At 35.6% G+C, this 72,089-nt stretch overlaps 5 protein-coding genes across 7 annotated transcripts in view; 2 read left to right on the top strand and 3 right to left on the bottom strand.

Annotated features, from left to right (window-relative positions):
- Window positions 1–34,343: 34,343 nt before the first annotated feature.
- Window positions 34,344–37,447, top strand: LOC141703156 (protein CYPRO4). Its single transcript, XM_074506750.1, has 2 exons — window positions 34,344–36,118; window positions 36,942–37,447. The coding sequence occupies exons 1-2, from the start codon at window positions 34,511–34,513 to the stop codon at window positions 37,221–37,223; spliced, it is 1,890 nt and encodes a 629-aa protein (XP_074362851.1). The 5' UTR covers window positions 34,344–34,510; the 3' UTR covers window positions 37,224–37,447.
- Window positions 37,448–37,974: 527 nt separating this feature from the next.
- On the top strand, window positions 37,975–39,908 carry LOC141703157 (photosystem I chlorophyll a/b-binding protein 5, chloroplastic). Its single transcript, XM_074506751.1, has 6 exons — window positions 37,975–38,269; window positions 38,405–38,537; window positions 38,965–39,077; window positions 39,156–39,260; window positions 39,376–39,464; window positions 39,547–39,908. Exons 1-6 carry the CDS (start codon window positions 38,055–38,057, stop codon window positions 39,687–39,689), a joined length of 798 nt encoding a protein of 265 aa, XP_074362852.1. The 5' UTR covers window positions 37,975–38,054; the 3' UTR covers window positions 39,690–39,908.
- A 282-nt stretch (window positions 39,909–40,190) lies between these two features.
- On the bottom strand, window positions 40,191–46,087 carry LOC141703154 (protein WEAK CHLOROPLAST MOVEMENT UNDER BLUE LIGHT 1-like). The gene is made up of 3 exons (XM_074506749.1): window positions 45,816–46,087; window positions 42,622–43,588; window positions 40,191–42,381 (listed from the first exon to the last, which is right to left on the bottom strand). Exons 2-3 carry the CDS (start codon window positions 43,546–43,548, stop codon window positions 40,516–40,518), a joined length of 2,793 nt encoding a protein of 930 aa, XP_074362850.1. The 5' UTR covers window positions 43,549–43,588; window positions 45,816–46,087; the 3' UTR covers window positions 40,191–40,515.
- A 22,552-nt stretch (window positions 46,088–68,639) lies between these two features.
- Window positions 68,640–69,798, bottom strand: LOC141703159 (BRI1 kinase inhibitor 1-like). The gene has a single exon (XM_074506756.1). The coding sequence runs from the start codon at window positions 69,783–69,785 to the stop codon at window positions 68,847–68,849; it is 939 nt and encodes a 312-aa protein (XP_074362857.1). The 5' UTR covers window positions 69,786–69,798; the 3' UTR covers window positions 68,640–68,846.
- LOC141703158 (putative protein phosphatase 2C 12) overlaps window positions 69,782–72,089 on the bottom strand; it is an 8,349-nt gene continuing 6,041 nt past the window's right edge. For 2 of the 3 annotated variants that reach the window (XM_074506752.1, XM_074506755.1), the window contains exons 9-10: window positions 71,061–72,089; window positions 69,782–69,913 (exon numbers count right to left, since the gene is read on the bottom strand). The exon at window positions 71,061–72,089 is cut by the window's right edge and continues 1,352 nt beyond it. The gene's annotated coding sequence lies outside the window, so the exon portion shown is untranslated. The remainder of the gene's footprint in view (window positions 69,914–71,060) is intronic. The other variant, XM_074506754.1, reaches the window with a different exon arrangement.

Consider the following 72,089-nt stretch of genomic DNA (forward strand, 5'->3'; position numbering starts at 1 on the left):
CAGATTAAACAAGCCAAAAGACACAAATCAGAAATTAAAATAAAAATAAAAATGTTCAAAATCAACAAACACAAATTGAATTTGAAGGGGCAAACTGATTAAAAAAAACAAATTTTGAAAATTTTGACAGCACTCCTGTATGTATATATATGTAAGTATATATCACAGGAGTGAAGATTCAGTTTGCTGAGTAAAAACTCGAGCAAGGAAAGAAGCAGTTCGTTTGTTTTAGTTCGAAGAGAGAGAAGAGAGAAAATGAAGAAAACTGTTCGACTTATGAAAAGAAATGAACTGTTGAAAATGGTTTTTAAAAAAAACAAACAAACGCCTTTATATTACAGCTGGTATGACAATCCGGGATTGTCATACCGATTGTCATACCAGGCAAAAGAAAGAAAATAACCGAAAATATTAAGAATAAAACAAGTGATAATATATAACTGGTATGACAATCTGATAGTCATACCGATTGTCATACCAGTATAAAATAAAATAATATATATATATAATGTTTATAACTGGCAAGACAATTGATAGTCATACCGATTGTCTTGCCAGTATAAACTATACTGAAAAACACTAATATGACAAATATATACTGAAATGACTTTCAGCAAGACAATTTCAATTGTCTTGCCGATTGTCATTTCAGTAGAAATACAGTCAAAATGTACAGACTTCTATATATGTACTGAAATTATATTACAAAATAGTAAAACTGAAATACAGACCTATAATATTTACAGAATTAAAATAATTAAAATATTTCAGAGATAATAATATTTTCAGTCCAAAAATAGATTTCTTTTGAATTTTAACAAATTAAATTCATAGAAAAATATTTTTAGAGAAAATAAAATATTCTGAGACATTAAAATTAACAAGTTGAGTAAATAAATAAGATAAGATAATAGAAATTACATAGAAATAAGCAAGAAATATGATAAAATGATAAATAAATTTGTAAATGAATTTTTCATTTATGAAAAATTCATTTGTAAATTCATTCAAGAACAGATCCCAGATATTAACTAAATTAATCACTAAAACTATTCAACATGCCCAATTTACCAACTAATCTGGTAAATGTGGATTCGTCAAGTGGTTTAGTGAAAATATCTGCTATTTGTTCTTCTGTTGGAACAAAAAATAGTTCAACAGTACCATTCATGACGTGCTCTCTAATAAAATGATACCTGATGTCAATGTGCTTTGTCCTCGAGTGCTGCACAGGGTTGTTGGTGATGGCTATTGCACTTGTATTGTCACATAAAATAGGAATTTTGTTCAATACAGAGCCATAGTCTCGTAGTTGGTTCCTAATCCACAAGATCTGAGCACAGCAGCTTCCAGCAGCAATATATTCAGCCTCGGCCGTTGAGTTGGAAACTGTTTGTTGTTTCTTGCTGTACCATGAGACTAGTCTGCTACCTAGGAATTGACAACTCCCTGAGGTGCTTTTCCTATCAACAACACTTCCTGCATAATCTGAATCTGTATATCCGACAAGGTTAAAACCAGATTCTTTAGGGTACCAAATACCTAGATTTGGTGTTTCCTTAAGATATCTTAAGATTCGTTTAACAGCAACGAGATGAATATCTCTAGGATCCACTTGGAACCTTGCACATAAACATGTAGCATACATAATATCTGGTCTACTTGCAGTAAGATAGAGTAACGAGCCAATCATACCTCTGTAGCTTGTGACATCTACCTTAATGGAGTTTTCACATGGTCCAAGCTTAACAGCTGTAGTTGATGGAGTCCTTGCTGATGCAGAAACCTCTAGATTGTACTTTTTGAGGAGTTCCTTGAGATACTTGGATTGACAAATAAATGTTCCATCTAACCTTTGATTTACTTGTAATCCAAGAAAGAACTTTAGCTCTCCCATCATGCTCATTTCAAACTTGTTGTGCATTAACTTAGCAAATCTCTTACAGAGATTATCATTAGTAGACCCAAATATTATATCATCCACATAGACTTGGACTAATATAGTATCATTCTTATGTTTTTTAGAAAAGAGAGTTTTGTCTATGACACTTCTAATAAAGCTATTTTCAATAAGAAATTTAGAGAGTGTGTCATACCATTTTCTTGGAGACTGTTTTAGCCCATAAATAGCCTTTAAAAGAAAGAAGACAAAATCCAAATGATCTGGATCTTCAAAACCAGGAGGTTGCTCTACATATACCTCTTCATCCAGCTTTCCATTCATAAAGGCGCTCTTGACATCCATTTGATAAACTTTAAAGTTTGAGAATGCTGCGAATGCCAGAAATATCCTGATGGCCTCAAGTCTAGCCATTGGAGCATAGGTTTCATCATAATCAATGCCTTCAGCTTGAGAATACCCTTTTGCTACCAGTCTTGCCTTGTTTCTCGTAACCACACCATCTTCATCTAGTTTATTCCTGAATACCCACCTAGTACCAACAGCTTTCTTGTGTGTAGGTCTAGGTACTAGTTTCCAGACTTGTTGACTTTCAAACTGATTGAGCTCATCTTGCATAGCAATCACCCAATCTGGATCAGTTAGTGCTTCTTCAATCTTCTTAGGTTCCATCTCAGAAAGAAATCCTGAGAACAGACACTCATTTTGAGTAGCACGTCTAGTTCTGACTCCAACATCTGGATCACCAATAATCAACTCAAAAGGGTGAGCTTTATTCCAGACAGTCTGTCTTGGAAGATTTGATCTTGATGATTCGCCTTGAAATTCATTGTGATGTTGTGTCCTACTAGATGATCCTTCAGCATCTCCCCCTGAGTTGTTGCCATGTTGACTTGAAGATTCTCCGTCAGTAGCAGTGGTATCTTCATTGTTGCCAAAGTTTCCATCACTATTACCTTGAGTATCATCATGATTAACAGGTTCTTCACCAGCAACAACCTCAGGTTCTTGACCATGTTCTGATTCTGAATCTGACGTATCATCAAACTTCAGTTTCTCAGAAGGATATTCAGTTTGGATACTAGGGAGTTTAGTGTCATCAAATGTAACATTGACACTTTCAGTTACTTTGTGTTGATCAATGATATACACTCTATATGATCTTCTTCCATATCCAACAAAAATACCCTCATATGCCTTTGCCTCGAACTTACCACGACGATCATCTCCATCCTTGAGCACGAAGCATCTGGCACCAAATACATGAAAGTATTTGATAGAAGGTTTCTGTTCATTCAAAATCTCATAAGGAGTTTTCATGAAGTCTTTGTTGATTAGAGTTCGATTTTGAGTATAACATGCAGTATTGACAGCTTCAGCCCAAAAGTACATTGGAAGACCTGATTCACTTAACATCGTTCTTGCAGCTTCAATCAATGTACGATTCTTCCTTTCTACCACTCCATTTTGCTGAGGGGTTCTAGGAGCTGAAAATTGTTTGGTAATCCCTTTGTCTGTACAGAATCCATTGAGAAGTGCATTCTTGAATTCTGTCCCATTATCTGACCTTATTGCTCTAACAGGGACGTTAGAATCTAACTCAATCATCTTGATATGATCAATCACAACTTGTGGTGTTTCATCCTTAGAGTGAAGAAATAAAACCCACGTATACTTGGAATAGTCATCAACTATCACAAGACAGTAACACTTCTTTGACATTGAAAGGATATTAACTGGACCAAATAAATCCATGTGCAATAATTGCAGAACACCAGTTATGGAAGATGTGTCAGTGCCTTTGTGACTTGCTTTCTTTGACTTTCCTTTCTGGCAAGCCTCACATAGTCCTTCTGGAGAGAATTCCAGCTGAGGCAGACCTCTTACCAATTCTCTTTTGACAAGAGAATTCATTGTTTTGAAATTGAGATGAGAAAGTCTCTTGTGCCATAGCCAACTCTCATCTGACGATGCCTTTGCATAGAAATAATTGACTTCAAGATTGCTTCCAGAGTTCATGTCAGCTATGAACAGATTTCCTTTCCGGATTCCCATTAAGGAGGGTTTTTCACTTTTCTTGTGCAGAATCTGACACTTCAGCTTGTCGAATAAAACATTGTAGCCGTTGTCACAGAACTGACTAATGCTAAGCAGATTGTGTTCAAGTCCTTGCACAACATATACATTTTCAATGATAACATTTCCAGCTAGCAAACAGCCATATCCCTCCGTTAAACCTTTGCTGTTATCTCCAAAGGTAACCACTGGGCCAGCTTTCTCAATCACATTTGATAGCAGGGCTCTATCTCCGGTCATATGTCTTGACGATCCGCTGTCAAGAATCCACACTACCGGTTGTACCTGTTTAATGCCCTCTTTTCTTGACGATGAGGTGCTTGCATCACTAGCCATGAGAGCAAGATTCCCAACTTCTTCATCTTCACTGTCAGTATCATCCCAGCTTCTTCCCTTTGCCAGGTAAGCCCTTTCAGATTTACTCTTCTGATTAGAATCGTAAGAGTTCTTCCTAGCTTGTTTTGGCTTCCTGCATTCTGTGGCAAAGTGTCCCAACTCATTACAGTTGAAGCATCGAATGGTGCTTCGATCAACCATCCTTGTTTTATACCCACCACTGCTGGTGTTAGAGGATGAAGATCCACCTTTCTGGAATCTGTTGTAGTTGGACTTGTACTTGAACTTGGGATTCCTTTTGAATTTGGCATTTGAGAATCTCTTGACAATCAGGGCCATTGACTTATCCTCCAATTGCTCCAGTTCTTCCAAGGAATAATAATCATCTCCTGATTGATTTGTAGTAGGAGAATCAAATTCTGCTACTATCACATTATCTTCAACCTTGGAAGACTGTACCATTCTTTCTGACTGTTGAGATTGTTGTTGATATTGTGGTTGTTGTTGTTGTTCATCAGCTACTAGAGCAGTAGACGTGCTGACCACTCTTCCTTTCCCGTAAACTTCCTTCTGCTGAATCTGCTCCAACTCATAAGTCTTTAACACACCATAGAGCCTTTCCAAAGAAATCTCATTTAGATCTCTTGCTTCTCTTATGGCAGTGATTCTATGTTCGAGATGAGTTGGCAGTGTTAAAAGGAACTTTTTGTTGACCTCCCTGATGGAATAGTATTTACCATTAATGTTCAGGTTGTTGATCAATGCATTGTACCTCTCAAACACTTCAGTGATTCCTTCCCCTGGATTGGATTTAAAGTATTCATACTCAGAGGTTAGGATTTCTAGTTTGTTCTCCCTAACTTCCTCTGTGCCTTCATTAATAATCTCAATAGTTTCCCAGATATGTTTGGAATCTTTACAATTCATCACATGTCTATTCATCAGGGGATTAAGGGAATCTACTAAGATTAATTGAAGGTTAGCATCCAGGGAGGCTTCTTCTATTTCAGCAGGAGAGAAGTCCTCAGGATCCTTCACATAAGTTCTCGCTTTGGTGATCACCACATCATTTTCTATTACCTCTGGTTCAATAACCATAGGAATTTTTGGACCCTTCTTCAACACTTGCAAATATTTGGGATTAGCAACCTGTAAAAACAGTAGCATCTTCTTCTTCCACATAACATAATTTTCTTTATCGAAAAGTGGAATTTTAACGGTTCCAACTTTTTGTGTAGTCATTATGAATTTTTTGAGTGAATAAAAAATTCAAGAAGTGAAAGAAACACAAAAGTCTAGGATCTAGATTTGTACGTTAATCAGAAGGCTCTGATACCAATTGTTAGGTCCCAATTTGTTTGTAGAAGGGGGGTTGAATGCAAACAATACTGTTTAATCGAATAAAATGCGGAATAAAATTGTGAAACAAAATTCAAGTTAAATAAAACTTTTATTAAACTTGAAAGGTGTTACAACTACGGTATCGGTTACAAGGGATTAATCTCAAATCAATTATTACAAATCTAGAATAAATTCGACATGAACTTTTTCTATTTTTGTAATTAAAAGATCAAATGCTAAATGCGATTTGAGATTAAGTTCTAGGGATTTTAATCCGCTAGATTGATACACAAGAACAAGATAAATATTTCTAGTTGATTGGATTTAACTTTACAATCTAGAAATTTAATCTTGAAGAAAAGCAGATGAAAAATAAAATGTTGTGCCTTTGTTTTCTGCTTCTTTTTCTCTTGTGTGTTCTGTTTTCTGTTAGATTGGATTGTGTAAGAGTGTTGATCAATAAAAGTCTTCTGCTTCTTTTATCAAACACCGAACTGAAAAATGTACTGGCATGACAATCTCTTTGGCCAGCAAGACTTTCGGTATGACAATATTTACAACTAGCAAGACAATCAAAATGAACTAGCAAGACTTTCGGTATGACTATTGATTGTCATACCGATTGTCATATTAGTTCAAATAAATTGTCTTACTGAATTAATAACAGATTTTAATCTAAACAGAAATTCTAATAAGACAATTAAATGTATTGGCATGACTTTCGGTATGACTAGCAATTGTCATACCGATTGTCATACTAGTTCAAATGAATTGTCTTGTTTTGAATTTAAGCAGATTTTAAACCAATTAAAATCTTGTAAATCCTCAATATTAATTCTAAATTAATTAATCAATTTAATTCAATTAATCAATAAATTAATCTTTGCAGATATAATTTATTTTCTTAATTAAATTATATGACTTAATTAGTTAATAGAGAATTAATACTAACCCTGAGCAGCATCCATTCTTCTGACAATCTTCTGAAAATCACTGAGACTTATGAATCAATTCCGCCACCTCAATGCTGACACTCGATGTACTGTCTGGTTCATGAGTGACTAACTTTCGTGACGTTTCTTCATGTCTTGACTTTGATACTCTGATTTTCTTCAGATTAAATCCTTGTAATAAATGATACCCTGACGAGATCTCTGTCACTTGATTAAATCCACGATCTTGATTTATATCACTGAGGCATGATCAAATTCTTGAACTTCTTCCAGTGAATCTTCAAGTCTGCAGATGAACAATGTTTCTTTATCCTTTGACAGATGTTACTTTGTGAGATCTCTCTGATGATAGATCCACTATTTACTTATTACATTCTTATTTGAGTTGAGTTAAATCCTCGAATAAACGAATAGGCTATGACATATGCCTTTCATATTTTACAGTTTTTTCTTCACTTGTAAACTTGGTGATATATAAACCAAGTAGCAGCTAGTAATTAGATGTGAATTTTCTAGAGCTGTTTAGAAAAATCCAGAGAGAAAATCATCTAGTTTGTACTAGGAAGCAGCTGTGATTTAATTCTTTGAATCATAGATTTTCTGAAATAACACATCTCCAGTGGAACAACAAATCCACCAGAAAAGTTTTTAAGTTCTCTGTGTTCTTTACATTTGTATTTGAATATATATCTGTCTGCATTAGCTTCAAGCAATTCACACACATTTGCTCACTAAAACACTTAGCCTTAGAAACTGCTCAAAACTTGAAAAAGTTTTAAGATTTACATTCAACCCCCCTTCTGTAAATCTCATTGTTAGTCCACTGGGAATAACAATTGGTATCAGAGCAAGCTCTTAACATACAAAGAGTTTAAAGATCTATTCTTTTAACATCATGAGTGCACATAAGAATCCTCCTGCTAGGAAGGATATTGGAATAAAGATTCCAGTCCTGGAAAAAGATAACTATCATCACTGGAAAGTGAAGATGCATTTACATCTTCTTTCTCAAGATGAAAGCTACATCAACTGTATTGAAAATGGTCCTCACATCCCTCACAAAGTGGCCACAGCTGCTACTGCAACAGTTGCTGTTGGACAGTCCATTCCCAAGCCAAAAGCAGAATGGACTATTGAAGACATAGAAGAAATCCGCAAGGACAAGAAAGCCATGAACATTTTGTTTAATGGCTTAGATCAAGATATGTTTGACAATGTCATCAATAGTCAAACTGCAAAGGAAGTTTGGGATACTGTACAAATCATCTGTGAAGGTACTGAGTAGGTTAGAGAGAACAAGATGCAGCTTCTTATTCAACAGTATGAATATTTTCACTTTGAAGAAGGAGAATCATTAAATGATACCTTCAACAGATTTCAGAAACTGTTAAATGGATTGAAGCTGTATGGTAGAGTGTACCAAGTCAAGGATTTCAACTTAAAATTTCTGAGGTCTCTACCAAAGGAATGGAAGCCTATGACTGTCTCTCTAAGAAATTCTCAAGATTATAAGAACTTCACACTTGAAAGATTATATGGAATTTTGAAGACTTATGAACTTGAAATGGAGCAGGATGAGCTGCTAGAAAAGGGAAAGAGAAAAGGAGGAATAGTTGCACTTGTAGCTGACAGTGAGAAAATTGAAGCCAGGAATGAGGAGAATACAATGCCAAGTCTCAAAATTGGCATAAGCAAATCAGAATCAAGCAAGGGTAAAGAGCAAGTAGCTGAGGATGAAGACAATTCCAGTCATGATGACTCTGATGATGTTGATGAACATCTGGCTTTTCTGTCCAGGAGGTTTGCAAAGATGAAGTTTAGGAAAAATACAAAATTCACTAAGCCAAACAAAAACATGGTGGACAAATCCAAGTTCAAATGTTATAACTATGGCATTAGTGGACACTTTGCAAGTGAGTGTAGGAAGCCAACCTCTGATAAGAAGAAATTTGAGCAAGTTGATTACAAAAAGAAGTATTTTCATTTGCTCAAACAAAAGGAAAGAGTTTTTCTCACTCAAGATGATTGGGAAGCAGGTGGAGTCAATGAAGATGATGATATGGAATATGCCAACCTAGCCCTGATGGCTAATTCTGATGAAAATGAAACTAGTTTATCAAGCAACCAGGTAATTACTACTGATCTCTCTCAGCTTTCTAAAAATGAATGCAATGAAGCCATAAATGATATGTCCAATGAATTATATCATTTGCGAGTTTCCCTTAAATCACTAGCCAAAGAAAACACTAGGATCAAGGAGAATAATATGTTTTTAAGTGATAGGAATGTTGTGTTAGAGGATCAGGTAATTGAGCTTGAAAAGATTAAACTTAAATGCTTGACTGTTGAGAGTGAACTAGAAGAAGCTATTAAGAAAGTAAAAATTCTTTCTAAACAGTTAGAGAGTGAGCAAGAGGTAATCAAGGCCTGGAAAACATCTAGGGATGTTAGTGTTCAGATTGCCAAGGTTCAGGGAATTGAATCATTCTGTGAGGATGCCTGGAAGAAAAACAAAAAGGAGTTAGAATTAATTGATGGATTGTCAACGGATGTGGAATCAACGGATGATGAAAGTTATCCGTTGAAGGAAGAAAAAGAGCATCCATTGAAGGCTCATCAATTAAAACAGGCAAGTAATTTTAAAAATAAAAATCTCAATAAGAAGGATGGTTCAACTTTCAAGAACTTTATCAAAGAAGGAGCTAGCACATCCAAAGATACCAGTAAGGTGAATATAGGACACATGACTTTAGATCAGCTGAAAAATAGGCTTAAGTTGGTTGAGGATAAAAAGGAAACTAAAAGAAAATCTAAAAGAAATGGGAAGGTAGGGATTAATAAACATAACAATTACACACCTGATAGGTATGCTCCTAGAAAAAGCTGTGTGCATTATAAAAGTGTTAATCATCTATCTGATAACTGCAAATCTGTTAAGAATGCTCCCATGCCTTCAAATCCCTCCATGCCTAACATGTCTATGTCACCTCTGCATGCCATGCCTGTTATGTCTCATCAGAATCCCCATGCACATTTTGCAAACATGTCATATATTAACAATCCTTATTTTACTGCATTCAGTATGCCTCAAATGCCATACAATATGCCTATGTGGAATAACATGTTTGCACAATCTATGCCTTATCAAATTCAATCAAATGTGCTAAATAATTCTGTGACTAACCCTACACTTCAACCAACTACATCTAAGACCAAGGTTGACCCAAAGTTACCTAAGTCAAAAGATGCAGGAGGAATGAAGTCTAGGAAAAAGACTAACAAGGCTGGACCCAAGGAAACTTGGGTACCAAAATCAACTTGATTGATTTTGTTGTGTGCAGGAAAAAAGAAGGAATCTATGGTACTTGGACAGTGGCTATTCAAGACACATGACATGAGATTTCACCCTGCTCACAGAGTTTAAGGAGAGAGCTGGCCCTAGCATAACCTTTGGAGATGACATCAAAGGATTCACTATGGGATATGGCTTGATTTCAAAAGAAAATGTCATCATTGATGAAGTTGCATTGGTTGATGGTCTCAAACACAACTTATTGAGCATTAGTCAACTATGTGACAGAGGGAATATTGTTTCCTTAAATTCTGAAGCATGTATTGTCACAAGTAAGAAGGACAATAAAGTGGTTCTAACTGGAGTTAGAAAAGGGAATGTGTATTTAGCTGACTTCAACTCTACAGATGCAGAATCTATCACTTGTCTTTTCAGCAAAGCAAGTCCATTGAAAGTTGGCTATGGAACAAGAAGTTATCCCACTTGAATTTCAAGATAATGAATGATCTAGTCAAAAAGGACTTAGTTAGAGGAATGCCTCTAGTAGAATTCACAAGGGATGGAATGTGTGATGCTTGTCAGAAAGGAAAGCAAAAGAAAGTATCATTCAGTAAGAAGCTTGAATTTGCAATTGATGAACCATTACAACTGCTACACATGGATCTTTTTGGACCAGTCAATGTATTGTCAATTTCAAGGAAAAGATATTGCCTAGTGATTGTAGATGATTTCTCAAAGTTTTCCTGGGTTTATTTTCTTGGATCAAAGGATGAAGCTAGTGAAATCATTATCAATCATATCAAGCAAGTCAACAATCATCCTGATTTCAAAGTAAGGAATATTAGGAGTGACAATGGAACTGAGTTCAAGAATTCAACCATGAAGTTGTTCTGTGAAGAAAATGGGATTATGCATGAGTTCTCAGCTCCAAGGACCCCACAACAAAATGGTGTGGTGGAAAGGAAGAACAGATCACTAATTGAAGCTGCAAGGACAATGCTTGAAGAGTCAAAACTCCCAACTTACTTTTAGGCTGAGGCTGTTAACTGTGCATGTTACACTCAGAATATTTCTCTAATCAATCAGGCAAAAGGCATGACTCCCTATCAATTATTCAAGAGAAGAAAACCAACTTTAAACTTTCTGCATGTCTTTGGTTGCAAATGTTACATCTTAAGGAATCAATCTGATCACAAAGGGAAGTTTGATGCAAAGGCTGATGAAGGAATATTTGTTGGTTATTCTGCTGAAAAATCATATAGGGTCTACAATCTAAGAACCAACATTGTCATGGAATCTGTGCATGTTGTGTTTGATGATAAAAAGATTGATGGACTAACAGATGAGGGACATCATGAAGGACTCAAATTTGACAATATTGAGATATATTGTGATGATAGTGAAGATGAGAATGATGAAGAAGGCATCTCAAGAAGCATTCAAAATCTGCCTTTGGATAATGCACAGAATGCTGCATCCGTTGAAAGTCATAATTCAGCTTCCGTTGAAAGAAGAAATGCAGCATCCGTTGAAAGACAAAGTGCATCATCCGTTGAAGTTCACAATGAAGCATCGGTTGATAACAGTCTGTCAACGGATAATCAATTCACTTCATCAGTTGATAGAGCTCCCAATTCCTTTCAAAGGATCAGCAACTCAGGGGGAGTTTCAACCAATCAACATTTTATCTCACATCATGACAATACTGAGGCAACCTCATCTAGAGCTAATCTACCACCTCAAAGGAAATGGACCAAAAATCACCCTTTTGAACTGATCATTGGTGATGCTACATCTAAAGTGCAAACTAGAAGGGCTACTCAAGATGAATCTCTGTATAGTAGCTTTCTATCACAGGAGGAACCTAAGAGAGTAGAAGAAGCTCTATTGGATCCAGATTGGATTTTAGCAATGCAAGAGGAGCTAAACCAATTTGAGAGGAACAAAGTATGGAAGCTGGTACCCAAGCCAAAGAACAAGAGTTCTATTGACACAAAATGGGTATTCAGAAACAAGATGGATGAAAATGGCATTGTCATAAGGAATAAAGCCAGATTGGTTGCTAAAGGCTATTCTCAACAAGAGGGAATAGATTTTGATGAGACATTTGCTCCAGTTGCCAGACTTGAAGCCATCAGAATCTTTCTAGCCTATGCAGCCCATGCCAATTTCAAAGTCTATCAAATGGATGTCAAGAGTGCATTTCTAAATGGGGAATTGGAGGAAGAAGTTTATGTAAGCCAACCTCCAGGATTTGAAGATCCAAACTTTCCAGACTATGTGTATTATCTGTTGAAAGCACTCTATGGACTAAAGAAAGCACCTAGAGCCTGGTATGAGACTTTGTCAAAATTTCTTCTAGATAATCACTTCACAAGAGGTACTGTTGACAAAACTCTTTTCTTTAGAAATGTTAATGGCTCTAAAATACTTGTTCAAATTTATGTAGATGATATTATATTTGGATCTACAGATGATAAGCTTTGTAAAAAGTTTGCTAAGTTAATGCAAAGTAAATATGAAATGAGCATGATGGGAGAGCTAACTTATTTTCTTGGTTTACAAGTTAAACAAGTTAGTGGTGGAATTTTCATTAGTCAAACTAAATATATTTATGATCTTTTAAAGAAGTTTGACTTAATGGACTGTTCATCTGCAAAAACTCTCATGGCCACTGCCACCAAGCTTGAATTAAACAAGACTGAAAAGTCTGTGGACATTTCAAGTTATAGAGGCATGGTTGGATCACTTTTATATTTAACTGCTAGTAGACCTGATATAATATTTTCTACATGTCTTGGTGCTAGATTTCAAGCTGACCCTAAAGAATCTCACTTAGTGACTATTAAAAGAATCTTCAGATATCTCAAAGGGACTCCAAATCTAGGAATTTGGTACCCTAGAGAGTCTAGTTTTGATCTAATTGGCTACTCAGATGCAGATTATACAGGCTATAAAATAGACAGGAAAAGCACAACTGGCACCTGTCAATTTCTAGGGAACAAGCTTGTGTCATGGTTCAGCAAGAAGCAAAATTCTGTTTCTACATCACCAGCTGAAGCTGAGTACATTGTTGCTGATAGTTGCTGTGCACAGATGCTATGGATGAGGAATCAACTATTTGACTATGGACTGACTGTTGACAAAATCCCCATATTCTGTGACAACACAAGTGCCATTGTCATTACTGAAAATCCAGTGCAGCACTCAAGGACCAAGCACATTGACATCAAGTACCACTTCATTAGGGAGCATGTGATGAAAGGTACAGTGGAACTTTATTTTGTTCCAAGTGAAAAGCAGATTGCAGACATATTCACCAAGCCACTTGATGAATCAACATTCACAAGATTAGTAAGTGAGCTAGGTATGCTTAATTATTCATAAATTTATGTCCTCTTTATAATCTGCTCTGAAGCCTGAAATGAATTTGCTGCAAGAACAAAGTTGGCTTTAAGTAAAAAAAATATTCTATCAATGGATATTCCCTATCCGTTGAAAGCCAAAATTGTTCTATCAATGGATGTTCATTATCCGTAGAAAGACAAATACATTTCTGGTAATTTTATCCCTCAATGGATAAAATAGTGTTGATCATCAACGGATAACTATTTACCTTATCCGTTGAAGTGTCACATCAGTTACTTTAAGTGAGTCACAGCCGTTGATTCTTTTACTCAACCGTTGATACAGATATACACTGTTGTATATATTTGTATTAAAGGCAGTTTTCAGAATTTCTACAGTTTTCTTTATTCTTAAACGGCTGTAATTTATTTAAAAGTATCATTTAATCATTTTATTTACGCTTTAATTCAAGAAAGTATAAAAGCCCATTGAATTTTTATTTTCACTTTACGCTTTCTTGCAATTTTTATTATCCTTCTCTCCCAAAACTCTCAAGTTTTTCTCTGCAACCTCTACTCACATCAATGGCACCAGTAGTCAAAATTATGTCTCAGTCTGGATTTGTTTATGAAAACAACAATTTCATAGCCTTGGTTGAAAAGAATGAAGCCCATACTGACTATCACAAGATGATGGACTTCATCAAAAACTGCAAACTAAGCTATGCAATGCTGGAAGCCCCAACCATTTACTGTGAGGTAATTGAGGAGATTTGGACAACTGCAGAGTTCAACTCCACATATATGACTATTGCCTTCTCTCTCAAAGGTAAGGATTATTGCATTAACTGTGATGATATACAGTCTTGCTTTAAGATGTATCTGCTATGCTAGATTCCATAGGCTATGTTTTTGATTCTGCTAGTTTAGGTAGTATTAGAAGGAAGGGCCTTAGGAAAGAATGGAGTTTTCTTGGAGATGCTTTATCAAGGTTTTCTCTGGGAAGATTAGCAATTTTGATGCCATAACTTCATCTCTTGTTAATATGCTCTATATGCTAGTTTCTGATAGGTACTTTAATTTTAGCAACTATGTCATGCTAGAATTAGGTTCTAGGTTAGGTAACAAAGCTAATAGACCACATAACATCTACTATGCTAGATTCTTTATGTTATTGGCTAACCATGTTGCTAAAGGACTGGTTATATCTAATGAGAGCAATAAACTCAAATGCTGGGCACAAGAGAAAAGGGTCCTTGCAGACCTTTTGAGAATCAACCTCAACAGCCAGGTGCCATTGGTATATTTGCCAATCATGAATGCACCACAGGTAAGTGAGATAAACACTTCAATAACTCCTACTATTTCCAACCCCACTGTTTCTTTGCCTTCTAGTGTGGCAATGGAATCTGTGTCTCTGTCCAAACAGGTTCCTACCAAAGCCACCAAAACTAAAATTTCAAAACACAAGTCAAAGAAAACCACCTCTGTTATTTCTCAAAAGACAACAATTGTAACAACTACCATAAACCCTGAAGGGAGTGAACAGGGTGTGAGTGGTGAGGGGAGGGGTGAATATAAAAAAAACCCCCCAGGATAAGGTGGGAGAGGTGAGTGGTACCCCATCCAGCCAAGCCACAGTCTCTCAAAAGACTGTGGTGGTTCAAAAGGAGTCAAACACATCCCTAGTTGCATCCTCCCAAAAGGATGTAACTATTGAAAATAGTCCCCAACCAGGGACACAGAACAAAAGAGGGAGGGACACTGAAACCACACATTCACCAATCAAAGCCTTTTCAAGGAAGAAGAAGGCCAAGATCCTAGTTTCCACACATGGGGCACACACAGCACAGATACATCCACTTGTATCTTTGCCTTCTCAAATTCAGCTTGATGTGACTCCAGCAAATATGGAGTCACAGCCCCATTCTCTCATAATAGAAACACATCAATCATCAAACTCTCCATCACCCTCTCTGGATGTGGATATGATATTCACATCAATTCCTGATTCTCCCTCCTTAAAACTCAGGGAGGAGCCCCACTCAAAACCTGATGATCATCATCTTTTAGATGATTTATTGGATCATCAGCCAATTCTTTCAGATATAGTTGAAGAATCTGTGTCACCTCACTTAAAATCAATTCACACTGATTCAACAATTATGTCACTTTCAATATCTACATCTTTTCCTTCTTCAACGGATATCTCTCATCCGTTGACAAGTGGTTGTTCTTCGACGGATAAGCTTAACAGCAGTTATCCGTTGATATCATCAGTTTCCACTTCAACGGATACTCCCTATCCGTTGATGGTCTCTACTCAAATAACAGACACAATTCCAACTGTAGAGGACATGGTTACTGTACAATCACTTTTAGGTTTGAGGGAAGGGAGTGATAATTTGAGTGAGAGGCTGGGTTGCTCCCAGGCAAAAGGAGAGGTTGAGAGTCACCATATGCATGCTATTTCTTCCAGCATGGCAAAAGTGAGTGAGAGGAGTGCCACCTTAGAAGGTGAGGGTGAGGGTGTGTGTGAGCCAGGGGGAGCCCCTGATGTAAGAAAATAGAGAAAATGAGAGAAAGGCAGGTACAGAAGCTATAAGGGTGGATCCAACCATTGCTAGTGAGTCAATGATAGTGGATGATGCAGAAAAGGAAAGACAATTTCAGCAACATTACAAAGTTGTAATTGATAACATTTCCTTGGATGCTGACACTTTTACTCACCCTGTTCCAGCCTATCAATTGTTGGCTGCTCAGGGCAATGTGGAGGCAGAACAGACTTTGAACATTGTACACACTTCAAAATCTCTTCTCAGAGACAAAGCTGCTGTTAACAGGCTGCCTTCTCAAGCTGGTGAGCCATCTGAAGAATTTGGAGTAAATTCTAATGATGATGACTCTAATTCTTTGGATGAGAGCATGAACTTAGGGGGAGAAGCAGGCCCAAGTTCTGTTCCAGATCTACCTGATTGGGCATGGGCAAAGGCATCTACACCAGGAGAATTTGGTGTAACTTTGGTCAGGCAAGTCATGACTATTCAGAAGGCCCTTCAGGAGACTACAGATGATGGTACCAAGACAATTCTTCAAGCTCATCTGGACTCTCTGCATCTCTTGCAGTTGCAGCATTTCAAACAGAATCTAAGTGTGGATGAACTCAAGCAGGACATTGCTGATCTGAAATCCTACAATGCTGAGAAGTTGGATTCATTCATGCCTTATGGTACTATGCAAGATATGTTGGGGAGACTGAGGAAAGAATCTGTTACTGATAAGAGGCTGGCCAGATTGGAAAACAGAGTTCAGATCATTGAAGACTCTATGGTCACCATTCTTCAGAATCAACAAACTCAGACAAATCTACTAATGCAGCTGGCAAAAGCACAAGGCTTGACCCCTACCCTTGATGATAACAAAAAGGGGGAGAATAAAAGGGAATGGGAAGGAGAGCCATCAACAATAGTTCAAATATCTCAAGTGCTAGTTCCTGCCATCACCACTTCTCCACCTATTCAAATCAAAGGAAAGCTTGATGGAATTGATCTAATCCAGATAGCAGCAGCTGAATTGCAAGTCAAAGAGCAAAGGAGGAAAATTGATGAAAAGGTGCAACAAATTTTTGGTTCTACAGCTTCTAATCACAATCTGTGAAGCATAGCACAAAGGTGGAATCAATTATTATGGAGCTCAAGCCAGTAAGGAGGAATAAGGTTGGAGAGACTTCTGCCAAGAATATGAAACCTATGGTTCTCAAGCCCAACAACAGATCCAATAAGGACTCTACAAAGAATCCTCTAAGCCTTGCTTAGATGAAAGAAGTGGATTTTCCTCTTCCAAAGCCTGATGAAGACAAGGTCTTGGGTGGAAGTATCATAAAGCACAAAGAGACCATGGATGTGGTTGAAAGGATGAACATGGTTATTATCTTTAGAGAGGGAAAGAGCATTTATGTGATGCAAGGACATCCCAAATTCTCAATAGCCAAGAGGGAAGAAGCCACAAGGTTGAAGGAAGAAGCCAAAAAGCTAAAGGCTGACAAAAGAGCACAAGCAAAGCTTGAAAAATAGCTAAAGGCAAGTCAAGTTGAAGAAAAGAAAGAAATTGAAGACAAGAGTGAAGATGTAGGTATGGGGGACATGTTTAGTGATGATGAGGGAGAAAGAAGTAAGGAAAGAGAGGAATGGCAGAAAGGGAACAGAAAGAAGGCCAATGCAAAAAGAAAGATGGTAGATGAGACTGAAGAAACCCAATCAAAATCCAAACCACTACCTCCTATTCCTGACCCCTTCATAAATATTCATGGTGAAACAATCACTCCAAAGGAGGAACCAATTTATTGGGACACCATCAAATTGCCCACCTTCTTAACCACTTCTCCACCCTCAAAGAAACAGAAAAGAAAAATCAAATCAACACCTCCTCCAACCTCAATCAAATTCACTCAGAAGCCTAAGCCACAAGCCTCTAAGGATGATTATGTTCACATTTGTGACATAAAGGAATTTTCAGACATTGAACTCTATCTGGATGAGCTGGAGGAAGTAAGGGGAATAGATGCCTACAGACAGCTACCAGATAGACTAGTGTTCAAATACAAAGGAAGTGGGGAAAGAACTTGGCCTCTCTACAGGATTCTGAATGAAGGCTACTATACCTTGGTTAGAGTCTACTCAGCCATAAAAAGGGATTCTGGCTTTACCAGGACTACCAAGACTGAGATTCTCAACAAGATTGCCAACATAAGGAAGACTTGGTGGGAGCCCAATGCCTTGTCTAGAACATTACTCATTCAAGAAAGAGGAATTACAGTTCACAAATCACCTCATTGGTTGATGGAGTTCAGAGACAACAAAGGAGTCAGAAGATTTTTCAGACTTGAAGATCAGCTCAAGATTGCCAGTAATGAAACTCTCAAGGATATGCAATCTAAGTTGGACATCAACGAAGAAGATGAAGCTGAGTTCTACAGACAACTTCAACTTCAAATAGAGGAGAATGACAGGAGGCTAGGAAAGAAAATAAGGGATCAAAGGAAAAGAAATTAATCTGCTCAGGCTAAAGGAGCACCCTTGAAAACAATGTAATTCTTCAATTCCATCTCATCATATACATTTTTACAGCACTTTTGAATTTTTGCTTTATTACAGTTAATATGCTTGTCAAGTGTTTTGTTATTATCAAGCTAAACCCAAATTTATGCCTACAGTTCTAGTAGACATAAATAGGGGGAGATTGTTAGGAATATATGTATTAGTTTGATGATAAGTTAAACAAAACACTTAAGTAGAAATCTAGTGTTTGTAGCCTCAACGGATAAGACCATCTTGGCTATCCGTTGAAGGAGTAGCTTTACTTAGCAATAAGTTTAGTATTATAGCACATTCCATTCTATGGATTCAAGTTGTAATTCTTAGATGTTGTAGGAAATTATCAGTCATGTTGACTACTAGTGGATATGCAAATAGGAGGGCTAATTGTAAATATTTCATGCCTTGTAATTTTGTATAAGTAAAGAAGTATCAACTGATATTGAAGACCTTCAACGGATAAGAAACAAAGCTTCAACGGATAAAGCCTCAACGGATAAGGCATCAACGGATGTCTCTAAAGCTTCAATGGATAATATCCATCAACGGATAAGTGCTTCAACGGATAAAGACTTCAACTGCTAATGCATTAACGGATAAAGCTTCAACGGATAAAGCCTCAACGGATAAGGCATCAACGGATGAAAGCTTCAACGGATGCTTAGTTCAATAGCAGTTGATAGTGACAATTCATAAACTGACAGAGGCACATGGGTTGACAGAGACAAACTGGAATGTGGCAGCCTCTAGAAGGAATCAAGAAAATGCAGCATTTCCATTCTGGTGCAAACAAGGGAGTATTCAAAGATTAACAGCTAAAACTAAATTGCATTGGATAGAGAAATGAAGAAGAAACATGAGAAGAGCCTTTTAATTGTATTTTACAGTTTTGTCTTCACTTGTAAACTTGGTGATATATAAACCAAGTAGCAGATAGTAATTAGATGTGAATTTTCTAGAGCTGTTTAGAAAAATCCAGAGAGAAAATCATCTAGTTTGTACTAGGAAGCAGCTGTGATTTAATTCTTTGAATCACAGATTTTCTGAAATAACACATCTCTGGTGGAACAACAAATCCACCAGAAAAGTTTTTAAGTTCTCTGTGTTCTTTACATTTGTGTTTGAATATATATCTGTCTGCATTAGCTTCAAGCAATTCACACACATTTGCTCACTAAAACACTTAGCCTTAGAAACTGCTCAAAACTTGAAAAAGTTTTAAGATTTACATTCAACCCCCCTTCTGTAAATCTCATTGTTAGTCCACTGGGAATAACACTGAGAATGGGACATAAATAAGATTTGATAGCAACAGTTATGACAATACATATGTGTCAAGTAACTATCAGGGGTTTTGCTACAACAGAACAAGAAGCTTGACAAACAAGGATGAGTAGGGATTCAATTGAAGAGTTGAGGCTAAGGTGGAATGTTTTCTTAGGGAAGCAGCCAGTCAAAACTTATAGTGCACGGGAAAGAGTTGGGATAGATCAGATGATGAGAATTATGAATATCTTGCTTTCATAGCAATCTTTGAAGATGGTCCAACTCACATATCTCAGGTTTCAATTTCTTAAACCACTGCAATATCTTGTTCTCAATATTCAATGCATGATAAGATCTTAATGTTTAAATGTTTAACACTCGCACAAGCATGATAGCATCACACACAGATAATGCTGAACTAGTTCACTAGATTATTTTCTGGTAACTAGGATTGATGTTTAACTTATGCATGTTACATTGGATGATCTTAAATAATTGTTTGAATATTTATTGAACATGATTAATGCTTTAGTGAGGTATATGTTTTTCCAGCATATAAGACCTTTGTTAATGTTTACTCTCTGTATCCTATTACAATGTGATTTATTCATTTGATCTGAATTTTGATCTAAATTGTTTGTTAAGGTGTATTAGTTTATATTTAGATTGAGATAGCTAGATGAGATTCATCAACAAGATTGGACTAGACAAAATTAGTGATTTAATTGTTAATTCTGTTTGTTCCATATCATGCATGTCTTTCTTAATTCTTATGTGTGAGATTTCTGAATGAATGCCATGTATTCCCAATACAGTGCTTGCTTATCTTTATGCCATGAATGCATCTCTCAGTACTTGCATTAATTATAGAAGAAGCATGTTTAGGATTACAATAGGGCAAAGACTGCTAGTCCTCCTTATGTAAGGTAGGAACCATTTTCCCCTAGCCCAGAGACAACTTTGTCAAGGGTATTAAAATGGAGAAAATGGTCAGTCAAAGATAATGATTAGCATGATAAGGTTGCAGTTGTTGTTATCTCTGTTTATAATAATATCTCTAATCCATCTGGACCAAAACTGATAAGTTGGGTACCAAGAACTGTTAATCCATTTGTGAGTGCAGGACATAACAGATCAATTAATTCATATGTATTCTTGGTAATTCATACTCAAAGCATATGATCAAAGAAAGAGCCTCACAATCAAATGTAATCAACAAAAGCTATTCCGTCAATAATCTTTGAAGATGACATCAAAGGTTTTTATTACGGGACAAGCTATACAGAAAAAGGGATGTCGTCATGAATTGAACAATTGCTATCACTGATAACAACTAATCATTGATGTCACTGATAACAATTGAAGCAACTTCTTGCTGGAGAATCAAGGCACAAATCCTCTTATCAGACAGTTCTGCATCAAAGGACAAAAATGTCAATTCAATGAAGGATTAGTGTCTCATCTGAAGCAGGAAGATTGAGAAGCTAAGAGTAAGGAAAGGAAATGCTCGTGGCTAGACTGGAAACTCTGAAAATGTGAAGTCAATGGTTTCTACTGTAAAGCTTCATCTGACAAAAGTTTAGCTATGGCATTAGAAGCTCTCACCCTTGAACATCAACTCAAGGAACTCTTTTGTAAAAAGGGTTTAGTGAGAGGACTGCCTCATCTGGAATTCAGAAGGATGATAAATGTGAGGCATATCAGAAAGAGGAGTCAAAGACAACATCACATCAAAGTAAAGATATACCTCAGTGATGGTGGTTGACTACTCTTATCAAACAAAGTTGTTGTTCGTGCGTTCTCAAGACAATACATAACAGATGGTGATTGATCACATTAAATAAGATCAAGCTGGAAGCAACTGTAAAAGAAATGATCTTGTGATCAGATAATGGGACTGAATTCAAGAAGCAGTTCTGATTAATATCTGTAACATCAAGAACATTTTGAGACAAATTCAGCACTGGGAGCTTCGTGTCAGAATGGAGTGGTACAAAGGAAGAACCAGAACTTGATTAAAGCTACAAGGAGAATATCAAGCTAATCGAGACTTTCTAAATACCAAAGGGCTGGAGCAGTCAATACAGTTTGCAACAAGTTAGATCAAGCCTTGATCAGGATGTATACATGAAGACCATAAATGAGTTAATGGCTAACAAAAGCAAACACTGGATAACCCCAAAGTGTTTGGAGAGAATGTTCTACAGTTAGGATATTTTCCATGGCTACTTAGTGGAGTCTACAACCTACAGGGCATTTGTGGTTGATCAACAGAAGATGATTAAAAGTCTAAGTGCACAGTTCAACAACTCAATGCTCCAAGCTGTTAAAGGAGAAAATAATGGTATTGATGATTCATATCCAAGCAGTGGAATGGCAGTGTATAACACAACTCATTTCATCAATGAAGCCATTCAGCAAGGGTAAGGATTTTCAGAAAATCCCAGCAATAGCTTAGGGGGAGCAAAATGAAGGATCAACTAGTCAGACACAACACCATATTGAAAAATCAGAGGACACTACAAGAACATATCTGCTGAGACAAAGGGTTTGATGTCAATATTATTCCCAGAGTCTAGTTTTAAGTGATCCAGATGGTAGAGTAATGATTAGCAGGGCTACTGAGTATAAATGAGTATCTCTCTAGTTTTCTATCTGAAGAAGAAACTAAGAAAGTTATAGAAGCTCTGATAGATCTGGATTGATTGGGTGATTACAAAGCAAGATGAACTCAATCAGTCAGCAAGCAGATTGTAGGGAAGCTGGTATCCAAACCAAATGACAACTTTGTAATTGGTACAAGGATAACCAGAAGTCAAACTGGATGACAATGGCATTGTTACGAGGGACAAGGCCAAACTGGATGCTAGGTTATTATCAGGAAGCAATATCTGACAGATAGCACCAGTGACGAGACTTGAGGACATTATGACATATCAAGCACCTGATGCACATTTTACCTGGAATTGGACTCTAGTAGATGTGTACAAGTGCACTCCTGGTTGGTGAGTCAAAAGAAGAAGTCAATGTATATCTCTTCTTCACAAGCTCACTTCAGGTTGGTATAAACTAGTATACTACTCAAGCAATCGTCAAGGACATGGTATGGCACTCTAACTGAAGTTGTAGTTAAATATGAAATAGTAGAGTCGTCATATTAATAACTCTCTTATCACTAGGCACGAACATAATGTTATATATGTGCTCTGATATAATGATAATGTTATATTTTGATCTACTAACAAAGACTTGTGCAAGATTATTTGCTAAATAATTGCAGAGTAGGTATGGAGGAGTATGTTGGAAATGTTACAATTCTTTTTGGAATTACCTCAAGCAAGCCATTAGGATAATTCTTTTAGGAGCTCAAGCAAGCCAAAAGAACAATTCTTTTAGGAGCACAAGTAAACCAAAAGGATGATGGCAATACGAGTAAGTTAAGGATCTTTTGAAGATGCAAAATTTGGAAGATTCTAAACATGCCAAGAGTACTTACCAACAGAAACCACTAAAGCTTGATCAGTGCAACTCAGGTATAATGACAAGCTATAGAGGTATGATGAGCTCACTCTTTTACTCAAATGCTAATAGACAACATGTAATGTTCTCAAGATGCTAAAGTGCAAGGTTCCAAGTGGATCCTAGAGAATCCAATCTTATAGCTATTAACAAGATTATTAGATATCTTAAGAGACTACCAACTCTTGGAGTAAAGTACCCTAAAGATATTATGCTTAACATATTTGGCTATATAGATACAGATTATGCAGGTTGTAAGAAAGACAGGAGAAGCATCTCTGAAGCTGTCAACTTATGTGACAGGAGAAGCATCTCAGGAAGCTGTCAACTTCGTGGAAGAAGATTGATTTCTTGTTATGATGAGAAACAACCTCAAATCCAACAACTCTGTGAACACTCTATGACAAGGCACCTTCACACCAGGTATCATTTAATTCGAGAGCATGTCTTTTAGTTAAAGGGTTACTGACAGAAATATTTATTAAATCACTTGATAAAGTTAATTTTTCAAGACCGGTTTGTAAGTGTGGGATATCATTTATTGCATATTAGTTGGAAATCCCATCTGTAAGGAATTCTTAATATAAGTTCATAAGTATTAAATCTTCAATATTTAAAGGACTTGTGAATTTATCAGTAATACAGTACCTCGTACTTAGTGCTATTATCTTGATTATCATGATTACAATGTCATATACATTTGTGGTAGTTAAGTATTATAGCATTAAGTTTGAATATTATTTTAATTGATTTAAATTATGACTGTAGACAATTCCATTCCATATCAGTCTCATAATTTGAATTATATTAAAATAATATGCAGCATAGTTATTTGTATCATGTACGAATAATTGTGATACTTTTAATATTAGTGATATTATTTAGAATTTTTGTTCTAAGTAATCAATGCTTATTTCTAAAATCACTAATATTGAAAGTTGAAGTATTCTCTAAGTTATGTGTATAAAACTCTAAATATTTTATATGCTTAGAAAGTATTTCTAAAATTACTAATTATCCAAAGAGTGATTGCTATGTATATAATTTATATATCCTATTGGTACTTACTCAAGGATAATTATAAATATTTAAGTGCTAGTATCTAACTCATAGATATTTAGTATTTATCTATCTATTATTTATTTTAGGTAGTTTGGATTATGGAAATTGAAGCAATTCAATGATTTTATTTGCTCCATAATTCAAACTAACTTAAAATAAATAAGCAGCATGATTGATTATAACCAAATCTGTCAACAATTGATATCTAGTATATTGATTGTAACTTATGTGTTATAAGTTAATTATGAGATTTTGGTTTTAGTGAATTTAGCAATGTTTATATCTCAAGAATTCACTGAAATCAGAATCATGATTGTAGCATGATTAGTTGGATGCTAATTCTTGACTTATATCAGTTAATGATATTTAGTTAAGAGTTTAACTATGAACTAATTATGAAGTATTAGTATTTGTGACATTACTTAAAACTCCTCTAAGTAATCAATACTTATCTTCAGTCACTTATACTAATATAAAAAGTGTAAAAATATCTCTTGAAGTACAACTATGGTCAATGAAGATTTTGCTTTATTAGAAGTAACCATATGTTGTTCACCTAGAATAATTTTTATACTTATTTGCAAACTCCTAAACACTTTGATAATAGATGCAATACTCAATGGATCAAAGTATATGGAACTTAGAATATTTTTCTAAGATTGCAAACAAGTCAATGTTGGTTAATGTTGCTTTATTTATGGAACCAATATTGTTTGAGATATTACAGTTGTTAGGAGTTAACAATTGTACGATATATGAAATTGAATGCTGATGTCTTTTTGATAGATAATTGGTATTTAATTCATTGATATCTTATTTAAATATTTAAAATAGGATGCAACATAATTATTGGTATCGAAAGTACTTGACAAGTATCAGACAATGATATATTGTTAATATTTTGTTGCAGATAATTGTGAGATTTTAAGTTCTAGTGGATTTATATGAGTTGCTACACCTAACAGATTCACTATAATTTGAAATTAGCAGCATAGTCATTCTTATTAAGATTATTTATCAATACACATTGTTGTTGATTATAATTTTATAAAGATAGATTATGGAGCTTTTGATATGAATGAGAATTTCTTAGACTTTACCCTAAGTGATCAATGCTTTTACAAAAACTCATTTAAATTAAAAAACAAAATCTTTCCTTTTCTTCTTAATACTGCTAGGTCATCAGTCTGTGTCTTATCAAATCATTTATCTTTTTAGGCATAAAAATAGACTTGTGTACTCAAACAGTTTTAAGAGAAAAATCAAACTTCTTTCTATATTGGTGATTGCCTATTTCATTAAAATCTTTTAAAATCACTATTGTACATCATTTCTCTCAAAGATTAAATGCATAATTTTCATTCATTATAGATCTTAAGTGCATTTTATCTCTATATTGCCATATGCTCTGTGATGCAGGTTCAGCCTCCAATGACATTCTCTTATTTGATAGTCACGAGGTTGAAAACCCACAACTTATATCCCAGATTGTAAAGACAAACACAAAAAACAGAACCAACCAACACTCTCCTACCACTAAAATGAAGTATAAATGAGCGTGAGGGAGAAAGTGCCTTAGTGCACCACATAAGGAAGGTTCTGAAGTCAACTCGGCAACTCTGTCTCCTACAAAGATAAGTAGTACTTAAACAAAGACAACTGCTAGCCCCCATACATCTTCTCAAAAAGATGTAATGGCTAAAAAGGCACTAAAACAGATACTAGATTCATCCTCACAACAGAGTGCGTCTATTGAAATTCGCCTGTCGGCCAGGGTATCCGATGTAGTGTCACCACCTCAAACACAAACAATTCTTGATGCACAAGGAAATGTTACACACACAAAGGATGAGTTGACGGAAACAAGAGTTTCGACCATTTTACGGTCAGATTCAATTGTTCAAGGTTCTTTAATGGACCAATTGCATTTACAGGTGTTAGGAGAGGATATTGATCCAATAGCCATATGTCAGTGGTCAGTGTCTACCTCCCCAGGACTAATAAACCTGGATGCATCTGCGGATAGTGATCTGACATAGGTGCAGATCGGCAACTTGTCGACAATGATTCAGATATTACCTGATGAGTCACAAGGAAATGTCTTCACATATATTAGAAGGAAACTTTGATCTTTATGCTAAATTCTGGATCATTGTTTACCTTCCCAGAGTTCAAATCCGGAACCCTAAAAGGGAAACTAGCAACTTGTATATTATGACTCAGATTCATCTGACGAGTCTAACAAGGATGGGTATTTGCAAACTCCCATTGCACCACATGTGACCTCCTTAAGGATGGCTAAGGTGATTTTCCTTGCAGGTACAGCTGGATTTTGGAGCTATGAGAGGAGTGATACACTTGTGAGAATGAGTGTAAACACGAGTGGAGAGAAGAGTGAAACACTTGTGAGGTACACAAAACAGTATCACACTCACAGTGAGGAAGAAAGAGAAACACCATATCCCATTCCCTCTCCCTAAACATAGTTCTTGATACTTCGGGTCTCGAATCTGTTTATGATTGTCACCTAACTCTTAGGGACCTAACATTTACAGATTGGATTAGAATACTTCGGGACCTTTGGGAGCTAACAATTGGTAACAATTGGTGATCTCACAGTTGGGAGGTATAAGGAGTTGGGAAGATTGGTGAACATGATGATCAACAGTGAAGTCATATTTGCAGCATTTAAAAGGACATGGTTAATCATACTATAACTTGTTATTTCTTTTCCAACCAAGTAACATATGAGAACTCCTTCAGACGACAGCATACATTACTTCTCTAAGGGGGAGATAAAAGCTTATATAATAGTTTGGAGGATTCCTCAACTAAGGGGGAGAAATAGCAGGGAGGAAGAAAAAGGTAAAGCATATGTACATTACACCACACCATTGTTGTTTGTAACTACGGATCCTATTGTACGGGAGAGGTAGTAAACACAAAGGTGATTTCCTAGTGATCAGAAGAAGTGGTTTGGTTCATCACTATTCTTCATAAGGGGAGAAGCTGTTTTCCAAAAGTGAAATACCATCAGTTCTTATCTGAGGATCCTATTGTACGAGAGAGGTGGTAGAAGAAGGTGATCTCCTTTAAGCAGTTGATTCTCATAGGGGGGAATCAAGAGAGATATGCGCTTCTCAACAGGAAATGTGGTTGTACAAAAGAAGCTGTTGATGATTACTTCAAGTCTGAGAAGTATTATCTGGCAGAGATCTGAAGAACCAAGGAAATGAAGATGAAACTACTTGAAGATCAGTTCAGTGCTAGAGGAACAAGCATCTTTCATTTCAGTTACTCGAGAAATCTGGAAATGCAGTATTTGATCCAGAAAACCAACAGCATTATTTACAAGTCCTGGTACATTACTTTTTCTAGTTGTTAGTTGAGTTATCCTCTCTATTTAATTTGTTTGTTAAGTTTAACAATCAAATAGGGGGAGATTGTTGGTGAGACTGCGTAGCTATATGAACAGTTACGTGATAACTCAACACAATAACAACACTAGAACATGACAGGTTAATAATACTACGTCTACACAAGAAATCAGGAAGAATGAAGACAAGGCAAATACAAAGAATCAGAAGATTAGAAGAAAGCCTGAAGTCTGTCTACAGGTCACTAAAAGAAGTTCATTAATATGATCATGCCTCAGTGAAGAACAAAAGTTAAAGACTTTTAGGGTTTCAGAAATGTTGAAGATTCAGTATACAAGCGCTACCAGAAGATTTCAGTGTATTGGCATTGATTGAAGATAGACAGTGTTTGAAGCATAGGAATCTGAAGAATTGAAGACAAGGTATAGACAGAGGTACCGGAAAGGATTCCAGTGAAAGTACAGTTGTTTATTGACAGTCAGTGTCTGAAGCAATAAAGTTGAGGCAAGCTTAACAATGTAATCAAGGTTATAATATGAAGACCTGAATCGGGGTTAGTCGTCTGTGAACCAGACCAGTTGCACTAGGCGTCAACAGCTCGTGAAACGAATCTGGGTATTATTTATAGAAGAATTGTTAAGTTGAGGAACGTACTTGGATTGAACGTTTATATGTTAAAGTACGAGAAGAGGTGCGCAGGGTATACAGCTCAACAGCTCAGGGGACTAGCGAAGCTCAAAATTTAATTGTTAAATTAAATAAATTATTTAATGGACTTTAAAATAATTTATTTAATAAACTTAAATTGATTTATCTTATAAACTTTGAATAAGTTTATTTTATAAATCTAAATTAGTTTATTTATATAAGTTATATTTAAGTTTATTTTATTAATTAATTTAATTACAATTTAAACTTAAAAACAAAAAAAAAGAAAAAGGAAAAACAAAAACAAAAAAAAGAGAAAAGAAAAAGAAAAAGAAAATACAAAAAAAGGGAAAAGGAAAAACAAAAGAAAGAAAACAAAACAAAAAAAAAAGAAACAAAATAATCAAACGTGTACTAGATGGTGTGTGTAAATCAAGTACATATTATAGTAGTTATACTTTTGTAAGATGTAATCGCCAGAGAAGCTAAGCCGCCACAGGGGAGTTAGCCATTTTTGGCTAAGGCAATATTACTGTTGTAGTCGCCATAGAGAGTAAAGTAAACCCCCCTTGTATCTCCTGTCGCCACAGAACAATTTCCTTGTCGCCACACACTCTTGTCACCATAGAAGTTGTCTCAACCTCATCCACAAATTATTGGATAAAGTCTACACAATTGCAGCAGAAGATATTCAACCATTCATTCTGAATTATTTACTGTTCATCTTCTCTCCCGAAAGAGAAGTGAAAATGGCAACATTGATTTACAGAGAAGCTCAAGCTATTTGTTTATCCGTTTAACTTCTCACCGGAGTAACGTTATAATGCCCGATTAACTCTTGTATATTCTTAGGGGCATTATAATCTTTACCCGGTAATTAAATCCTAGTACAAACAAAAGCTAGATTATTGTATAGGATTTGATTTATAAATCTTTGTAGTAGCTAGGAACTTTATTGTTCTTAGATTGTAGCCGGTTAATTTATTTACCGGAGTGTAGCAACACCCTCGAGGATTTATATACGAATATATATTTCCCCGAATATCTTGTGTTCCTTGTTTTTATCGTTCCAAACACTATCCCTCTCAAAAACACGAAATCACTAACCGAGCACTAAATATTTTATCCGCTAAAGATTCGAAAGAATTTTTAATTTAGTGATTATCGTATTCAACCCCCCCTTCTACGATAATTCGGGACCTAACATAACCCGATCTTCAAATTCTTCTCATAAACTGTTTTTTCAGATAATTGATAGATAGTAGCTCTCAGATTTCTGATTTGAGCTCTTTTTGTCATCATGTCTTCCAGTGAAACATAGCAAGTTTTTCTTCAATCAAAATTCATAGTTATATGCCTCTGAGTAAGAACATTTTCAATGACAACTTCTCCTTTCTTCATGTTGACTTCTTGCCCTCTCAAATTTATGTACTTAGGAACATATGATCCAAAATAATATTGACCATCATCCAGTATCCTTCTTCTGATACTGGCAAGAATCATGTTTGACCATAACCTAGAAGTTTCATCTTCAACTCTTAGCAAATAGTGAATGTACTTCAATTTCTTTGTAGACATGATCATTAGTTCATCAAGTGAAAGAACTTGAACTTGATCATTTTGCAATAAGAGTAAGATCTCCTGTTTAGATTCGGAACCATCATGTTTGTCAAGAATAATCTTCACAGCTTTAAGTCTATCCAGGTGATCAGCAGTTATTTCCTGACCAGGACTATCAGCAAGTGTGAAGTTCAACAACTTTAAGTTAACAAGTTTAGCTTCATGATGTCATATTCCAGATCTTGTGAATGGATCAATCAACTTAAGATTCTTAACTTGTACTAACCAAGACTTTTTATCTCCCATGATATTAGAACCAAGTAAACCATCCATCCTTATTCCTCCAGGAGTAAAGCTCAATTTATCATAACAATTAAGATCAACAATTTTTCTCTATTTGTATTTGTTCTTAATCTTTGGAAATACTTGAGATCTCCTTTCTGCTCTTTTCTACAACATCTTCAAATTTGTACTCCTCCATTTATCCCTTTCAGATCTTTTAAGCATATTCTTGTATTCTTGATCTGCTTTGTCAACATCTATTCTGATTTTTCCTTCATGTGCCCTTTCTTCTCTATCAAAAACTATTTCTTCTTCCTTGAAGTTTTCAGCATTAACAACTTCAACATAAGTGGAGAGAATCTATAAATCCATTCAAAATAGATTTTTTTTCTTCTTCAGCCTTCACAGAATCAGGAATCACTATCACTCTTTCAGTGTTAGAAAAAAAATCAGAACTTGTAACTTTGTCATCAGGAATTGAACTAGGAGTAACAAGAGCAGCTTCCATGTTAGATCCATGTGATCTATCCTTAGAGACTTGAGTTGACTGTGTCTTCTTTTGACTTTAAATTACAGTTCCAATTTGAACTTTCACAGCATCAGAAGTCTCCTTTTCTTGTTCATCACCATCATCATCAGAATTGGTATTTCTCCTCAAAACTGATTCAGGTTGACATTTTGTCTCTGATACTATCTCCCCCTTTTTGGAATCTAGACTTTGTAGAAGAGAGAAAATAGCATCCAACTTGGAATTTGTAGCATTCTGACTAGCCTCCAAAGTTGTCAGCTTTTCAAACATATGATCTTGTTTTGCTTTCAAGCTAAACATTCTCTTTAGCAAAACACTTTGTTTATTTATACCTTTAATAGTCACAGAAAGATCAGCAAGCTCTTCTCTGAAATTAACAATATCTTGCTTGAGTGCAGAGACGGAAGAATGTAGTCCTTTGACTAAAAATGTAGTGGATTTCATAGATGTTTTCATATCAGTATGTGAAACCAATTGAACAGCATGATCAGCTAAAGTCTGAGCAGATTCCATAGATATCTTCTCACTGGGTAATCTCCAAGAATGATTCTATTTATAAGCCCTACGAGGATGTAGAACAGCAACATGACGAGATGATGAACCAAAAATAGAGAATTTAGATGCTTCAATACCATCTTTCAAAGCAACAGCATCAGGATTATCATCATCAGAGTCATCAGAATCATCTTGATCACCAGAAGATTTCTCAGGAATATCAGAATCAACATCAGTATCAGGAACTATGCCTTTGAGCTTCAAATCAAGATTAGACTTGAAAGGCTTAGTTACCTGTATAGATCCTGTAAGAAAAGAACCATGAGTACATAAATCTCTCAGTTCTTTTAAAGTGATCTCATCACTTCTCATACCACTCATCTCATGACTTTTAATAGTCAGAGCTTCCTCACAAGGATTAACTAAATCCTGACTCTCATCTACATCTCCTTTTGCCAGGTAAGGATCATGCCTCTCTTGAATTCTGTTTTTCACTAAATCTTTTCTCTCATTCTCACATGAAAAGCTCAGAGAAGTTTATCCTACATAAATAAGAGGTGGCTGAGAAGAGTTGTCTGTGATCATATGATTAGAGGTATTCCTTTGTAAAGATCTAATCATAGTCATATCAGCAGATAAAATAGAGTGTAAAGGATATGTACCTTGAGGAGTATCAACCATTGGTATAGCCTTGAGTGGTTGCACCAAGATTTCTTCAATCTTATCTTGAGAAGTGATCAGTACATCTGTATATGTAGAATGAGGAACAGCTTCATCATGAATTGTCCTTGTATCAGGAATGTGCTGCTTATCAGGAATTGACCCCATATCAGGATTTGATACTAAATCTGCAACAATACTTTGAACTGTTGGTTCTTATGTTACTTGAGGTGTAGAAGCTTCTTCAATCCTTTGAATTGAAGGTTCCTGTGTACTTTCCTCAAAGATAGGATCATTGATAACAACATCCAATCCAGCAATGTGCTTTTGATGAGCTTCCATATCTTTTACTGTCTTCATAAGATCATCAACCTCATAAATAGGACTTCCTTGATCAATGTCAGAAATAGTCAGATGTGATGTTATGCTTACACCTAAACTTTGAGCAGGTGGTTCTTGTGTAGCTGGGGCATTAACAGGTGCATCTTCACTTTAAGAAGATGGTTCTTGTGTACTTTATCCCTTTTGTGGTGATTGGAGTTTGGCCTTCTTACCTTGAGAAACTGTTGAAGTATGTGCCTTTTTCTTGATAGACTTATGCAGACCAACTTCCTTAGCAATTTCAATTATCTTGGATGTTTGAGATGTAGTAACTGTCTGATCAGAAATTGTCACTATCTTGTCAGGAATTGCTTGAGACCTGTTAGGATTTGACAATGAGTTGTCAGGATTTGTAGATTCATGATCCAGAGTAATATCAGCCAACACTATAAGACCATTTGATGTCTTGTGAACCTTTTCAGCTAACTTCATTAGTCTTCTTTTCTTAGGTTTAACAGCTACAAACAAGCTTTGGTCTTCTTCTGCATTAGCACCAGTAACCTCCACTAGTCTAGCAGGCTTCTTAAATACAATTGGATCGTCACTGTCACTTTCAGAATTTGATGATTCATCAACCAGCTTAACACCAACTCGAACTTTTTTTTTCTTTCTTTCTGCAATCTCCTTGATTTTTGTTACTGATGAATAACTTTTCTTCCTTACTCCACCTTTTTGCTCCAAAGATAGAGGTGAGTGTGAAACAACCTTTAGAACTGATTGTCTTTGAGACACGTCAGTTTTAGCTATTGTCTTTGATTTTGCGACTGATTCCTTTTGAGAAGAACCAGAGGTGAAAGATCATCAGTAATTCATCAGTAATTCATCTTTTTCAAAACTTTCACCAGGTAAAAAATATGTAAAAATCAATTGTAAAAACCTAGTGTAACCAACACCATTCCGCTGTCATCAGGAAATAGTGTGAAATATCATCTGAATCATGTCAAAACTTGTATGTTTGATCTGTTCATTATATTGAGATATCTTAAGAATAATTGGTTATACATGTGTGAATTAGGAGTGTTAAACAGATAAATATGAAATTAACAGTATTCACATATGTAAACATCAAAAGCATATGAACAATCATGATGATGAAACAAATTTGTAACACTTAAAAAGTCATGAAAGAAATAATGTTACCGTCCTTTTTAAGAAAAATCATGTATTGTCCATCACTTGCTGAGATAAAATTTGTAATCCAAAATCGAGAATTTAATCATTATTTCTCCCCCTCAGCATTTGCATTGTTGAATTTATTAGCAAAATCAAGAATCTCTTCTCGACTGATCAACCTGTCAGAAATTGTCAAATCATTAGTGATGTGAATTACAGGATTAGTTCCATGCAAAGCTCCCCCTATATCTGTGCTGTCGGTTCCTGATATTTTTACGTTTCTCCCCCCGCAACTTGTGCATTTACACCATTTTTAGACATTTCAGATAGTTGGACCTCAAAAATGAGTTATTTGATTATTTCAATTATAAATTAAAGATTTTTCAAATAGCTCAGTATAAGGTTGTTTTTTTTTGAAACCTTAATATATGAAGGAAATATTTTTTCAGAGCAAAATGGGAAAAAGAAATAATATCCTCACAAATATTGCTAACTGATGTACTTTCGGGGCAATTTTTGTTATTTCGCTCTTAATTCTCTCTCAACTTCTAAAATGGTAAAAAACCAAAATACCCACAATTTGGGAAAAAACGTATCTGCGTATTTTGGGAGGTTGAAGTCTAAAAGTGGTGTATTTTGGGTATTCTTTCCTTCTAAAATAACATTATCCAAATACAAATCTTCTTATAACAAATACTCTCTCTAATCCTCTCAATTGTTATCATTTGTGAGAGAGTGTCCGCCAAACACTTCAAGATGAATAAAAATTATAGTTCAGTAACTTTTTCTAAAAATTTCTCTTTCTGGATAAAAGTTTAAAAATTCTATTTTTATTTAGAAAAAAAAAATAAAAAAAATTATAAAATTATATTTTTTATTCACCTTAACATACGTGTCGAACACTCTTTTGGAAACGATAACAGTTGAGAGAGATTGAGGGAGTATAAATTATTAAAAATGAGTATCTATTTTAAAAAATTATCGAGTAAAGCGAATATCAAACTCAATACATGAAATAACAAAAAATAAACTCTTAAACACGTGATATATCCTCAGAAACCCCAAAACTTTCAAAACTTTGCACAAAAGTCAAAAAAACTGAAGGAGCGGGGGCTCAAACGTCCATATTCTATTCTACCTATTACCTAGTAGCACACCAAAACCTACTTTTTGAAGCCTCCACATTTCAAATTTTCAAAACCCCAAAAATCCCGCTTCTTGAAAACTTCTCAAAACCCCAACTTTCTTATCCCATTCTTCAAGATTCTCCAAGATTCAAAATGGGTCATGCTCACAGTCGTGAAGATCTCGAACTTTCCGAATCCGAATCGGATTCAGAAACCCAATCTCCCCAATCATCCCAAGGATCCGAGGCCTTTTCGGATCGAAAAGACCCGGAAACACCCTCTTCGGTGGATGAAATTGATGCGAAGCTTAAATCTTTGAAACTTAAGTATCAGGGTAATAGTACTAATTTGCAAAATGGGGTTAAATTGTATGTTCATGTGGGTGGAAACACGGAGAATTCTAAGTGGGTTGTTTCCGATAAGTTTACGACTTATTTGTTTGTCAAGACTTTAAGAATTGGTGATGAGGATGAGGAGGAGGAGGAGGTTGATGATGGGGATGATTCAAAAGTTCAAGATTCTTGGTGGGTATTGAAGATCGGGTCGAAAATACGAGTGAAAGTGAGTGTTGAGATGCAATTGAAGAGTTTAGGGGATCAATTGAGGGTTGATTTAGTGGCTAATGGTGTTTGGGCTGTGAAATTTTTTAGGAAGGAGGATTATGAGGTGTTTTTGGGGAAGTATGAGGAGTGTTTGTTCGAGAATACGTATGGGGTTGAGCTTAATGAGGGGAATAAGGTTAAGGTTTATGGGAAGGATTTTATAGGGTGGGCTGATCCCGAGAAGGCGGATGATTCTGTGTGGGAGGATGCTGAGGAGAGTTTTGAGACAAGTCCGGGGTTTAAGACCCCGGTGAGGAGAAGTCAGGATTTGAATGAGGAGTTTGAGGATGTTGCGAATGGGGGGAGTATTCAGAGTTTGGCATTAGGGGCTTTGGAGAATAGTTTTTTGGTTGGGGATGTGGGGATTCAGGTTGTTAGGAATTTTAATCACGGGATTTCGGGGAAAGGGGTTTGTGTGAATTATGAAGAGGAGAGGGGGAGTGTGGCTAGGTCGACGCCTAGGAAGGCGATTTTGATGAAGGCTGAGACTAATATGTTGCTTATGAGTCCGGTGGTTGAGGGGAAACCGCATACTAGGGGGTTGCATCAGTTTGATATTGAGACGGGGAGGGTTGTTACTGAATGGAAGTTTGAGAAAGATGGGACTGATATTACGATGAGGGATGTCACTAATGATAGTAAAGGAGCTCAGGTAGAACAAGGGTCTACTTTCTTGGGGTTGGATGATAATAGGTTGTGTAGGTGGGATATGCGTGATAGGCATGGTATGGTTCAGGATCTTACTGAGGCTAATACTCCGGTGTTGAATTGGGCACAAGGGCATCAGTTTTCTCGAGGGACTAATTTTCAGTGTTTTGCTACTACTGGGGATGGGTCTATTGTTGTTGGGTCTCTTGATGGGAAGATTAGGTTGTACTCCAACAGTTCTATGAGGCAGGCAAAGACTGCTTTTCCGGGTCTTGGTATGCCAATCACTCATGTGGATGTTACTTATGATGGGAAGTGGATTTTGGGAACAACTGATACTTATTTGATCCTTATCTGCACTATGTTCACTGACAAGGATGGGAAGTCAAAGACTGGTTTTTCTGGGCGAATGGGGAACCGAATCTCTGCTCCGAGATTGCTGAAGCTGACTCCATTGGACTCACATATGGCAGGGCTGAACAATAAGTTCAGAGAAGCTCAATTTTCATGGGTATGCATTGCTTTTGGATTTTATAAATTATTCGTTTATACATATTTCATGTCTGTGCTTGCTTAAGGTTAAATGTAGTTGCTTCAATGTGGTTATGTGCATTTTCATGGTAGCCAATGTTCTGAATTAATTGAGTTCATGTGTATGTTGAGTTATTAACTAGCTGTTTTGTTTTGAGTCATTGTTATTGTAAATTTAAATGTAGAATTCATGGTTGCATATCATTTTCAATGACCAGGGTTTATGGTCTATTGCGCACTTGGCATTATATGTACATTCACTTTCTCATAGTGTTCTTATCTTTGGCTGGTATGGTTGGTAGTAGCACGTGAACACTTCATATCTTGTATTATTTCGCAAAACAACATTTTCCAGCACTTGTTCATTAAAAGCAATTGAGGCAGGCAGCTAGTTTTGAAATAGACCAAGGGGATCTGTAGAATATTGATTCCCTGAACTTCTGGGTGACTTAATTTCAATACCATTAGTATACTAGTTTATAGTGAATTGCAATTGATAATAGAGTGGTTTGTGATTGATTATAAACCGGTGTAGTCTTCCTAAGGCTCTGGTTTGGTTACAGGTAAACATAAACTATATTGTTAGTGTGTAGGTTACTAATTGTAAAGTCCTGACTAAATCTTTCCTAATTTGCTTGTCTCCCTGTTGTTTATCAACTCTAATCATCTCGAAACTCTTCCCCAACTTATCTAATATCTCCTTGATTATTTTTCTTTCTACCCTTATTTCCTTAATAAAGTAGAAACTGAGTCCGAAAGTCACACTGGTCTAAAAAAATATTGTTCCTTCCAAAATTGTTCAGGTCACGGAGGATGGGAAGCAGGAGCGCCATCTAGTTGCAACAGTTGGCAAGTTCAGTGTGATATGGAATTTCCAGCAGGTGAAGGATGGTTCTCATGAGTGCTACAGAAACCAGGTTGGGTTGAAGAGTTGCTATTGCTACAAGATAGTTCTAAAACATGACTCCATTGTTGCAAGTCGCTTCATGCATGAGAAGTATGCTGTCAGCGATTCACCAGAGGCTCCACTTGTGGTGGCAACCCCAATGAAAGTCAGTTCCTTCAGCATATCTAACAGGCGATGATATAACATAACAGAAAGCTCTCTGTTAGTGTACGCATTAGACTTGTGTCCTAGATTCTTTCTAAATATTAAATTTGAACTTGTGTAATTGCAGGTTGTACTTTCTATATTTGTAACTTATGACTATTATGGTTGGTTCTAAGTTCTAATGAACCAGAACTGTTTATCTTTGTCCTGCATTCATGATATGCAAAGTATTATGTCCCATATTGTCATTGTTTTCTTCGGAGTTGCTCTAGCATATCTTTCTTAGATTATCATTTTGATTGCTTAGGAGTAGCTTCAAATTTTTTTTACACCTGGGACCAGACCATCTTTATTTCTGGATGATTCTGCATTAGGTCGTTCCGAATTTCTCTGTTACCAGGTTAATTAACTTTTATTTGACTGAATTGTTGCACAGCTGCAAACGATGTATAAGCAGTGATGGAATGAGTTTGCACATACCTTTACTGTAAAGATTGTTAGAGTTCTTTTAAGGCCATTCTATCTACCATTAACTTACAAAAGCAAATTGCACTTATAGGAAAAAATCTAGTCTTTTAAACCACAACTCCTTTAGCTTGATTACATCAAGGTTTTCATTTGCACAGCTACAAGTAAACTGACTTTCTAAGCAAGGTCAGAGTTGCCTGAGTTGTATGCTGCAGATTGACAAACCAAAAAATGATACAGTATCTGCTTAAGAAATTTAAAGGCTCAAAAGAAATTTGGATAAGTGGGGTCCATATAGTTTAGTAGCAAACTGGATGTTTCAGTATCTGACTATCTGTGGTTCATATGTATATATGGTGCAATTTGCAAATTCTAAGGAGTTCTTAATAGGGAGAAGATGGACACTTCAACAAGTACAGGATTCCAAGTCCTAGCATGCTCTGCTACCTCATCCTTCATCGGAAAGAAAATACATAAAACATCATTCAGTTCAGCTTATTTGCCTGCTCGAGGGGGGCATATTCCACGTCGTCATCTTATAACCAGCATTCGTGCTCAAGAACGCCCCACATGGCTTCCAGGCCTTGAATCTCCACCTTATCTTGATGGAACGTGAGTTCCTCATCCTCGATCCCATAATATCTGCATCCTGAAAAGTTCAACAGTATGCACATAGAAACACATTCTTAACTTGCTCTAATTGTGTTGCATTACATTCCTGACACATTGTATTGTCTCATTTATTAGGCTTCCTGGAGATTATGGATTTGATCCGCTTGGTCTTGGGGAGGACCCCGAAAGTTTGAGGTGGTATGTGCAGGCTGAACTGGTTCATGCTCGCTTTGCCATGGCTGGAGTAGCTGGGATTCTTCTCACAGATGTAATTTCTGTTACCATTACACCTCTTCTCTTGTCTTTTTACTATGACACTTTGGTGAGTTAGTGAATCTAGTTCTTAAAATATTAAAAAAAAAATCAAGAAGTATGAACATAAACATTTTCTGGTAACCCTATCCTTAACTCTTGTGTTTTCATTTTCCACCACACACTCTTCATTTGAAGCATTGAGACATTTTGTAGTTCAATTTTCTTAAGTTGAGATGGCTATTCTTATTCTAACAATCTATATGAGGATACTACAGCTAATCTCACCAACTATAACTGTTAGTTCTAAATGAATTAATTCCACTGCTTTGGGAGAATAATGAAAAGGAGCAATGGCCTTACTTTTTGCTAATGATATCTATCAAAACTCTGCTTCACATTGCAAACCATTTACTTAATGATTGGCAAATTTCTTGTTGCAGTTACTTCGCGTTACAGGGGTAAGCAAATTACCTGTGTGGTATGAAGCCGGAACCACCAAGTTTAGTTTTGCCAGCACTACAACCTTGTTCATAATTCAGTTACTTTTGATGGGGTAAGACTTTTTTTCAAATCATTACAGCATATTTTTTTATTATTCAGATGTCATGTTTACGGAATGTAACATCTGCAGATTTGTTGAGACCAAACGTCTTATGGATTTCAACTCACCTGGATCTCAAGCCAAAGAGGGATCGTTTTTTGGGTTGGAAGCATCTCTGGAAGGTTTAGAACCGGGGTATGATTTATTAGTTTCTGCAACTTCTACTACTTCACTTCATCTCAGTCAGCATCTAAAGTTCTTAAATGATAAATTGATATGTTAACACTTACCATCTACATAATGTAAAAAGATACCCTGGCGGTCCTTTTTTTAATCCTCTTGGTCTCGCTAAAACTCCAAAAGATGCTGAGGAATGGAAGCTGAAAGAGATTAAAAATGGTAAGCTGTTTAAGTGCTAGCAACTCTTTATAATCTTTGTTACTGTCATGGCCATATATCTGATTGGTTTTGCATAATGTAGGACGGCTCGCTATGGTAGCTATGCTGGGGTTTATCGTGCAAGCTTCAGTGACTCATGCAGGCCCTATTAACAACCTGCTGGAACATCTTTCAAATCCCTGGCACAGAACTATCATTCAAACACTTGCAGAACCTGGTCCTTGATTGTGAATAGCAAAGCCATTGTTTCTTAACTCTTGCCTCAATTGCACATCTCGATGACCGGAGATGATGCCGGCATGAAACTTTCTTTTTTTTGTGTTTTCTACTTGAACTCTGTAAACTTGTAAAGGTAGACAGAATGGTTTTTGTTGATCAAGAAGTGCCAGCATGCACAAATCAAATTCGGAAAATTCATTTTGTTAAATGTAAGGCTTAATGACCTTTTCGGCCTCAAAATTTGCACTAGTGTACTCATAAAACCATGAAGTTTAAAAGCGTAGCTTTTCAGTTCTCGGATATCCAAAATGTGTTTTTTAACCCTTGGACCGGAAAAAAACCCAGGTAAAAACTGAGTAAAAACCGACCGTTCTAAGGGTAAAAGGTTACGTTTTCAGGGGCAAAAAGGTACGGTAATAAATTATCGGGACTGATGGGTATATTAATGCAAAGTTTGAGGTTTAAAAGGTCATTAAGCCTGAATGTAATGATCAAAAGTATCAGGAGTAAAAGAATAATGTCAGGAGGATAAATTTCAAACCACAAAATTCATGTTTTACAGGATCACACAATTTTATCTTTTCCAATTGATCACCAACTCAAATTATTACATCCTATACCACACCTCCCATCCGAAATGCAAAATTACAAACCTTCTCGAGAGAAAAGGAAAAAAATCAACCCAACCTATTTATAATACAAAAAACAAAATTGTATATGTGCAAGGAAGAACTGATGCCATATTGAGATACACGATTCTGCTCAACACAATATATTGGACAAAGATGATATGAGTCGCTAGCCATCACCATCTCCAACTGTTAGCAGAGTATTAGCGGGAATGAGGATTTTTCTTCTTTCTTGTCAAGAACATCAAAAACCGGGGGAGCACAGACCTTTTCTTTTTCTTTAACACTTTCACATCAGGGGATGTATCAGTTTCAGTGTTGCTATGCTCATAAGCTTTTGGGCTTTGCATGTAATGTGTAGCTGCAGTATTTGGTGCCTGGTCAAAGTAGTTTGTTTCCTTTCTCACCTCAAAGCTTGCTCTCGGACTCTTACTTGGGTAAACAGCTCCTGGAATAGACTCACCAGCTTTTCGCCGTTGCTCATGTTCAGCCCTCCATTTTCTCAATTCCTGTTCTATGCCCATTTTCCCTTCTCTGGCCTTTTCAGCCTTCTCCCTTGCAATTTGTAATGTGTCCTTTTCGGCAGCCAACTCGGAAGTAATTTTCTCCAACTTGCTCAAGCTTCTCAACTCAGATTCTTTTGCAGTCTCTATTAGAGAGAGGGCATCAACAACTCTCTTATTAGCCTGCTCCTCTGCTTCATGGGCCAGCTTACTGAGCTCAAAGTACTCCTCTAATGTAAGTGTAACTCCAGAAGGTGTATCATCATTATTGAGAGTTTGAGCTGATTCACTTTCTTGCAGTGCATTGATAGCTGCTACAGCTAGCTTTTCTGATGCCTTTGCAGCCTCTATCTCCTTTTGAGTTGCAAGTAATCTACTCTGCACAGTACTTGCTCCAGCCTTTGCACGCTCCACTTCTTCCTGTGCCTTTCGGAGCTCTTCATCAGCAGCATAAGCAAGTGACTTTGCTTGATCTGCTTCTTCAGCTGCCTTTTGTAATTGCTTGGGAAGCTCCACCATCTTCTCTCTCGCTTCTCTCTCCTTTACTTGAACCATAGCAATCTCATTCTTAGTTCTGTTAAGCTCAGCTTCAATGGATGCAACTGCAACTGATGCCATTCCTTCCCTCTGCCTGAGGGTAGCCAGTGCTGATTTTTCACTTTCTAACTGTATTTTTAATGATGTGGCAGCAACTTCCAACAATTTAATTTCGTCTGTTGTTTTCTCAATGTTGAGCTTCACTTCTTCAAGATTCTTTTTGGCTGAAGAGACTGCTGCTTGTATATCACTATGAGTCTTTTTCTCCTGATCAATAACGCCGGCATTTAATTGTTCTTCACTTTCCTTATTCAGTTTTGAGTCCATATATGCAGCCAATTCAGCTTTTACATCCCGTAGCAAAGCTGATGCGGTATCTAGTTCTGACTTGAGATCCTTTGCCGACAAAATTTTCTGGTCCAGTTTCTTGAGCTCCTCTTCTGCCTGCTTCAATTCCTTTTCCCAATCTAGTTTATCCTGCTCTAATGCCATAGCTGCCCCTAGTTTGTGTTCCTCGGCCTCCAAGTGAGCAGCATGTGCAGACTCCAAGGAATCTTTTGTTGCAATTAGCTCAATAGTCAATTCCTCGACTGTCTTTTCAATTTCCTTCGACGCAGAAAGAGCCTCCTCAGCTTTCTTCACAGCTAAATTTTTTTCCATTACCAGTTCATCATAATCTTTTCGTATTGTGCTCAACTCTTCTTTAACAGTTTCCAGCTCCGATAGAGCAGCTACATGCCTGGATCTGGCAACCTCAAACTGTGCCTTGGCTGCGACACTAACCTCATTAGCAATTCCTTGTTCCATCTCTACCACTCTGAGGCTCGCCAGTTCAGAGTCCTGTTTTGCTTGATGCTCCTCAATTTGTGCTCTCTCTAGGTTGAGTTTCAATTCTTCTATAAGTCTCTTAGTGCTATCTAGCTCCCGTAAAACCTTCGTTTTGGAATCTTCGGCAGCCTCAGACTGTTTCCTCAACCATGGTATCTCCTGATTTACGCTCTTAAGTTCTTCTTCTATAACTTTTCGCTTCTGCAAATATCAAGGAAAAGTGCAGTTAAAACAGATGATAAGAATGTCATGCTATTTTTGAGGAAACTGTGGAAATGGCAAAACATGCAACTTTAGGTTTAAACAATAATTACCGTCTAAGAATCTTAACTCTGCTGCAAGTAGAGGTCCAACAAAAATTACAGCATTTAGCAGTTTAATATAATTTAGTCAAAACTAACCTTTCTATTGAGCTACGTAATGAGATCCAAAAACAATTACCTCCACTGTATGAACTCTGTGAGCTTTCCAGTCAACAATTCCCCCAAACTTGGAGACAGCTTCTTTAACTGATTCGAATGGAGCTGTTGTATCAATATAACCTACTTCAGGATTGACCAATGCCTGTGAAATCCCATCAGATGTCTGTCCATGACGATAAGATTCAGTTCCCATCACTTGAGGGGATGAACCATCTTTTTCAAGTAATAGACTTTGGCTGTTCGGTTTTCCTTCTGACGCTATTAACAAACTAGATTCCATGTGTTCCCCTTCAAATTTTACCATGTCTGGCTCCTTAACTGATGCAGATGATGTATCCTGCTCAACTGTAACAGGTATATCAGCAACATTTTGCTGTTGGGTATCACTGCTGTTAACTAGACTTCCTTCCTGTGGTGATTGCTGTGACACACTACCAATTTCTGAAGAACATGGTACATTCTCTTCATCTTTAGTATCAGTTGGATTATCGTAGTTACTTAATGGGTCTGAGGCTTCTTGTTCAAGTAGAGGTTCATCGGAAATATCTTGTAAAACTTTGAGCTGAGGATATATATCCACAGAATCCTGAAGCTCATTTTCTATGACTTTCGGCTCATATGAAATTGCATCAGAAGAATCTGTCCTGACTTTAAGTTTAGGATATGCATCCACAAAGCTCTCATGATTTGGTGCTGTTTCAACTACTGTGTTTTCTACAGGAAGACCATGATACTGTTGAGGAGTCATGATATCAGAAGGATCTTGCACATTGACCAATTTCGAACCGCCCATTGCTGATACATGTAATTCAGGTTCCACCTTTACACTAGTATCATTGCTTTTAGGAAATTCAACATATGGTTGATCCTTACTTTCTGAGGCTAGTACTGGGTTAGGGAAAGATTCCAGAGGAGAACTTTCTTTAACAGTTTCCGCACTCTCCATCAAACAGAAGGCTTATTGCCGAGTTGAGTCGAATAGGTTCCTGAATTCAAGGCATTATTATAGATTAGAAAATTCAATATTTATTTCAATACACAGATATTGTATGAAGTCTGCACCTATTACTTTTCTGCTAAAAAACATAATTGCTTTACTAAAAGAACAGAGAACACAAAATACACACTACAACAATTGTCATCCACTCCATATCCTATGTCAGCACTAGAAACATATCACTTGATATCCAAGGATCGGACGTCATAAATAATTATAAAAAGGTGTAGTGAGATTGAGCATGGTATTTTGGTTTCCCCACTCCTCTTCATACTATGTTGCACATTGCGCATAAGCTATTATTTTGTGCAGTGGCACATGCTTTACTTCCATATATATTTGATTCTACATTAATCGCGCATTGCGCAACTAAGCTAGATAGATATTTGAAAAAAAATCTTATGTCAGCATTAGAGACATATCTTTTGATATCCAAGGGTCAAACGTCATAAATAATTAACTGGCACTTACGTGAGAACATGGGTTCATGTTTCTAAGACATGAAAATAACAAATATATGAATTAAAACAAATCTGTTGCACTGAAAATTGTGAAATTAAATTGAATGGCCAAACTCTTGATGTATACTTTAGATATCTGACACTGTTAAGTGAAACATTAGAACATGTTGATGAAGAAAACCGTAGTGCCTGACTTGCCTCTCTTTCATCTAGTCCAGCTTCATCTGGTGTTGTTTTTAAGAGTAAGCAAAGTATGCATCAATCTTTCCGTTAAGTCGGCAGGAGATTTTCTAAGTTCATAACTGGAGAAATCGAATTAATCCACTTTTTAGTTAATAAATCATAAACTCAATCCCCCCCGAAACCTCAAGGCTTTAATACACTCCCTCACTTGAAGCCTATCCTTGCTAACTAAAAGTGGACTATAATAGGATTATATGAATACCATGTTCACTCACTAATGCCTAGTATGTATATCATGCTTGTATTGATACTCCATAATCTAACACCTTCTAATCTGATCAAATTATTGTAAATTATGGCAACTACAGTCAAAACTTTCTCCTCAAATCTTTAAGAAATAAATCAGTTGAATCACAATCAACTCCACCATCACAAATTTATCACTCACAATTCACATACAGTTCTTTGCAAATTTTAGTAGTCCAATTTTATTAAAAATCGTCTCGAAAACAATCCCCAAAAAAGATATATAAGCATAACAGCAACATCACACACACACACACATAATAAACATAAATAACACAAATATCAGATCAAGAACAACAAATGCTATATCAGGAAATTAAAAAATGGACTGCATAAATAATTAACTCGCATTTAGGTTAGAACATGGGTTCATGTTTCTAAGACACAAGAAAAAAACAAATATATTAATCAAAACAAATGTGTTGCAGTGAAAATTCTTAAACTAAATTGAATGGCCAAGCACTTGATGTATAGTTTAGATATCTGACTTGTTGTATAGTTTAGATACCCACATAAGAACATGTTGATGAAGAAAATCATTGCTTCTGTACTTGCATCTCTTTCATTTAGTGTTGTTTTTATGAGTAAGCAAATTATGCATGAATTTTTCTGTTAAGTTGCCAAGAGATTCTTTAAGTTCAGAACCGGAGAAATCCACTTTTTAGTTGATAAATCATAAACACAACCCTCCCGAAACCTCAAGGGTGTTAATAAACTCCCTCACGGCCTCACCAGAAGCCTATCCCTGATAGAGAAAAGTGGACTAATAGGATTATATAAATACCATGTTCAGTTACCTATGCCTAGTATGCACATCATGCTTGTGTTGATACTTGATCATTAGCACCTTCTAATCCGATTGAATTATAGTAAATTACAGCAACTACAGTCGAAACTCTCTCTTCTAAGCATTAAGCAATCATATTAGTTCAATCACAAATTCACAATCAACTCCGCCATCACAATTCTATCATTCACAATTCACACACACTTATTTGCAAATTATAGTGGTCCAATTTTACTTAATCGCCTCGAAAACAATCCACCGAAGCATAAACAAGCAATATCACACATCATCCGTACACACAAACACACATAATAAACACAAATAACACAGATATCGAATCAAGAACAATAAATGCTACATCGGGAAATTAAAAACATGGACCACATAAATTCGACATCGAAAAATCAAAAAACAAATTAAAATAAACAACAATTCAACAAAAAAAGATGTAATAAAAATGATGAGTTTCAGACACATACCTTGGAATCACCACAAACAAAACAAAGTCAAACTGTTGAAACTATTTAAGCTTATTGTCTGCAACAAAACATAAGCTAACTGAACTGCATATACAAAAACATGTAAGTAGTTATAACTAGTTTAGAGGCTTAGATTGTAAGTAGAATTTGAGAGATATATGAAGTGCAGTTTGTTGTTGTTGTTGTGTAATAATATGAAACTAATCTCATCTCAGCAAGCTTGGTTTGAGTTTAGTTTAGTTTGAGTTGAGTTGCTTTTGTTATCTTTTTTATTTCTTTTGAATAAAATAATGTTTGTAAAGTCGCCGACGACAAGAAGACTTGTTGTTTATGGCGTGTTAGAACGTAAAGTGTCATAATTCACTTTTTTACTGTTTTACTACTCAGAATTTGGGGGAATAGGTGTTTTTAATATTTTGGAATGGAGACTTTTGTACAACAAAACGCTTTTTAATAATTGTGTATTGTACAATTTGAGAAATTAATAAAATACTTAATATTATATCAAAAATATAAAATAGTGTAATTTAGTTTTAGAAATAAACTACATGTACTACATCCTCCAGTAAAAAAAGTCTTTCGTCCCGATGTCAGAAATCTCCGGCCCATTACCTATTTTTGGGTTGTCAAACCGATAATTCGGATATCAGTGTACCTGCATCCATTTTCGGATTCGAATTTGAAACTGTTGTTAGATATATTTGATAATGTCATGTCTAATATGATTTATGTTTAGTTTTCAGATCTTACTTAAACATGACAAATCAGTACTTAACTGAAATCAGCACTTATACTGAAGTCATAACTTAAGTTATCAGTACTTAAGGTTCAGGAGATATTTATCAGGAGATAATGTCAGAACTTAAAGAAAAGTTTCAGATAATGAAGGCGGCTGATTGAAAGGAAAGAAGATCGAGATAAACGTAAGAAGAGATATGCATGAAGAAGGAATTCTGTGAAGAATGAAATACTTGGAAGAAAAGATAACTGATTGATATATTTTAGGAAGCAGAATTAAACACAGACATAGGGTTTACACTAAAAGTGTTATCATTATTGAGAATATTATTCATTGTAACCCTTGCAGCTCTCGTGATATTTGTTCATCACTGAGAGAGGACAAATCCATATTGTAGCAGAGTTTATTGTTTTGAATAAAGTCTGTTTTCTGTTACTTGTGTTATTTAAATTCGATTTGATTGTGTTATATACTGTATTCAACCCCCTTCTACAGTGTGTGTGACCTAACAAGTGGTATCATAGTCTATATGTTAACACACAAACAGTTTAAGATCCAAAAACAATCATGTCTGAAGCAGAAACTCCAACCAAGCCCACCAAAGCTGAAGAACCGCCAAAGACTCAAATCCATAGTCGATATGAGGCTATTAGAGTTCCCATACTGAAGCCATCAGAATATCTCATATGGAAGGTGAGGATGACTATGTTTCTGGAAGTTACTGATCCAGAATATCTTGACAGAATCCATGAAGGACCTCACAAGCCAACAAAACTCGCTGTTGTAGTTGCAGGTGAAGCAGCAAAGTCTGTACCAAAGGAGAAGAGTGATTACACTGCTGAAGATATTGCCTCAATTGCTAAGGATGCTAAGGTACGACATTTGCTGCATAGTGTCATTGATAATGTAATGTCAAACAGGGTAATTAACTGCAAGACTGCAAAGAAGATATGGGATGCCTTGGAGACAAGGTGCCAGGGAACTGATTCGATTAAGAAGAACAGGAAGACAATACTCACTCAAGAGTATGAACACTTTGACTCAACGCTTGATGAGTCATTAACTGGTTTATATGACAGATTTGTCAAACTCTTGAATGATTTGTCACTAGTTGACAAGGAATATGATCTTGAGGTTCAAATCTTAAATTCCTGTTAGCACTTCCTGAAAGTTGGGATTTGAAGGCCACCACTATAAGAGACAACTATAATCTTGATGAAACAACTCTTGATGAAATTTATGGGATGCTCAAGACTCATGAACTTGAGATGGAACGAAGAAGTAAGAGGAAAGGAGGAAAGTCAAGGACAGTTGCTCTTAAGGCTGAAGAAGAATCCCCCAAGGAAGCTACCTCAAGGAAAGGCAAGGGAAAAGCGCTCATCACAAAGTCTGATACTGAGTCATCAAGTTCTGATAGTGATGATGACTCAGAATCTGAAAGCTTGCCTGAGATGGATGCTGATGAAGAGATGATGAAGTTGTGTGCTCTTATGGTGAAAGGAATCACAAGGATTGCATACAGGAAGTTCAGGAAGGGAAAGAGGTTTTCCAGGAAAGGTGCAATTTCTGATAAGAAGAATTTCAGAAAATCTGAAGGCAAAGGAGGGAAGTCTGACAGAGGAGATTACATAAATGTCAAATGCTACAATTGTGGTGAGAAAAGCCACATATCTCCTGATTGCAAGAAAGTGAAGAGTGACAAAGGCAAGGCTCTTGTCACAGAGAAGAAAATCTGGACAGACACTTCAGATTCTGAAAGTGTGGAGAACTATGCCTTGATGGCAAATGCTGACAGCAATTCTGAAGCTGCTGAGTTAAAGGTACCTCAAACTACTTATGCATTTCATACTGATGATGTTAATGAGTTGAGAAGATATCTTAAAACCATGTTCATTAGTTATAGAGATCAAACTTTAACATGTGAAAGATTAACTTCTGAAAATCTTGCTTGTAAAAAGAAGAATGACTATTTAGAAAAAGAGTTAGTCATGTTCCATCAAACTCAGAAAGATAGAGATGATGCTTTCTATGTTAGGGATGAAGTACTTAAAATGAATGAATCTCTAAAAACTGAGTTAGAAAAGGAAAGAGAGATTATCAGGACTTGGACTAACTCTGGCAGAACAACTCAGAATTTGTTAAGTAGTGGAAACTGGAAAGAGGGCTTAGGTTATGGAGATGATAAGAATGATAAAGAAACTGTAGATATTAAGCCTATAGTTGTTAAACAAAAGCCAAAGTTAAAACCTGTTAAGTTTGTAGCTGTAAAGTCTGTTACTGAGAAATCAGAAGTTAAAGAGGAATTAACTTCTGACAAACTAAAACAGGGTAAGACAATTGAAGTAAACGTAGGGTTAATGACAAAGAAACAGCTTAAGCATAAGCTGAAAGAAGTAAAGAACATAAACAAGGTAAAGTCTCGTAGGAAAAATAGGAATGGAAAGGAAGGTATAAATAAAAGCAATGATTATAAGCCTGTTTCTAATGCTCCTAGAAAAATATGTCATAATTGTGGAAGTACTAACCATCTGGCTTCTTCTTGCAGGAAGAATAAAAACATAAACTCCTTACCTTCAAAGTCAGGAGTTAAGAGTCAGTCTGTTAGATATAGGCCACAAAATCCTTGTTTTCATTGTGGTAGTTTATGACATTCTATTTATACTTGTTAGGAATATCATAGTTTGTACTATGATTATTATCAAATAAAACCTTCTTTAAAGAAAGTTAGCATTGTTCCTTCTAGTGTAAGTTCTGATACAAAGTCTGATAGTGTAATTACTGATAAGAAAAATGTTAACATAAACTCTGATGCTAAATTCGCTGCAAATGTTAACAAACTTAATAAGGCCAAAGGATCCAAGCAAGTATGGGTCCTTAAAACTAATCATTAGTGGTCTTTTTGATTGCAGGGCAACAGGAAAAACATCCTAGTTCTGGACAGTGGATGTTCAGGACATATGACTGGAAATAAAGCCCTGCTATCAGACTTTGTGGAGAAAGCTGGCCCAAGTGTTTCTTATGGAGATGGCAACATTAGAAAAACATTGGGATATGGCAATATCAATCTTGGGAATGTCATCATTAAAGAAGTAGCTCAGATCTCAGGACTTAAACACAATCTGCTGAGTGTTAGTCAAATCTGTGACAGAGGTTATCATGTGGATTTCTTTGAAGAACACTGTGAAATCGTAAGCAAATCTACAGGCAAAGTTGTTCTGAAAGGATACAAGCATGGTAACATTTATGAAGCCAAGCTTTCAACAAGTACTGATGGGTCTGCAATCTGTCTTGTGAGTAGAGCATCAATTGAAGAAAGCTGGAATTGGCACAAGAAACTCTCTCATTTAAATTTCAACAATATAAATGAACTGGTCAAGAAAGATCTTGTGAGAGGACTGCCAAAGTCATTATTTGCTCCTGATTTCCTTTGTGATTCTTGTCAGAAGGCTAAACAAAGAAAATCTTCATTCAAGAGCAAGACTGAATCATCAATTCTTGAGCCTTATCACCTACTACATGTTGATCTATTTGGTCCAGTGAATGTCATGTCTATTGCAAAGAAGAAATATGTTATGGTCATAGTGGATGAGTTCACCAGATACACATGGGTGTATTTCTTGCACACAAAAAGTGAAACTGCATCTATCTTGATTGATCATGTCAAGCAACTGGATAAATTGGTCAAAGATTATGTGAAAATAATAAGAAGTGATAATGGCACTGAGTTCAAGAATTTGACAATGGAAGAGTTCTGCAAAGACCATGAAATCAAGCAGGAATTTTTTGCTCCTGGAACTCCACAGCAAAATGGAGTTGTTGAGAGAAAGAATAGAACTCTTATTGAAGCTGCACGAACTATGCTTGATGAAGCAAAGCTATTAACCTATTTTTGGGCTGAAGCTGTGCAGACTGCTTGTTTTACCAGAATGCAACACTTATTAACAAGCAAGGAAAGACACCATATGAGATTGTGAAGAAAAAGAAGCCAAATCTGAACTATTTTCATGTATTTGGATGCAGGTGTTTTGTTCTTAAGACTCATCCTGAACAACTATCTAAATTTGACTTGAAAGCTGATGAAGGAATTTTTGTTGGATATCCACTTTCCACAAAAGCCTTCAGAGTCTACAATTTAAGAACAAGGGTTGTCGTGGAATCTATCAATGTCTCCTTTGATGATAAGAAGATTACTGGACTTGAAGATTTTAATGATCATGATCAGCTGAGATTCGAAAATGAAGACTTAAACTCTGATACTGAAAATCCTGACAGTCTAAATCCTGATATTGCAAACTCTAATGGATTAAACTCTGATGTTATTGACACTGTGGTGACTACGTCAAAGGAAGATGCATATGTGCAGGGGGAGCATACTGAAGAGATAACCACATCTCAAGAAGCATCAGAACATACAACTGGCTCTTCAAGTTCTGATTGATCAAGTTCTGATAAGCCAAGTTCTGATAGTTCTGAAAACTTAAATTCTGAAGGATCCAACTCAGAGAGCATAGTTTCAGGGGGAGCATCAGAAAATATTGATGATGATAGCATGGATCATGGGGGAGCATCCAGTTTTAGAGAAAATCTTCCATCTGCAAGGAAGTGGACTAAATCTCAAACACCTGACTTAATTATAGGAAATCCTGATGCATGTGTCAGAACTAGAACAACTACTTCAAGTGAATGTCTGTATAATTCTTTTCTTTCTCAGACTGAACCAAAGAAAGTGGAAGAAGCTCTTCAAGATGCTGATTGGGTGCAAGCAATGCAAGAAGAGTTAAATGAATTTGAAAGAAACAAAGTCTGGACCCTAGTGCCAAGACCAAAGAACATATATGTTGTTGGTACAAAGTGGGTGTTCAGAAACAAAACTGATAGTGATGGCATAATTACAAGGAATAAAGTAAGGTTGGTTGCAAAAGGATATTCTCAACGGGAGGGAATTGATTATGATGAAACATTTGCACCAGTTGCTAGATTGGAAGCCATAAGGATATTTTTGGCTTATGCTGCTCACAAAAAGTTTACTGTCTTTCAAATGGATGTGAAAAGTGCTTTTCTCAATGGAGAATTGGAAGAGGAAGTATATGTTGAACAACCTTCAGGATTTGTAGATCCCAAATATCCAAATCATGTCTACAGGCTTGATAAAACACTTTATGGCCTTAAGCAAGCTCCAAGAGCATGGTATGAGACTCCAAATTTTACAGAATATGTTTACTATCTTTTGAAAGCACTTTATGGATTGAAGCAAGCACCTAGAGCCTGGTATGATACTTTGTCAAAGTTTCTCTTAGAAAATCACTTCACAAGAGGTACTGTTGACAAAACTTTTTTCTTTAAAAATGTTAATGACTCTAGCATACTTATTCAAATTTATGTAGATGATATTATATTTGGCTCTACAGATGAAAAATTTTGCAAAAAGTTTGCCAAATTGATGCAAAGTAAGTATGAAATGAGCATGATGGGAGAACTAACTTACTTTCTTGGTTTACAAGTTAAGCAAGTTAGTGATGGAATATTCATTAGTCAAACCAAATATATTTATGATCTTTTAAAGAAGTTTGATCTAATGGATTGCACATCTGCAAAACTCTCATGGCCACTGCAACTAAACTTGAATTAAACACTATTAAAAAGTCTGTGGATATTTCAAGTTATAGGGGCATGGTTGGCTCATCTTATACTTTTTTTTTGAAAATAATGTACTTGCATTAAAATTCAGGATCAAGATTACAATTTAAGAAACTTGGAGCAGTATCAAACCACTCTATAGGACCTGACTTGGAATATGCCACCTGAGCTAAGCTATGAGCAGCCATATTCGCAGATCTATGAACAAAACATACTAACACATCTTTAAAGTGTTTGAGAATATCTCTACATTCTTCAACAATTAAGTGAAAATAAGTAGTACCAGCCTCTCCCTTCACAGCATCGACTAAAACTTTGGAATCGCATTCAAATACACACCTGTGTCTTCTCCAATCTTTAACCCAACTCAATGCCTCCTTTAAACCAACAGCCTCTGCCTCTCTCGGGTGAAAAGTTTCCTGAATAGCATTACTTCTAGCACAAACAAAACTCCCTATGTCATCCCTAATAACACAACCCACAAAGATCTTATTTGATCCCACATAACAAGCTGCATCGGTGTTGATTTTTATCCACCCTGCTCCTGGTTTATTCCATGTTCGTACATGTTGTTGTTGTTGACTAGTAGCTACCCCTCTTTGTTGTTGAGCTTGCTTCCAGTCAGTTAGCATGTTACTTGCCTTCGATATAACTCCAAAAGGAGACATGTTCACTCGTTGCCATACCCATGTGTATCTTCTCTGCCAAATACCCCAGCACAACATAGTTATCATAAGTATTTGCTCATTCCTACTCAAAAGGAACGCCCGTTTCAGTACCTCAAGGAAAATATCATTCGGCATCACTGTAAGAACATGACTCAAACCAGTGTTATCCCAGATTTCTCTTGCAAAACAGCACTGAAACAACACATGTATGTCATTCTCCGCATACATTTGACACCACGAGCAAATAGTGTTAATATTAATCCCTTTTGTAGCTAGTGCATTTGCCGTAGGTAAGCAATTTCCGCAGGCACGCCACACCAAGTTCACCACTTTCCCACCTAAATTAAGTTTCCATAGCTTCCTCCAGAAAGATCTGTCCACGCATTCACTTTCCCCCCCTAAGACGCCTATAACAACTTCTAACAGTGAATTTACCCAGATCATCAAACAACCAAAACCAGGTATCAGCATTTGTTGTTCTTGTAACTGGAACCTGCTTAATAAACTCCCTATCTCTCTCATTACACAAATCATTCAAAATTTCTTCATCCCAATGAAGCTTTCCCTCATCTAGTAAGCCAACAACTGTTGCATCTTTTAGTTCTTCTGGCATTTCAGTTGTTAAACACCCATTTTCCGGACACAACAACCATGGTACTTTCCATATTCTAGTGCTCAAGCCATCACCAATACGCCTCATGCACCCTTGTCGAATAACTTCCTGAGTTTCTAAAATACTCCTCCACACAAAGCTTGGATTTACTCCTAATTTCGCATTCAGAAAATCTGAATCAGGGAAGTATCGAGCACGCATCAAATTTGTCACCAGAGGGTTCACATTATTGATTAGTCTCCATGCTTGCTTTTCAAGCATTGCAACATTGAAAGTTCGTAAACTCTTAAACCCCAACCCGCCATCTTCTTTAATTGTGCATAACCTTTCCGAGGACATCCACCGTATACCCCTATTTGTTCCTCCATTTCCCCACCAGAAAGCAGCTAGTAGGCCAGATATAATGTTTGCTACTTGTCTTTGTGCTAGATTTCAGGCTGATCCTAGAGAATCTCATTTAGTAGCTATTAAGAGAATTTTCAGACATCTCAAGGAAACACCAAAACTTGGCAGGTAAAAGAAAAGTAACATATGCATTGACAGAAATTTAATTATGGGTTGAGTAGCATCGACCCCAGTTGGAGAGTAAACTTTCTGAGTTACTACAGTGTGTCACGGTAGTATTTCGAAAATCAGAATTGTTATTAATTAGTGATTTTTTGGGCGATTTTTAAAAAATTAAATGATTTATCAGCGATTTATTAAAAATTGTTAAAATCTGATAAAAATTTTGGAAGAATATTTTAGCAATTTATCAGCAAATTTTAAAAAATCGGCCGAATTCTGTAACCATATATACAACATAGAACAAATATACGGAACGGAAAAAATTATCACTTGCATTGCATATTAAAAATCATTATCGTCGGTGTTTAAAAATTCTCGATTCAACCGATTAATCCTCGATTAATTCTCAAAAGGTGCTGCGTGATACAATTTTTTTCTGTTATAATTTTATATAGTATTAATTTAAAAAAAATCCGTTAATATTTTTATTTCAAACATATAGTTAAGAGCCTCGATATTTTCAGTACAATATCCCAAGTAAATATTGATTTTATTTTTGCGAAATCTAGGGATGACAAATTAATCCGATTCGAAACCGAAGTTTTGGATATACCGAACTCGAAATTTTGGATTTAGATTTGGATTTCAGCTATACCGAACCGATACCCGATCCGAAATCTGAAATCCGAAATCCAATCCAAACCCGGAATCCGATTAAAACCCGACATATTTATTATAGATTATATGTAATATTTTAGATGTAATACATATAATATACAGATTTTTCTTGTATTATTTGAGTAATAGTAGATTATTATCAAGATTTCCAACACTTAATTAGTGAATTATAACTTTTTATTTCAAAATCAGCTTTTATTATGTAAGATGTACTTTGTATATATTTATAAAAAAAATAATTTGTGATAAAATATTAAATATTATGTTATCAACATATTATAGATATCACTCATTGTGCCAACCCGTGCAATATAATGTGTTTAGCTACTTATTAGTTAATGTATTTTAATTTTAACTATCATATAAATATGATTAATAGTGTTTGTATGTATAAATAATATTAAATTTGACTACATTATTCATAATTTTGGATACCCGAAAAATACCCGATCCGATTCGAAACCCGACAGATTTGGATTTGGATAACCCGAAAATATTTAGATTTGGATTTGGATTTTACAACACCTGATCTGAACCCGACCCGTTGCCATCCCTAGAGAAATCCCATTAATGATCAGCTTGCCTTTGCCCCCAACAGTTAAAAGAAAAAGAAGACATTAAAATCGTCTCCGATTCTAAATATTTACTTTTACATGATTTTGGTGTAATATTCATGTACAATCTAACTCTAAAAGTTATACTTGTTATCACACCAAAAATTATACCAAATTTGATGTCACACTAGATTTTTAAATTTTTTATATATTCACATGTTGCCCTTATACTCCTTTAATAAAATAAATTTATTTCAATTGTATTCCACCATTTTATTATTTTTAACTTTATTTTTGTACTTTAATGAAAAAATAATACATGTGGTACAAAAATAGTGCAACATTTAGTGTTGGTAGGTTGAAGTTAATATGAAAATAGTATAGTTTTTAAACTATTTTGGTGTAAAAATTATAACAAAATAGGGTTGGGCTGTCAAAAAAATACGAAAAATTCGATATCCGTTCGAAAAATTCGTATTCGTATCCGAAATAAAACGGATATTATCTATATCTGAATCTGATGATTGCGGATACGAATACGGATTTAAGCATATTTGTATCCGATAATATCGGAATCCGAAATATATGTGTATATATCATATTTAAATATTAATATAATTTTAATTTTTTTATTAAATTTATAGTGTGTACGTGTATAATGTATATATATATATATAAAATAATATGTTTATATAAATTTTATAAATTGTTAAAATAATGTAGACATATATATATATATAAAAACATTTGATTTCAATAATTTAAATATTACAATTATATTAAAAAGTTAAATAAAAAATAATTTTTTAAATAAATTAAAATCGGATTAAATCACTTTAACTCTAATTTTAATTTTTACTATACATTTTACATTTTTTTTGAATTTTTAAATATAAAAATAAAAAATCTGATTACAAATCTGATTCGGATCCGGGTATTATCCGTAGGTATTATCCGTATCCGGATAATATCCATCAAATTCGGATCCAGATATTATTCTTTAAATATTTTCGGATTCGGATACGAATACAGATACACAGTTGTTAGGTCACACACACTGTAGAAGGGGGTTGAATACAGTATATAGTACAATCAAATCGAATTCAAATAACACAAGTAACAGAAAACAGACTTTATTCAAAACAGTAAACTCTGTTACAATATGGAACTGTCATCTCTCAGTGATGAACAAATATCACGAGAGCTGCTAGGGTTACAATGAATAATATTCTCAATAATGATAACACTTCTAGTGTAAACCCTATGTCTGTGTTTATATACTACACAGTTACAAGATAATCGATAATTGATATGGAATATAATTCTGCTTCCTAAAATATATCAATCAGTTATCTTTTCTACCAAGTATTCCATTCTTCACAGAATTCCTTCTTCATGCATATCTCTTCTTACGTTTGTCTCGATCTTCTTTCCTTTCAATCAGCCGCCTTCCTTATCTGAAAGTTTCCTTTAAGTTCTGACATTATCTCCTGATAAATATCTCCTGAACCTTAAGTACTGATAACTTAAGTTCTGACTTCAGTATAAGTGCTGATTTCAGTTAAGTACTGATTTGTCCTGTTTAAGTAAGATCTGAAAATTAAACATAAATCATATTAGACATGACATTATCAAATATATCTAACAATCTCCCCCAACTTGTAAATTAGCATAATATACAAGTTTAACATATATTTGATGATGTCAAAAATATTAAGTACAAATACATGAGAAATGGACTAGATAACTACAACTTACAGTCCTTAAAGCTTTACCAACTTTAACTTCTGATAACAACTTCAGTCTGTATACATATCAGAATTTGAGCAGTTGTAGATCTTGACTTGGCTTCACTTTCTGATCTCTCTGATATCAGGAGTTGTTCTGAGATAGTTCTTTAACAAACATCTCTCAGCATATCTGAATTCATCAATCATCCTCCTTTTAGCATCTTTGAGTTCTACAGTATCTTCACCAGTTTGGAAGATAGCAGCCCTGAGATCATTTATTCTAGCTTTCCTTATATCCTGATCTAGTCTGATCAAATATGCCTTGTCAGACTCAAGATTGAATTCTACAGCCTTATAACCCAAAAAGGTAGTTATAATCTTAGCAGAGTTAGGCTTCATCTCAACAATATCACCCTTGTGATCTCTGTACTTTGGAAGATATGTGCTGTCAGACTTTACAGAATAAAGTCTTTTCTGTCTCTGAATTTGAGTCTTTAAATAGTATGCAGCACTTTCTGTTATTCTGTCATTCACCTAAAGTAAGAACAAGACATGTTCTAGTTCTTCAAAATACTTCAGTGGTATAGCATTTTCCCTTATATGGTAAACCCTACCATCTGTCATGAAATATAAAAAGATGTGTTCTTTCAAATAGGTATGGTAGACCATCTGTACAGATTCTAGTTGATTCAATCTTTCAGGAGTAGCTACAACACCTGGTTCATTTAAGGAAGTTGGATCATTGGTTGTGTTCTGCACTCTTCTTTCATCAGCACTACCCAATCCAGATTTATCTCTTGCTTCCTTTCCAGTAACCACTCTTACTTCAAAACCACTTGCTGCAGTCTTCAAAGGTTGAGTCTGTTTGGCTTTAGTGAATCCTGGTAGGAGTAACTTTGAGGATTTAACATGAGCAATGTCAAAGGTTTCCTTTGATTTATCTTCTGATATCAAGTCAACTTGAGCTATGTCAGAGGTTGCTTGCTTCATGTTTATATCAGAACTAACTAAATCTTGACTCTGAACAACTTGAGCCATGTCAGAGGTTGTCTAAGAAATCTTCCTTGAAGTCAGAGTAAGATCAGCATCTTCAACAAAAATTTCTTCATCCATAGGAGACACATAAACCTTTATAGGTTCACCAACTTTTTCTTTGCCCTTGGACCTTGGATCTATCTGCAATTGTGATTTGGCCTTGGTTGCCACAGGATTTTTCCTTTCCTTTATCACAATGCCTTTAGCCGTAGGAAGTTTCTTTTTACAAACATAAGCTTCAGATTTGGAGTTGACTTTTTCTGACTTAAGTCTAGCTTCTTCTTCCATTAGACTCTCAAAGTCCATTCCTAGATTTTCTTTCAGAAATAACTGCCTTGAAATTTCTTCATCAAGATTCAAAAGTTCATCAGAACTTATCCTTTTACCAGCATCAGAAGTTATTCTTCTCCCAGTATCAGAACTTGTTATATGACTTGTAGTTCCAGCTCTTCTTGATGAGAGACCTCTACCTTGACTATGACCTCCACCCGTTCCAGAGTTTCCCTGGTCATCCTTTTCATCATCCTTCTCTTTCAGTGTCTTAACTATTTTGCATTTGGACTTAATTACTTTCTCCCCCTTTTTGGCATCAGTAGGTAAAAGAAGAGAGAGAGAAACAATTCCACTGAGGATTGGATTTCATTGAGTTGAGATTGCTGAGAAGCTTGATTTTTCACAATTTCATCAATCTGAGATTGCTGCTTCTCTTGTGTTTTCTCAATGTAAGCAACTCTGTCAAAGGTAGGTTGGAAAAAAACTTTTCTTGTCAAGTTTCATAGTCATTTCTTGCTTGAGTAATGCTTCCTGAATTTTATGCACCTCGGCATGAGTTGTTGAGTGTTGACCTTGAAGGTGTCTAGTACTCAATGCAATAACTCTCAGTTGTGTCTTGAAATCATCATTAACTAGCATCTCGTCAGCTTTTGCCAAGTGCTCAACAAGAATTTTTTCAGATGGAACAAAGGTGATTGTGTTCCACTCCTTAGTCCACTCCTGTCCTCTAGGAGTTTCACTCCAAGGTACTGGTGCTTCCCCTGTAACAAACTTCTTTACTATCTCAGCTTTATGAATAGTTTGTTGAGGTGCATGTCCTGATGGACCGGCTGTATTATCATCTTCATTTGTAGCAGCATCACCAGTATCATCAACATTTGCAACATTAGAACTTACAGAGTCAACATCCTCTGATAAAAGAACAGTATGAGAGGCTATTGAGGCTTCAACATCATCATCGAAGTGCTGATCTGCTTCCAAGTTCTGATCAACAGCCATATGCTGATGCTCACCTATATTCTGATCTTCAATGTCTAGATGCAGAGAAGGTGTTATAGACAATTCTGGAGTTTCATTAGCATCAGGAATTGGTGTTGTTGATGGATTTAGTGGAGCTGGTGGAGCTTCTAAGTAGAGAACCTCAGGCACAATTAGTTGGTGAATATCAATCTCAGCACTTGTGCCTGGGTCTGCAGTAGATACTGGTTCATTTTCAGGAGACACAGGTGGTGTAGATACTTTATCTTGAGCAGTTTCCTGAGTTGGTGACAATGGAGGTATAAATATAGTAGCTTCAGCAAATTCTGGCTCTTTTGAGATCGGAGATTCCTGATCTCCTTCCTTAGCTGCTGTTTCCTCATCCTCTGAAACTGACTCAGCCATGTACCTTTGTGCTCTCTATTTCTTGTATCTCTTTGAAGGTGGAGATTCCTTGGGAGTTTCAGCAGAATACATCCTTCTAAGCCTTTTGAGAAGCTTAGATCCCCCAATTTCAGTATCCTTCTGAGAAGAGACCTTCTCAGCTTCTTTGACAACATGTTCTGACACAGGAACCTGTTCTTCACTGTCTGACTCATCTCTGAGAACAATCCTCCTTCTCTTCTGTGGTGTCTGAGGTACAGTCTTTGTCCTCTTGGGCTTTGAAGATGAAGGCCTCACAGTATGTGCTGATGATGAAGGTTGAGATATCTGTGAAGGTTTGATATATGTTCTGATAGAGGATTGAGTAGGTTGAGGTGTATCTGTGGTATGTTCTGATGGTTGTTGTGGTGTTTGGGATATGTTGGTGGGTTGAACATCAGGATAAACAGATCTGTAGGTTTGAAGATCAGCATTTACAAGGATCTGTTTTACAGACTGAGGTATCTATAAGGGTCTAACCACCTTTTTCTTAAGGTCAGCATTTACCAAGTCATTAAAAGCCCGTTTTGTAAGCTTAAAGGGTGGAAATAAAGAACTGGCTAGTTGAGGGTCATCAGCACAACAAAAAGTATATATAAGCTGACAGAATCTAGCAAAGTATACTACATTTCTATCCTCTGTCATCCTATCCCCTATAAAGCCTAGCACAGCACTTGCAAAATCAAAATGAGTTTGGTTAATAATAGCATACTCGATGTGTTGACTCATAATTGGAATGGCATCAAAGTTGGAACACTTATTGGCGAATGCCGTAGTGATGCAGTCGAAGAAAAAGCTCCATTCCTTTCTGATATGTGCTCCTTTCAACTGTCCAAGCTTGTCCAAACTCTTCTCATACCCCAAATTGGCCATGAGCTGCTGTAAAACGGGTTCCTCCGCTGTTGAGAAAATGCAGCCTTCTGGTAAGTGTAGAACTTTACGAACTGCTCCAGGATTTACCACATGCTCAACATCATTCACTTCAAAAATAATGCTTGGAGTACCAGTAGCACCACCATTATCAAAATGCCCAGTCCTCCAGAACGTCAGAACTTGTTGGCTTGAAATTACTTGAGGTTGGGTCAACGCATACCCAGTCTCACTGTGTGCTAGAAGATCTTGCACGAAGTGCAAATCAGACGGAGCTTCAGCATGATTCAAGATTGCAGCATAGTTATTGGGTACAAACTTGGCTCCATCTATAATTAAATCCTTAGGTGCCATGAGACAGATTGAGAAGTTAGGATGCCTGTAAGGTGTTTGATATAATGGCTGTATGAAAAAACGTCAGGAGATGAGAGAGAATAGTAGTAAAAAGAGAGAGATAAAATGTGAAAGTAAATAAAAGATTTTAGAATCTTTTCTCCTTTTTACTTATACACGGTAGAAAAAGTAACCGTTGGACACCTGTCAGACATGCAACAGTAAAGGATAATTAATGGGCACGGGAATACATTAATCATTACTTATCACATGCAGTTTTTCAAGGAAAAACTGTTCCACTTACCAAGTAATCCCATTAATTAAGGTAGTTCAGTTTTATTTTAAAATGTAAAACTGTTCCCACTTAATAAATTATTTTTACTGCGAGACCAATATTCTGTAAAAATATGACCAATTAAAGTATGACCGTAAAGAAATCAAGTAACAAATATTGACACGTCAAAATTAGAACTTGATTTGTATCAGAGTTAAAACGGTCAACAAAATATGGGTAAATCAGGATTTATAAATGCATCAGAATATCAAACGACTCAGAGACAAAATCTTGCATAAATATAAAATTTCATTAATATATTGAGCAAATACATTCCACGAAATTTAAATTACATCATAAAAGTACAAGATTGTCCTAAGCTACAAATCCTGACATCAACAGCTTTTGTCCTAAGTTAAGAAGCCAGACAAAGCTGACGGTGAAGAGAAACAGGTAGGAGAAATTATTTCTTCGTCCTACTCTCAACAAAAAGAACAGCAAGACGAATAATACGCTCCTGCTGTCGGAGAGCCTCCAACCGTTCCTCTTCCAGTCGCTCAAGATGGTGATGGTAGTCCATGTAGAAGAACAAGAGGTCTGACATGCCATTCCTGCTGCCATTCTGTACACCTCATTGTGAGAGTGAAAGTATCATAGTTCAGAGCTAAGTCATAATGAACCATGATTGTGAAGAGAGAAAAAGAAATGAGTTTGAGAGTTTGAGAGAAAATGAAATGAGTTGTTCTGGCTGGAATGAAGTGTTGGTTTATATAGCCAATGGAATATCAGGAGATGCAAGGAAAAGTTAATGACTATAGGTAGGAATAATTCTACCTCGTCTGCCTAGACTGATGAGAATAAAAGCAGCCATTGGAAGTGTAAAACAGGGTTTAATGCGCACAAGAAACAAGTAAAAATGACTGTGCATTTACGTGTACAACTAACCCTTATTGTATTGACTGTTAATATTTCACCCAAACATATTCTGATTTTTAGGAAGACTGTTTCAGATGTTAACCACAAATAAGTCAAGAAAAGAATCAGAGTGTAATATCAGAACTTAGACTTATATCAGAACTTAACAGTCATCAGAACATGATTTCTTAACTCGAAAAAATGAATGCCTATTTCTGCAATTCTTCACACAAATTCTGAGTTCATTTCGTTAGAACTTAATCATCAGAACTTCCATCATAACTTGTCCTCAGAATTTATGCAATCTGACACATAAACTGTTCATCTAAAATATCATTTATCACCACAGTAATTTTCATCATTCACATGGAGTGTATGTGTGTGTAGTAAGCTAAATATCAGATAAAGAGTAAAGTCTAATTCACTTCAATACATCTTAAAAATAAGGTATAACTAAGAACTTTGCTCAAAACCTATCTTGATTCTGAAGTCTACTTTTAGAATGAGTTCATGCATGAATCCACCTCAACTGTTTTGTGCTTATTTTATACATCTTTTGAAATTCCATTTTACTGTGGCTTCTCAGTGTAAGTGAGTCACGACTGCCTATCAAAATTTATGCTATTATCAGAGTATTTCTCCAGTAATCATAGAGTGTGAAAAGTCACCAAGAAAAATATTTTTGTTTTTCTGATGCATATTACTTAATACCAGCAATACACTTGGGTCTTCCCTTCCATAGTTTTGACTCTAGATCTCAAAGGAGTACCTGATTTTTATTTCTTTTTCTTTTCCTTTTCTTTTGATAAGTGAGGTTTATCAGCACTTAGTACATTCATCAGATTTACTAATATAAAAACTTTAACAGATGAGAAGCATTATTCTAGTTTTTGACGTAGTAATAAGATAGACAAAGTAAACTTAACTAAGCTCAATATCAGAATTTGCTTGTGTCAATAGAATTCTACATAAATAATTACTTCAAACACGAGATTTGTTAGTATATTAAAGACTACTAGGTCAGCATCTAGCATATTTATCCTCATTGGATTGAATAATCACAGAAATATTTATATCACTGTCAGAGTTTAGAAATTCACATCAGACAACAATCAGCACTTATGCAAATTTTCAATTAGGCACATAATACACAAAGATAGTAATATCTGTAAATACTGATCATAAAGTCTGATGCATCAGAACAAAAGCTAAGCATATTTAGAGAAAGAACCTGAAACAATTCATAGTTCATTTACCAATCTTGTAAAAGTAGCTTCACACAATGGTTTGGTGAAGATATCTGCTAGTTGTTGATCTGTAGGAACAAAATGCAATTCCACTGTACCTTCATCCACATGTTCCCTTATGAAGTGGTACCTAATGCTGATGTGCTTTGTCATTGAGTGTTAAACTGGATTACCTGTCATAGCAATAGCACTTTGATTATCACAGTAAATAGGGATTTTAAAATATGTTAACCCATAATCCAGTAACTGATTCTTCATCCAAAGAATCTGTGCACAACAGCTTCCTGCAGCAATATACTCTGCTTCTGCAGCTGATGTGGAAATTGACTTTTGTTTCTTGCTGAACCAAGAAACCAATCTGCCTCCTAGAAATTGGCAGCTTCCACTTGTGCTTTTCCTGTCAATTTTGCAATCTGCAAAATCTGCATCTGAGTAACCTGTTAATTTAAAGTCCGATTCTCTGGGATACCACAATCCCAGATCAGCTGTTCCCTTAAGATACTTGAAAATTCTTTTCACAGCTGTTAAGCGTGGTTCTCTTGGATCTGCTTGAAATCTTGCACAAAGACAGATAACATACATGATATCAGGTCTACTAGCAGTTAGATAGAGTAGAGAGCCAATCATACCTCTGTAATCAGTAATATCTACTGATTTACCAGTATCCTTATCCAGTTTTGTTGCAGTGGTCATGGGAGTGGATGCACTTGAACAATCTTGCATTCCAAATTTCTTCAGCAAATTTCTGGTGTACTTGGTTTGACAAATAAAAGTGCCTTCTTCATTCTGCCTGACTTGAAGGCCCAGAAAATAGCTAAGTTCCCCCATCATACTCATTTGATATCTTGACTGCATCTGTTTGGTAAACTTCTTGCAAAGTCTGTCATTTGTAGAACCAAAGATGATATCATCAACATATATCTGAACCAGAAGTAAGTCCTTTCCATGGTTGAGGTAGAACAGTGTTTTATCTATAGTTCCTATGTTAAATCCACTTTCCAGAAGAAACTGATCCATTTGATAGACTTTGAAATTGGCATGGGCTGCATAGGCTAAGAAAATTCTGATGGCTTCAAGTCTTGCAACAGGAGCAAAAATTTCATCAAAATCTATTCTTTCTTGTTGACAGTAACCCTTAGCAACCAATCTAGCTTTGTTCCTGACAACTATGCCATTTTCATCCATTTTGTTTCTGAATACCCACTTGGTGTCAATTGAATTCTTTCCTTTAGGCTTGGGTACTAGCTTCCATACCTTATTCCTTTCAAATTGGTTTAGCTCCTCCTGCATAGCTAAAACCCAATCAGGATCCAACAGAGCTTCTTCTACCTTCTTTGGTTATTCCTTTGAAAGAAAACTGTTATATAGACATTCTTCTTGAGTTGCTTTCCTTGTTTGAACTCTAGAAGATGCATCACCAATAATGAGCTCAAAAGGGTGATCTCTAGTCCATTTTCTCTGTTGAGGTAGGTTAGCTCTAGATGAAGAGGACTCATTGTTGTCTTGATGATTAGTAGAGCGGAAACTCCCCCTAAGTTTATGGATCTTTGACTTGAAAATGGGGTTCATTCTGAATGTAATCTTATTTGACTTCCAACTCCTGTTGAGGGATCGACAGATGTTGATCTTTTCCTGTCGACGGATGATGTTCTTTGTTTGACGACGGATGATGCAGATTGTCTCTCGACGGATGATGCACTTTGTCTTTCGACGGATGTTGAATTATGTGTTTCATTAGTTATAGACTTTTCTGCATTGTACTTGGATATTGGTTCTTAATCACTATCATCATCACTGTCTTCATGAATTATCTTCATATTGTCAAATTTGAGTCTCTCATGAAAATCTCCATCTTGTAGTCCTTCAATCTTTTTATCATCAAACACAACATTAATGCAAAGTAAATATTTAGAATCGGAGACGATTCCAATGTCTTCTTTTTTTTTAACTGTCGGGGGCAAATTCGCTAGGGATAGCAACGGGTCGGGTTCGGAATCGGCTATTGTAAAATCCAAATCCAAATCTAAATATTTTCGGGTTATCCAAATTTAAATCCGTCGGGTTTCAGATCGGATCGGGTATTTTCCGGGTATCCAAAATTATGAATAATGTAGTCAAATTTAATATTATTTATACATACAAACACTATTAATCATATTTATATGATAGTTAAAATTAAAATACATTAACTAATAAGTAGTTAAACACATCATATTGCACGGGTTGACACGATGAGTAATATCTAAAATATGTTGATAAAATAATATTTAATATTTTATCACAAATTATTTTTTTATAAATATATACAAAGTACATCTTACATAATAAAATCTGATTTTGAAATAAAAAGTTATCATTCACTAAATAAGTGTTGATTCACTTAAATGAAAAGTTTTGGATTTCGGATCGGGTATCGGTTCGGTATAGCTGAAATCCAAATCCAAAATTTCGGGTTCGGTATATCCAAAATTTCGGTTTTCGGATCGGATTAATTTGTCATCCCTAGATTTCGCAAAAACAAAATCAATATTTACTTGGGATATTGTCCCGAAAATATCGAGGCTCTTAACTATATGTTTCAAATAAAATTATAACGGATTTTTAAAATTAATACTATATAAAATTATAACAGGAAAAAATTGCATCACTCCGCACCTTTTGAGAATTAATCGAGAATTAATCGGTTGAATCGAGAATTTTTAAACACCGGAGATAATGATTTTTAATATGCAATGCAAGTGATAATTTTTTTCGTTCCGTATATTTGTTCTATGCTGTATATATGGTTACAGAATTCAGCCGATTTTTTAAAATTTGCTGATAAATTGCTAAAATATTCTTCCAAAATTTTTGTCCAATTTTATCAATTTTTAATAAATCGCTAATAAATCATTTAATTTTTTATCAATTTTTTAAATCGCTAATAAATTATTTAATAACAATTCCGATTTTCGAAATACTACCGTGAAACAATGTAGTAACTCAGAAAGTTTCCTCTCCAACTGGGGCCGATGCTACTCAACCCATAATTAAATTTCTGCCGATGCATATGTTACTTTTCTTTAACCTGCTGCTGCCAGTGCTTCAGAGTTCTGTGCTTGGATTCACTGCCAGGTTGTGTAACAGCAGCTTTCTCGTACATCTCAATTATCTCAAATCGGGGTTTATCCTACTTCTCACGGTTGTAATAATCAAATACAAATTTGCAATAATTAGGATACTTTTACTTTTACTTTTACTTTTACTTTAACTCACGCAATTTTTTATGAAAACATCTCAAAAATAATTATAAATTTCCAAAATTCTAAAGTGTTGTAATAAACTTGCCAAGTCAAAAAAAGTGACACAACATAATAAATTTCTAAAAAAAATCAAATTCTACATTTGTTAAATGTTGCTTACCACGCATATAATTTTGGTAATTTACCAAAAATACCACTTTTTATCAAAATTTTTGCAAAAATAGTGAGGTTGAAAGGTTTTATATGTTGTTGATCCGTATTTTTGCAAATATTTTCCGCAACTTGAATATTTATGCAAAAATTCCTATAACTAGTTTATAGCTCATTCTTTGCACACGGGTATTTCAAAAATTATTTAATAAAATAAATAAATAAATTTATAATTAAAGTTGAATATAATATAATTCTGAAAGATTAAGTTATCTATATAATAAGTGTATAAAGTTTTTATAATTAAAATGGGTCATAATAAATATATAGATCTTTTATAAACCAAATATGAATACCAAACCTAAAAATGGATAGTTCACTGGGTCAAATTAAAGTTAAAAATTATATCCGAGCCAAAATATGGATACTAAACCTTAGGAAAGGGTTATCCAGCAATTTATAATACTAGCATAAATCCATGTGATGCACGGATTCCCATTAATATTTTAAATTTTTATTTATCCAGTTATATTATATTTTTAAAATATTTATATAAATACATAATGATTATAAATTTATAATAAAAATAATAGAACATGTGGTTTTAATTTAGTAGAATAAATAGACTATTTGTAGTAGTTTAACAATTTAGTAGTTTAGCAGATATATAAATAACACTATTATTTATATTTTTTAATAATATGATAAGTTGTATTCGTAGTTTAGTACGATAAGTATACTATATTTAGTAGTAATTTAATAATGGGTTAATAGGCATATTCATCACTATACTCGTTAAAAACTTTCAAGTGGATCACTAAGTTAAAAAAGCTTACAATTGCATCACTGAACAGTTAGTACCTATCAATTACATCATTGTAGTTGCAAATAATTGTGAGTGACGTTAAAATCTTTAGAATTTTGACGGAGAGCCGTTAATATTTGCCACATAAGTAGCCAAGCAGGCATTCAGAGCACCAAGACCCAAAAAGAAGTGAAAAAATGCTAATAAACTTTATTTTAATATTTATGTTAGTGTTTTTTATTGCAATGTCTATGCCAGAACAAGACAATATGACCTAATATTTTGTGACTTTAAGTCTTTTGTGATTTGTTCAATGTCTTGAATGGGGGCTTTAAATATTGTTATTTTTTATCATTATTTTTGATTCAGTAAGACCTTTAAATATTGCTTTAAATGTTTATCATATGTGAATAATAAGAAGCAAAAATGAAGAATAAGTGCCTGTATAGAAAAACCCAAAAAATGAAGAAAAAGGTTTTTTCATTTTATTGGATACTTTGCCATGTAATCACTCCAAGTCAGCAAACTGTTAAAAATTGTAACGGGACTGACGGACATGACTAACTTGAAAGTTTTAAGTTGTGCAGTGATGCGATTGTAAGCTTTTTTAACTTAGTGGCCCACTTGAAAATTTTTAACGAGTACAGTGATGAATAAGCCTGTTAACCCGTTTAATAATGTAGTAGTTTATTAGATATATAACACTATTTATCTATTTTTGTAATAATTAAAATTAGGCAATTATCGTTGAACCAAACCGTTAAACTAAATTATCTCTATTCTGGATATTATAATATAGTATAGATATAGATTTTATGTGTGTGTCCATTGAAAACTATAAAATTATAATTTTTTTCCCTTGTGGTCTACGTTAGTTGGTAGAGGCGGTTTGATAATATAGATCATCAAGAATTGACAAGTCCATATAATTCTAAATTTTAAAGAAGCCAAATCTAATAATGCAAAACACACTGTGGATCATAATTTAATGTCTGACAGTAAGTAAACTGTAAAATAGCATGTACACTAGTGATTTTTTGAAGCTTGGCCCTTCAATTTTTATCTATGGACAAACAATTGTTGCAGAATGATTTACGGCAAAAAGTTTCCGTAACAATTGCTCAAAAATGGAAGCAGCTTATGTAAATTTCAATGATGTGTAAACTGAAGTTCATTACTGAGCACAAATAAGAAATATATAACTTCTTGAATTTGATTGTAATTGTCTACTTATGTCTCATTTCTTAGTAACTCAGCAAAAATTTACACTGGTATAACTTTTTACAAGATGAAATTATTTGGTATCTGCGAAAACAAGAACTTCAATAATGTAAAAATGGAGTTTCTTGAATGAATGATTTTAATTTTGCCACTTAGCCTTCTCTTCCATGGCTATGGAGTTCTTACAGTGAGTGATTGCAGCTTGAATAGCAGCCTGCAATTCTTCCATTGTGCTGTCACTAGTGGGCGAAAAAGCTCCGTTTGGTGTAAGAGGTCCACTGTTTGCTGGAGATGTTCTCATGGAAGCTGGTGCAGAGAACTCTCTTCTTCTTCTTCTTACTCGAAACTGATCTTCCTTTCTTGAGCTTGTGCTCCCCGAGAACGAATGTGGTTGGTTCTGAAATCTCCTGGTAACAATTGGTGAAGATGATCTTCTTGATTCAGCTGATGATCTGAATGACAATAATGGCCTAACCATTTTCATGTACTTTTTTAGTACTTGGTTTACTACGTCGAATTTAAGCTTTTTCTTGTCATGCCTTGTTTCTTGATCATCTTTTTCTCTGTCAGCTTGACGCCCTTTTCGCCATTTTGATAGGCTAAACAAGGAGAATGCTTTGGATTTTGATCTGCCTTGTGCTTCTGCACTGCTGTCATTGAAATTTTCATGCAATTTGATGTTGTTGTCCGTGTCGTTCGAGGAGATTTCCTCGTTCAATATTGTTTCATCTTCTTCTTCTATGAGTAGGTCTCTTATTGGGAGAGTGAAGATGTCTAGAGAGTTTGTGGATGAGTTTTGAGGGGAAATTATGGGGAACTGAGAGAGGAGATGCAGAGGAAGCAAGTGACCATGGAAGAATATGTTATCGGCCGGAGAAAGATCAATTGCAGAGTTGGAGAATGGAGGTGGAGATTGATTGAGCACTCTGTCATGAGTCAATGAAGGCTGGTGCAAGGAGATTGTGAAGGAGAATTCATGTGTAGGAGATGAAGAAGAAGATGGTGGAGAGGCAGGAGATGCTTTTGCATCCATCTTGTCTGCTCTTGATACTTTCTTCTGAAAGTTCTGAACTTCCATTGTTTAACTAGCTGAGAACTCTGAAGAAATTCTTTGGGATAAGGAAGCAGTGGAGAGAGAAGGTGAGACTGAGGAGAGGTGTGGGGGGACTCTTTGCCAATCAGTAGGTTGAACCTTTTTTAACTCATCTGCACATGCACATGCAAATGCAACTTGTTAATCATCTCTGATTTGCATGTAAATTGTTGTCAGATACGTCTTCTTCCAACATTTTAAGATTTTAACAAACATACTCGTAGATTAATCGCGTTACATGATATTAAAGCTTAATTATAGCAACACGATGAGAAAACGCAACCGCTAAGATCTTATCTCTTGTTATTTGACAATGTTATGAGTTAGAATTCTCGTAAAAATATATTATTATAGCGTCTAAAGAGCATCTAAAAAGTAAAACGTGAGAAGAGAGGGAAATTTATAACCTAACAAAAGAGGATTTTTGTCAAAGTAACATTCACAATAATCGAAAAATCAAAACAAGTGGTATCAGAGTTGATTGATTAACCTATAAAACTGCTGCCTCCTAAAGCTAGTTTGGTGTTGATTATAAAATACATATGCCTAAAACGCATTAACATAAAAAAGTGCAAGAATAGAAGAGCTTAGACGTCCTAATTTCAAAAACTTGACATGCATATTATAGTAACCGCACGCCCAATTCGAGGGGAATCTTTGAACATAAACAATACAAAAACATATATGAATTAAAGATTATATCCTCTCATGGTCTCTATGTTATCTTTCTGCACGCAGCAACCTTGAGATATGCACTTTATTCCATTTTGTAGTGCAGCTGTAAATCTTTCAAAGTGTCCCCGTGAGAGGATACTACAGTCTACCTAGATTCATTACATTTATGTAATCTAGTCACACTGTGAATACTGCATAAAATCTTTCGAGTTGGATTGTCTACCTATATTTAATCTCGATTTTAAAAAATCCTTTTGAATTCTGAAATTCAGAGGTATTTAATCAAATTAATATGTTAATGTCACCAAAACGATGTGTATTCGAGCAAGGAGCTTGATGCTAGTGAGTACGGTGAGTCCTTTAACTAATTCAAGGACTAACCCTTGCTCCCGAGTTTTAAATAGGAATGAAAGTAAGTGGTGGGTGAGTAAAGTAATTTCACTTGCATTCATAATTATGCTTCGAATTTTTAAAAGGAGCGAAAACAAGTGGCAATAAATAGAAATTTAACAAACTTTCAATTCAGTACTTATACTCCAAAAATGAAATGAAAATACTTTATCTTATTATCACTTGCTTACTTACCTTAAAAAAACTCGGGAGGAAGACCCAAATGCTTCCTCGAAATTTGATCTTTATGTGAAAGTACATACATTTGCATGAATCAACTTCTTCATTATTCAAAGATCATTCCTATTCTTCAACGACCATATCATACTTTAGCTAAGATTAAGGGATGATTAAGCCAAGATCGAAAGGGAACGAGTAACGAGAATTCGACCGTAAATAATTGATGAAAATTATTAAAAAATTTGTAAGTATCTAAAAAGGGAGGACGAGTGGAGATGAATACAACAGACGTGTGATACATATATGTGGTCCTTGATGGAACAAGAATGAAAATATAAGGAAGAAGTTTTGGTTGCTTGGCTAAGTTCAATATCTCAATCATACAAGCATTATTCGAGTGGACAGACAGACAGACTCATCTTCTATACTTAGCCACTCAAAAATCTTATTCTATACCATCAAAAGATAAGAAAATTGGTCAAGTTTTTTTGTCCCATTTCATGTTACTTGCTACCTATCTTTCTGCCGATGACTCCTTTGTCTATAGGAGAAGAGGAGAGAATGAATAAGATTTCAAGTGGCTACCAAAAGGCAAAAGCAACAAGGCCTTGGCAACAAAAAGATCTTTGCAGGATGACTGTGAAGTCTTTGTTTTGTTCCACATTTGCCAACTAGCACTCACACATACAAGCCACACCGACGTGTCATCGGTTCTGATGCTAATCATATCATAGGATTTCCGAATCATGTCAATGTAGTACTAATGAAGCTTCTTTGCTGGTTTCCTAAATTTCCTCGGGCTTTCGGTTAAAGTTTGCAGAAATATCCTCCATAGAGAGGAATTTCTTTCATTCAAGAAAGTTTATTATCTAACCGAAAGATATGCAAGACAGTAGTAAAAGGACAAAATACGTAGTAAAAATTAGGACATAAATATCAGTGTTTGATCCTGGAGGATGAGTACAGAACATACCAAAAACCGACCAGATTGGCAGAGCTGAAGGTAATACCTAACCAGTGTCTTCTTGCTCAAAGCCCATGAGG

Source organism: Apium graveolens, unplaced genomic scaffold (genome assembly GCF_009905375.1).
Source record: "Apium graveolens cultivar Ventura unplaced genomic scaffold, ASM990537v1 ctg628, whole genome shotgun sequence".
Classification (NCBI taxonomy): Eukaryota; Viridiplantae; Streptophyta; class Magnoliopsida; order Apiales; family Apiaceae; genus Apium; species Apium graveolens.

Excerpts from the sequence above, each read along its gene's own strand:
- LOC141703156 (XM_074506750.1), top strand. The coding sequence starts at position 34,511 with ATGGGTCATGCTCACAGTCGTGAAGATCTCGAACTTTCCGAATCCGAA. Across the intron at positions 36,119-36,941 it reads GAGAAGCTCAATTTTCATGG|GTCACGGAGGATGGGAAGCA; the intron begins GTATGCATTGCT and ends AAAATTGTTCAG.
- LOC141703157 (XM_074506751.1), top strand. The coding sequence starts at position 38,055 with ATGGACACTTCAACAAGTACAGGATTCCAAGTCCTAGCATGCTCTGCT. Across the intron at positions 38,270-38,404 it reads CCACCTTATCTTGATGGAAC|GCTTCCTGGAGATTATGGAT; the intron begins GTGAGTTCCTCA and ends CTCATTTATTAG. Across the intron at positions 39,261-39,375 it reads CTGGAAGGTTTAGAACCGGG|ATACCCTGGCGGTCCTTTTT; the intron begins GTATGATTTATT and ends TAATGTAAAAAG.
- LOC141703154 (XM_074506749.1), bottom strand. The coding sequence starts at position 43,548 with ATGGAGAGTGCGGAAACTGTTAAAGAAAGTTCTCCTCTGGAATCTTTC. Across the intron at positions 42,382-42,621 it reads ACAGAGTTCATACAGTGGAG|AAGCGAAAAGTTATAGAAGA; the intron begins GTAATTGTTTTT and ends TGATATTTGCAG.
- LOC141703159 (XM_074506756.1), bottom strand. The coding sequence starts at position 69,785 with ATGGAAGTTCAGAACTTTCAGAAGAAAGTATCAAGAGCAGACAAGATG.